This window comes from Tachysurus fulvidraco, chromosome 14 (genome assembly GCF_022655615.1).
Source record: "Tachysurus fulvidraco isolate hzauxx_2018 chromosome 14, HZAU_PFXX_2.0, whole genome shotgun sequence".
Classification (NCBI taxonomy): domain Eukaryota; kingdom Metazoa; phylum Chordata; class Actinopteri; order Siluriformes; family Bagridae; genus Tachysurus; species Tachysurus fulvidraco.
The window spans coordinates 4,236,856-4,308,461 of NC_062531.1; the positions used below are offsets into that span (position 1 = coordinate 4,236,856).

At 40.7% G+C, this 71,606-nt stretch overlaps 5 protein-coding genes across 8 annotated transcripts in view; all 5 read left to right on the top strand.

The window, feature by feature from the left end:
* si:ch211-180f4.1 (uncharacterized protein LOC100144405 homolog) overlaps positions 1-1,817 on the top strand; it is a 48,725-nt gene extending 46,908 nt beyond the window's left edge. For both annotated transcript variants that reach the window (XM_027151319.2, XM_047823125.1), the window contains one exon: positions 1-1,817. This exon is cut by the window's left edge and continues 2,690 nt beyond it. The gene's annotated coding sequence lies outside the window, so the exon portion shown is untranslated.
* Positions 1,818-6,939: 5,122 nt separating this feature from the next.
* Positions 6,940-41,124, top strand: otud5a (OTU deubiquitinase 5a). The gene is made up of 9 exons (XM_027151317.2): positions 6,940-7,876; positions 12,534-12,627; positions 31,695-31,759; positions 31,890-32,046; positions 32,920-33,068; positions 38,117-38,302; positions 39,026-39,233; positions 39,660-39,776; positions 40,569-41,124. The coding sequence occupies exons 1-9, from the start codon at positions 7,298-7,300 to the stop codon at positions 40,688-40,690; spliced, it is 1,677 nt and encodes a 558-aa protein (XP_027007118.2). The 5' UTR covers positions 6,940-7,297; the 3' UTR covers positions 40,691-41,124.
* A 1,106-nt stretch (positions 41,125-42,230) lies between these two features.
* Positions 42,231-46,465, top strand: pim2 (Pim-2 proto-oncogene, serine/threonine kinase). The gene is made up of 7 exons (XM_027151318.2): positions 42,231-42,466; positions 43,283-43,389; positions 43,611-43,661; positions 44,266-44,471; positions 44,565-44,734; positions 44,880-45,056; positions 45,228-46,465. Exons 1-7 carry the CDS (start codon positions 42,403-42,405, stop codon positions 45,374-45,376), a joined length of 924 nt encoding a protein of 307 aa, XP_027007119.1. The 5' UTR covers positions 42,231-42,402; the 3' UTR covers positions 45,377-46,465.
* A 4,519-nt stretch (positions 46,466-50,984) lies between these two features.
* Positions 50,985-67,565, top strand: slc35a2 (solute carrier family 35 member 2). 2 transcript variants are annotated; one of them, XM_027151500.2, is made up of 5 exons: positions 50,985-51,299; positions 54,704-54,886; positions 59,426-59,577; positions 59,827-60,533; positions 66,609-67,565. In XM_027151500.2, the coding sequence occupies exons 1-5, from the start codon at positions 51,239-51,241 to the stop codon at positions 66,634-66,636; spliced, it is 1,131 nt and encodes a 376-aa protein (XP_027007301.1). In that variant the 5' UTR covers positions 50,985-51,238; the 3' UTR covers positions 66,637-67,565. The 2 variants fall into 2 exon arrangements, with proteins under 2 accessions (XP_027007301.1, XP_027007302.1); XM_027151501.2 differs by lacking the exon at positions 50,985-51,299 and adding an exon at positions 54,168-54,594.
* A 2,524-nt stretch (positions 67,566-70,089) lies between these two features.
* The window catches only part of bcap31 (B cell receptor associated protein 31), a 21,966-nt gene continuing 20,449 nt past the window's right edge, over positions 70,090-71,606 (top strand). Inside the window, exon 1 of one of the 2 annotated variants that reach the window (XM_027151342.2) lies at positions 70,090-70,423. The gene's annotated coding sequence lies outside the window, so the exon portion shown is untranslated. The remainder of the gene's footprint in view (positions 70,424-71,606) is intronic. The other variant, XM_027151340.2, reaches the window with a different exon arrangement.

Genomic DNA, 71,606 nt, shown 5'->3' on the forward strand with positions numbered 1-71,606 from the left:
AACTTCACAGGTTGTTAAAAGTCAAAGCAGCATATTTTGGATTTCTTGCATGGTGTTCTTGCATGCTGTTTCAGTTAGTTCTTTAAAATTACCTTCATTTTTCTCATGTCTTAAAATATAAAGGTGTGACAAGGTGGAACGCGGACAACTTCTGTATCCACTACAGTGTTTATCACCTTCACTGAATTCACAAACCTTATCCGCCAGGTCTTGTGAAAATCGTTATTACTTGCAAATAATTAGCTGTCAAGCATAATTAATAATTGCTACAGCAACAACACAGCTACGTGTATTTACTTTTTACTTTTGGATCTCTCACTTTTGATCTGTATATTTCTGAATGTAGATATTTTTATTATTAATATAATTATTACACTTTTTCCCCACTTGGAACAAGTCGAACGAGGTGTCACACTGAAGTCTGGAATAATTTATTTTAGAAAACACCTACGATCTGTCACATATAAAAAAAACATATAATAAAGAAAAAAGAGCTAAGGTTTATAAATAATAGAAATGGTGACACAGTGTTGTTGTTTTTGACTCTGTACTCTAGCACAGGGAATTTAAAATCAGCTTAAATTGCAAAGGCACAACTTTTTTTTAGACAGTGTTTTTAGAGTTTCTGACACCATACGTCTGCTATGTTTTCCACTGAATGTAAATAATCACCTAATCGTGAAATTCTGAGCATTTTTATTTTTAGTTAGGAATATTCTTTAAGAATTTCTGGCCCTGAAAAACTGTATAGAAGAACCAGAGCAGCCCTAGATCATTATCTGCAGATAAATTCCTATTTTGTGTTATCTCAACTTTTCATTTTTTTGTATTTAAATATTTTAGTTCATCTACACAACACTTTTTTTTTAAATGATCATATTATCATAAACTGCATTGCATTTATACCTAGCTGCATACCAAAATTTAAAGCTTGGTTCTGTCAAAAAAGAAAAAAAAGGGATACTTATTAACAATGTTGTTGTTGTTGTTCTTATTATTATTATTATTATTATTATTATTATTATTGTTGTTGTTGTTGTTTTTATTATTATTATTATTAATAACGATAATAATAATAATAATAATAATAATAATAATAATAATAATAATAATAATAATACATATTTACTATTCTGTAAAATAAAAATGTTGGGAATTTTTTCTTTATGCTTGATTTTATGCCAGAATTTGACTTGAACAGTTGATGCTTGATTTTTACCTTGTGTTAAATCCTCTTGCTTATCTACACTTTAAATGATTTTAACAGTTCAATAGTTTTCCCCCTCAACTGAAAGTATGTAGTCGTAACGATAATCGATTTCCACATATACAGCGACATCTAGTGGTTTAAGCTTTATGATGCCGTTTATATGACACGTCGCTTTTTTGTTGTTGTTGTTTCTTTATGTCTTGAGACAACCGGCTCCAGGAGCAGCAGATTACGTGTAAAATCAAATCTGTACCACGTGTTTATTAATCCTGTGGATGAAGTAGTAATGTGCTGATACACAGTTATTAACCCGGAAAAAGCAGATACACACTTAAAATAAGTATCATTTCCAAAGGTGTTTTGTAATCAGTGCTTCTCCTCTTCTCTCCTTCTCTCTCCTCTCCTTCCTTCTCTCTCCTCTCCTCCCATCTTCACTTCTCTCCTCTCTCCTCTTTTCTCCTCTCCTCTTCTCTCCTCTCCTCCTCTCTCCTTCCCCTCTCCTCTTTTCTCCTCTCCTCTCTCCTCCTCCTCTCCTCTCCTCCTCTTCTGTCTCCTCTCCCATCCCCTCCTCCTCCCTCCTCTCCAGTATGCTTGCCATTTTCATTAATCAGAACCTGATGTAATTTCACTGATTTTACTGATCATATCACCACCATATTCTTTCCCTTTTAAATCGCATGACAAGCTGGACAACAATCTAGACATAATATTTGTTGTGTTACCATTAAAAAAAAAATTATGAAAAAATGAAGCTGGAATAATATCGTCTAGGTTAAGCAGAGATGTCTACTCTCTGATCAAATTTTTAAATAATTATTATAATCGATTATTATTGGACCAAAGATGACAAATCATCAGATCAACCCAAAAGACATTTTTAAATATTTGTCTACATTTATTGCTATAAATAATTTATCTTTTTTTTTTTTGCTTTGAATATGATTAATAGTGTGCATATTATTAGGAGTCACTTTGCTTATGTTAATAAGTAATATGAAATCAGACATTTGAAGGAGTGTGTTCTGGCAACAAGATTTTTTTTTTTTTTTGATGCCCGCTGACTTTGTCCTCTTCGATCATTCCTAATGACGGCTGATGTTTATTGCTCTCCTCGTGTGTTCTCGGGTGGCAGGAGAACCTGGAGAGACTGTAGAATATTTGCTTTCTATCAGTAAATAGCAGGGTATTTTGTAATAGACTGAGACTATTGTTATATTTCCAAATAGGTCCGAATTAATTTTACACTGTTCAAGCGTAATGGTCTGTGCTCAGTAGAAGAACAAAAACACTGGAAAGAAATAAACACCGATATCACAGAATTGCTGCTGTGTCCTTATTGTTGAATTGTACCGTTTTTATCCTGACTTGTTTAAAAAAGTTATTTACACATATTCTATACAAGAAACTGAAGACACGGCCTTATATGTATTTATTTTTAAAGTTAAGCAGAGACTTATATTATAGATAAGGATGTCTGCCAAGTACCCTAAATGTAAACCTCAGATATTGTATAACAAAGACCCTCATAATACATGATTTGCATAACTATAAGGCATTTTGTAACAAAGAATTAAATAATACACACAAGAGTAATAAAGAGAATAAAATAAATTGAATTTAAAACATTAACAAGTTTTAAAATGAGAAATAGGACTTCCTACTGGACAATGAAGACAGTCAGAAGGAGCTTTCTATACAAATGACCTACATCTTATTTCTTTAAAAATTCTGGGAACAAAGAAAAATATGTATTAGTGAATATGAAGATTCCAGTTGCACCAAAAATTGTTTCAAATGGGAGGGACAGACAAAATAAGAAAAGAAACACCCACGATTCATACATACAACAATATGAGTGGGGGGCACGGTGGCTTAGTGGTTAGCATGTTTGCCTCACACCTCAAGGGTTGGGGGTTCGAGTCCCACCTCCGCCTTGTGTGTGTGTGGAGTTTGCATGTTCTCCCCGTGCCTCGGGGGTTCCCCCGGGTACTCCGGTTTCCTCCCCAGGTCCAACAACATGCATGGTAGGTTGATAGGCATCTATGGAAAATTGTCCGTAGTGAGTGAATGAGAGTGTGTGTGCCCTACGATGGGTTGGCACTCTGTCCAGGGTGTATCCTGCCTTGATGCCCGATGACGCCTGAGGTAGGCACAGGCTCCCCGTGACCTGAGAAGTTCGGATAAACTGTAGAAAATGAATAAACAGTGTGTGTGTGTGTGTGTGTGTAAAAAATGTGCACAGACACTGTAAACATTTGCTGTGCAATATCCAATGAAGTAGTTTCGTATTCAAAATCAGGAGACATGTCCATGGGCTTCAGTGTAAAAATAGTCCCCTGTGTTAACTCAATGTACAGTCAGATAGCAGTGGACAAGAATAACGTCTTTCTTTGTCCCTTTCTCTGTCACAGCAAAACTCCAGTAGTTTTTGGTGTGACAGAGAAAGGGACAAAGAACCATCCACTGGGAGTCTAGTGAGCCTTCTAGAACAGAGCCAGGTTGAATAAAAATCCTTGCTATAAATCTTTAAAGTAAATGAATTGTTATATATTACAATAAAATACATTTTTCCAATTCTTCTTGAAGTCTTGACATGTAGCATCATATTATAGGAAAGTGTGGATAGAGGATAGTGTGAGGGGGGAAAAAGAAAAAGAAAAAAGAATTGTCAGAATTTATTAGTTATTGATAAAGTAATAATAACATTAATAATAATAATTATCATCATACGGGGGGCACGGTGGCTTAGTGGGTAGCACGTTCGCCTCACACCTCCAGGGTCGGGGTTCGATTCCCGCCTCCGCCTTGTGTGTGCGGAGTTTGCATGTTCTCCCCGTGCCTTGGGGGTTTCCTCCGGGTACTCCGGTTTCCTCCCCCAGTCCAAAGACATGCATGGTAGGTTAATTGGCATCTCTGGAAAATTGTCCGTAGTGTGTGAATGCGTGAGTGAATGAGAGTGTGTGTGTGTGCCCTGTGATGGGTTGGCACTCCGTCCAGGGTCTATCCTGCCTTGATGCCCGATGACGCCTGAGATAGGCACAGGCTCCCCGAGAAGTTCGGATAAAGCGGTAGAAAATGAATGAATGAATGAATGAATGAATTATCATCATCATAGGAACTGTGTCTCTAGAAACTTTGTGTATATAAGATCACCAGCTAACTGGAACACACATACCATGATTTTCATGCAATTCTGCAATTAAGTGGAAGCAAGGTAATGTATCACACAGATTCAGGTCAGAGCTTCAGTTAAACTTCACATAAAAAATCATACTGGTTGTTTGTATGAGTATGGTGTATTTCAGAAAATGCTGATCTCTTAGGAGGGGGCACGATGGCTTAGTGGTTAGCACGTTCGCCTCACACCTTCAGGGTTGAGGGTTCGATTCCCGCCTCCGCCTTGTGTGTGTGGAGTTTGCATGTTCTCCCCGTGCCTCGGGGGTTTCTTCCGGGCACTCCGGTTTCCTCCCCCGGTCCAAAGACATGCATGGTAGGTTGATTGGCGTGTGTGTGTGTGTGAGAGTGAGTGAGTGAATGAGAGTGTGTGTGCCCTGTGATGGGTTGGCATTCCGTCCAGGGTGTTTGATGCCCGATGACGCCTGAGATAGGCTCAGGCTCTCCATGACCCGAGAAGTTTGGATAAGCGGTAGAAAATGAGTGAGCTGATCTCTTAGGATCTTTATAAAGAGTTTATGTACAATGGTGAGAAGGAAATAAAATCAAAAATGTTCAAAACATTTGAAAAAATGTTGATCAGAAATACCTCTCAGAACGCACAATATGTTGAACAGGCAGATGGACTACAATAGGACAAGATCCCATTGGAGTTCATTCTAAACAGGAATATATAAAAACAGTGGGTACATGATTACTGGAAAGAGAAACACATCGCAGAAGAATGTTTTCCACCAATCATCGACGGCCACAATCAGCATAACTGAAAGGTTTTTTTTTCCTTTCTAAAAGAAGCTTTTCCTTCATCTAACTGCAATATTTCCCTATAAATAGTCATTTCTGTATTTTTCCATCACCATGCACTGTCGCACATAATGTACTTGTGATTTCACACCTCGGGACAGTTTATTTAATTAATACATTATGACAGGAGTCTTCCTTTACAACAAACTGCTTAACAAGGTCACCTACAACTTTAAAGGTACGTTAACACATACACAGATCATTTTTAATTCAATTAAATCCATGAACATAATTTGTCAAAATTTGGTGAATTTTTTCTGTGTTCAGAAGTGATGGATAAACACTACTACTACTACTACTAATAATAATAATAATAATAATAATAATCATCATCATCATGCCTTCCTATCAGTGTTCAAGGCTCAGATTCCTTCTACCAGTTTAAATAAGGATTAAAGACACTTTAGCCAGGTATACACATATTACATCCTATAACTTTGTTTTATAGTAGATCTGCTCAAATGCACATTATCACCTAGTGCTGGTTAATATTATGGACAGCAGCCACGCTAATTCCTCTCCTCTCTTTTTCTACCCATCCCGATGCATCCAGAGATTGTACCAGATCCAGTTGTGTTCCACTTCATGAAGATTTCAGTCCTTCAGCGAGTAGAGGCAAACCCTGTGAGGATCTTGAGGCATCTAGAGACGTACCAGCTCAAGCTTCACGAGGATTCAGACATTCAAAGAGAAAATAACAACTACATGTGTTCTTTGAGGACAACAACCAATACACAATTATATCTGACTGTAGAAAGGACATTATTCATAATAACACTCTCCGGTGTTTATAACATTTTATAATCACACCCTCCAGTGTCACCCATATGAAGATGAGGTTCCCTTTTGAGTCTGGTTCCTTTCAAGGTTTCTTCCTCTTCCATCTAAGGGAGTTTTTCCTCACCTCAGTCGCCTCAGTCACCTCGTTCATTAGGGATAAATACAAACACATTTAATATTACACAATATAACAAATAATATTAATAAGTAGTTTATATATAATATCTCTCTATAAATATATAGTTTATATACAAGTATAATATTAATCTTTGTAAAATAAAATAAACTTTTGTACTGTATTTCTTATGTTCTGTAAAGCTGCTTTGAGACAACATCCATTGTTAATACAAATAAATTTGATTTTATTCCATCTTCATAACAATGACAATAAATGAAAAAAATCCAATAATAATAATAATAATAATAATAATAAGAAGAAGAAGAAGAAGAAGAAGAAGAAGAAGAAAGAAAAGAAAACTACTACTTCCACTAGTACTACTACTACTAATAAAACTAATAATAAAGCTAATAATAATAATAATAAGAAGAAGAAGAAGAAGAAGAAGAAAAACTACTACTACTCCTAAAACTAATAATAATAATAATGATAATAATAATAATATTAAATAAAGATAACAACAACAACAATAATAATAATAATAATAATAATAATAATTCTCTACTCTAGAATCCATACTATTTATGGCTTAAAGGACGAAGAACAAAGCTAGTTTATGGCTAGCATCCTATAGATAGTACACGATTCAATACGTGGCCGATTTCTGCTCTTGTATAATATTTAATTCTGTTAGTTTCCTATTTAAGTCATGTTACTATACATACATACTATTTAGTGGGGTAGTAACCGAGTAAGGAGGAAGGCAGCTTCTTGTCTTACATACTATCGAGTGCGGAAGTATAGTTTTGTTTAATAAAGACTACCGACAGGACGTTAGTGTCGTCGTTCTTGTTTTAATTTGACGCCGCATGCTGTTTAGTACGCGGTCATTAAATTGTGGACGTTGCCTAGGACACAAGGGAGCAAAGAGGAAGTGACGTGTGCAAGCCGTCACCCGTGTGTTGATGTTTTGTGGAAAGTGGAGAACGGACGGGAAGCCGTGGCTTTGTTTTTGTTTCCATCGGCGTCGCGTTATCACGTTAAAAAGCCGTCCAGCTTTCCGTCGAGACGTCTAAGGACAAACACGCGGACCGAGAAGACGCTCACGTCGACTCTCGATCGAACGCAAAACGTTTAAAACGGAGGATTCGTCCCCTCCTCCCCTTCCCCCCGACCCCAATCTGCTTTAAATAGACAGCTCGCCAGCCAACATGACGATTCTGCCCAAGAAGAAGCCAAGCTCGTCTGTTGGCGTTTCTGATCACACCGACGAACCGGACCGACGGAGCGGATCCGACCCTCATCCTCATCCGCATCCGCACCCGCACCCGCATTCCCACGCTGTGCGGACGGGCGCCAGGCCCAGAGCTTCTCCGCCGCCGTGGTCGTATCAGACCGCTCCGCCTTCGTCCAGGGAGGACAGGCGGAATGATTCGAGCTCCCGGCCGCAGCAGGCCTCGCCTCCGCCGGTAGGTTCAGGGTCCCCGGCTGGGCCGGGAGACGGAAGCGGGATCTCCGGGGTTCGAGGAGAGCTCACGGGCGGTGTAGGCTGCGGTGGTGCTGGAGGAATAGGAATAGGGAGCTGCTGCTCGGGCCCGGGGCTCAGCAAGAGGCGGCGTCAGGCGACTTGCACCGGAGGAGTAGCAGGCGGAGGTACCGGACCCGGGGTGTCTGGAGGCGGTGGCGTTGGTCCGAGCTCAGATCCCGAGGAAGGCGCTGGTTATAACAGTGAGGATGAGTACGAGAACGCTTCCAGACTGCAGTCGGAGGATCCGGCGACGGTTGAACAGGTAAACATGCACATGCAGCTAACTAGCTAGTTATTAACTAGCTACACGATTATAACTCAACACCTGCGATACAAAATAGCCACGTAAACACAGCCGGTGTCAATGAAATCACGTTTCGACGACTTTTACTCAGATCTGAGCGTTTAATTTTTACTGTCAACACTGAACAAGATTAATAAGAAAACAGATTTAGCCTCCTGCTGAAGTCTGGCTCGAATGAGCTAGCGTTGTGTTTACAGCTAGCAAGAAGGGCTGCTGTGTACAATTACACGCTGTTTCTATAGGAAACATCGATTTATGGGTTAAATAAAGGTTATAATAATAAGTCATGCCGGTAGAAAGTTAGGTTGTAAATCATTTTAAACACTTTATTAAGCCTGTGGTCATTGTAATGGGCTTCCTGTCACTACATCCGGTGGGCCGTCAGAGGGTTATTGCTCTACTTTTACTCAGTCAACATGCATTTATGTGTGTGTATACGTGTGTGTGTGTGTATATATGTCTATATATACGTGTGTGTGTGTGTGTGTGTGTGTGTGTGTGTGTGTGTGTGTGTATATATATATATATATATATACACACACACACACACACACACACACACACACACACACACACAACCAGTGACACTTGTAGATAATTAATGTAATTTTTAGATAGTATAAATAATAAGTAAAGTAATAGTAGCTACTAGTATCTCACACACAGGTCAGGTTTAATAAATAATCTATAATCACTTTTTAGATTTTAAGTGAATTATTGAAATGTTTTATTTACACTCTTATTTATTAGTGTCTTTGTTTTTTGTTTTTTTTACAGAACAGACTCATTACTATTCCTTTTTTTTTACTAAGGGGTTGTAATTTCGCTCACTATAACAAACTACAAAACAAAACACCAACAATGCAGATGACATGCTTACACATTACAGCCCATATTTTGAGAAGCACTGAGGTCAAGCCTGTTCAATCACTGAGTGGTCACACATTGCAAGATAGTAGTCACATGCTGTTGGTCTTGTGATTACAAACTGCCGCCCATGCGGATAAATGTTAGTCATTAACAAACTAAACACATGTTAATTACTAAGACTAATCAGTGTGAAAAGTTGGGTTGAATTGCATGTTACATACAGTGCTCCGTTCTGTCTCTGATCTCTACGACTTCATTCCAAGCTTTATTGTTCTTCCTGTTGTCTCACTTGAGTATGTCTATGTTGTATGTATGTCAGACCTTTTACAAAAATTGCTTGTGCACTTTCATCACTATACTGTGCATGTGTACAGCAGCCACAACAACTGCAGTACAACATCATCTAACATCTTGTTTGCTTTGAGTTAATTGGGTCACATGCCTAAGAAATAAAAATAACAAAAATGTAGCTTAATAGTTTTAGAATATCACTTTGGATATCTCTTCGATATCTTGTCGCACAGTATAAAATCGAGTTTTACATATGTTCACTTGGTAGAGTATTTGTGAAATCTCTATTTTTACGACAGAAACGTGTTTCTGTGGACAAAAAGTGCAAACAGAGAAAAGTTGTGTGTCCTTGTTTATCCGGATTAATCCTAGAAGTCGGACAAGATAAAACCTCGGCTCTTAGCTTTTCTTCTTTTCTTCTGCACCGAAGAATAAATGAGACGTAATTACAAGTAAGAGCTGAAGTTGAGTGCGGGACTGAAGAAACATAACACCACCTGTGCTGTAGGATTGGTTTGAGGAACCAGTCAAGGAAATTGTTTAAATTTATTGCTTTATTTCTTCAGTCCTTATTTTGAAAGAATGTGGAAAAACAGACATGGTTCAAATTGTGCTTTCTATCTTTGTCGCTGAAATGGTTTGTCTTACACAAAGAAAATTAGTTTTTGTTTGTTGTATTGCGTGTGTAAACGCGTGAGTTTTAACCTACATTAACGTTATATTACGTTAAAGGTAGGGTCTCCGATTTTTGAGAAATGCTTCAGAAAACTGAGTCGGGCCAAAAAATAAACAAAAAAACAAAACAAACGTGTAGCCAATGAGCAGAAAGGGGTGGGTCTTATCAATATGCGCCTGAGAGAGTGGGTTCAGTGCGCATGTGTGACATTAGCAGAAAGCTGTTTTAACATTGACATGAAGGATAAAAACAAAGAAAGAAAGCGAAGAACGGCTTACAATAAGGCAAGAAGTGGGACGTGTTAATATAGGATCAGCTTTCCAGCGCTGGAGAGAACTGAAGGAGCAGAAAGTTGGCTGCATATTCACAGATTGAAGTATCCCGAGTCAATAACTCCTGAGCTAAACGCTGTTACTACACAAATAACACCTCTTTTCTATCGTCGTAATGTAGAGAGGCAGCTAAAACTGCGTTTTGTGTAGGAACAGCATTTAGCTCAGGAGTTATTGACTCGGGAAACTCCAATCTGTGAATATGTGGCCGACTTTACTTAAGACGCCGAGGCGCTTCTTTTTTCCTTCTCGATAGGTGAGTAACGTTGGTTTTGCTTTGTTTCACAGAACTAATATATGCCTTTGTCCTTTGCATGATTATGCTTGTGTCATTTTTGCTTGTTTGTTTATCTGCAATCGTATTGTTCTTCCCTTCAGCTATGTAAAGACCCATTTTCCATTAGTTGCCTAGGTTACATATGTATGTGTGGGCGGAGCTATCAATACAGGGGTGGGACCCATTTGGGTTAGGGGCGTGTTTGTTTTGGTGATTTTGTCAAAATTGGCTTTTAAAAATTGGAGACCCTGCCTTTAACGGCTGCTTTATTGTTGCTCCGCTCTGTAGGTGTTGATATGCTTTTGCTTCTTAATCATAGTTAGTTATCCATCCATTAGTTTCAATTTATAGGCAATTATCGAAGTTGGAAAAATGTGTTTTCATTAGTTTGTTTATTTTTTTTGTGCCCCATATGTGACATTGAACTGATCTCTGATGCATAATTTGTTTTAATTGCATGTGGTGTTGACTGCCAACCCTGATCCTCTCTAACGTTTTAATTGACACGGTGTAGTCTCTGTTGCCTGGCTGCACAATCAAGTGAATTTCTTTGATTGTTACTAATGTTAACAAAGGCATATTGAGTAATCAACACTCAGCCAAATGAGAATGTACCTAGAAAAATCCATCACTTTTTTCCCCAGACAAAACTTTTGACTTTGGGAATTAGAATTTTTAGCAACTTCATTAAAAAATAGATTTGTCAATTTGACAGTCTTTGACGTTGGCTTGTCGGAGCAAGTATTCCCAAAGGGCCGGTATGCTAGGGTGCCAATACTTTATTGGCGAGTGGATACGAGCATGTGACATCACCCGAATACCTGTGACGCATTTCCGCTCGTCGTGCTGAGTGTTATGATATATAACACATGTCCATTTTGTAGTAATTTTTTATTTTGGGGAGGGGCTGCAAACTCGATAATGCTCTTCAGCTCACATCACAGCTGCCCATAAACGAGTTAAGAGATCCTGTATCCTTAAATTAACACCAGTGTATAATGCTGATGGAGTTGCATCTGCAACCAATCACTGATCAAGACTGTTTTCCTGCAACCAATCACTGATCAAGACTGTTTTCCTGCAACCAATCACTGATCAAGACTGTTTTCCTGCAACCAATCACTGATCAAGACTGCTTTCCTGCAACCAATCACTGATCAGCACTGTTTGTTCCACCTATAGATTATGCGCCACATCTGCTACACAAGTTCCTGTTAACATGTGGTTACCATAGCAACAGTAACAGCAGAATTACTGGCAGAAAGCTCCTGTTACAGAGAATTAACACCTTCCAATTTGAGATTTCCGCCTTGTTTTGGTGTACAGTTGCAAATAAAAACAGCATTTTTTTATTTAGATGTTATCTTTAATATGTTTAACACATCCTGATCTTTAAATCTGTTCACCATGGTAACTATGCCGAAGAGCGTTCTTTTCTGATCAGCCAATCTGACTCATCCTTGGTCAAGTGGGCGGGGCTTATCGAGTTCAAGGCAATATCTTTGTGGACAAATGTTGTTTTTCCTTATGAAAATAAGGCTGATGTTGAGTTCCTACACTTTATACAGATGTTTACATCATTTTTTTTCTTGTGCTGATCCCACTCCAGTGCACTAGAGGTCGCCAAACTCTCACAAAGTGCTTTAGCTGTCCTCTGTGACTGAAGGCTCTTTTAGGCACTTACAGTAGTGAGTTGAGAGCTGAAGATATCTGCTTTATTTGTTTGTTTTTTTTAAGTGACTGCTCTGTGGAGGAGTTTGAGACACGGACACTTAAGTGTCAGTCATTTTTCAACTGGTATTTTCTCTATTGACGTGCACAGCCTTTTTAGTATTTTTTTATGTAGCAGAGAACATAAACTTAACACACCTCGGCCTATTGTGTATGTGTGGTTCTCAAATAACATGTAAAATGGCTGTCATATCTCTCTCTCTCTCTCTCTCTCTCTCTCTCTCTCTCTCTCTCTCTCTTTCACCCTCTCTTTCACCATCTTTCTCTCACTTAATCTGTCTGTTTTTCACTCTTACTTTGTCTACCCCGCTCTCTTTTTCTCGCTCTTTCTTACTCTCTCACACTCACAATTTGTTTCTTTTTCCGACTAATTCGTTGCCTGTTTTTCTCCACTTTTCCCTGACTGTCTCTTTCATCTCTCTCTCTCTATCTCTGCAGCAGGAGCACTGGTTCGAGAAAGCACTTACGGAAAAGAAAGGATTCGTGATTAAAAAAATGAAGGAAGATGGTGCGTGCCTCTTCAGAGCTGTCGGTATGTAACACATCTCTAACCTGTTAATCGTGTGTGCGTGTGTGTGTGTGTGTGTGAAAGCGTCATCACCTACATGACTCTACTTCCTCCTCACCTTCTTGTGCAAGGCTTTTTTATAAGCATTCATAAGCGGTTATACACACACTCATACACATTACTTTACATCTGGAAGCAACATAGTTTTTTTTTTATGTGGTAGCTCAGTGGTTAAGGTGTTGCACTACTGATCATAGGTTCGAATCCTACGTCCACCAAGCGGCTACTGCTGGGCCCCTGTGCAAGGCCCTTATCCCTCAATTGCTCAGTTGTATAAATTGAAGTATATTCAGCGTCTGTTAAATGGCGTAAATGTAAATCAAGTTTTTTAAGTTCCCCTGAGAGACGCTGCAGTACCGCACACACACACACGATGGCACTGTGGCGCTTCACGTTTCAGGGAAAGTTTCAGTCACTTTCACAGTCCTGCTTTAATCCTGTCAGAAATCCAGCTGCTGTCTATCAAAAGAAACCGAAAGATTTTGAAACAAAATCCGTTTTTCTAAAATAACAATCCGTCCTTTGTTGAACTCTGGTAAACGACTCTGGATGGATTTCCAGCTTCAGCAGTTCAGTGTGATGTAATTAAACATTACTTACCGAATGAATAAGAGTTTTTTTCCCCTTGGCCTTGTTTTCCATATTAAGCTACAAACATGTGGTCACAGTCATCATTACTTCTGCACAGCCCGTTTTTCAGATATGAGTGGAATGATGCGTTTAGGGGTTTTTTGTTTTTGGTGAAACTCACTACTACACACTTTCTGTTTGCCCCAGAATATTTTTCTCAGCTGTCATAGCAAATGAACTGCTATAATTATTCCGCTCTTCTTGTAGTTCACGCTTTCCTCTTTAAATCCTCGCTCAATCCCATCTCTCTCACATGGTTTCTCTTAGTTTAGGTACACAGAGTGCAAAAGTTTGTACATCCTTAGGACAAACAATGGGTGAACGACTGTATTTTAACCAACAGAACATTTTCAAGGGGTTTGGATAATTGTTATTAGACAAAACGCTGGAATAGAGTGTGAGTTCTCGGGAAATACAACAGCAAGGGTCATGCTGTTCCAGAGAAACAATTAACACTGGGTTTCTGTGATGGGTTACCAGGTCAATATTGATTGTTCGGCTGTAAAAGCTCACTAGCTATTTTTTTTGTATACTCCAGAAGATCAGTGCCTCTAGAATTTATTGGTTTGTTTTTATTTATTTATATGTTTATGTATTTATTTTCTTCTTATTATTATTATTATTATTATTATTATTATTATTATTATTATTATTATTATTGTATACTCCAGATGATGTCTCTGTAGGATTTGTAGTCTGTTGTTTGTTTGTTTGTTTTTGTTTTATTCATTTTTTTTGTATACTACAGAAGATCAGAAAAGAAATAAAAATCCAGTTTAATCTAGCAATTTTTCCAATTTACTGCAATTTTTCTGCAGATTTTGTCACAACACACATTCAGCCATAGCGCCTTAACGTTCCCATACACACACACACACACACACGCACACACACACACACACGCACACACACACACACACACACGCATATATTTGTGTGTGTTATGCTACAATAATAATAATGGATAGATAACATGCAACTTCTCCTGTTACAGTCTGTTCTGTCTGGTGGAAAACTTCCTGACTCTTACAAATCACTGACACCGGAGACTCCTTACTGAAATATTATAGAAACATTTACTATATAAACAGTGAAATATTTTTCTCTTTGTCCCCGAAACCAGCCAGCGATTTTGTGCGTTTGTTTGTGAAATACAAGAACACTGTGGTCAGCTCAGAAAAATTCTGAATGCGATGGGAATCTATCTCTCCAGTATGTAAAGCAGGGGATGCTAACTATTGCACTTTACTGTCTACATGAGTCCTGAGTCTGCAGCGGGTTTTTTTTAATGACCTCGGCTCCTCCCGGCCTCTCAGCTGAGGTTAACTGTATTGACCTACATGTCGTCTCTCCGTGTTGCCGAAATTCCCAGCAGGGACGACAGTGTCGCGTTCCTCGATCCAAACCACCGCTTACTGTCTTTCCGTTGTTTCCTGAAGTTCCCTCTGAAATACAGTGAGAGTAAAAAAATGGACATTTTTCTATTCTTCATTTCTGGTAACAGCAGTGTGAATGAGGGTCTCGCTTACCGGTATTACTAACCACAGGTTGTGTGTGTGTGTGTATGTGTCTGTGGTGGGGTTTTCTCGACTTTGAAAGCCCATGTAGGCTTCCATTTCTCAGAATAATACCAGTGTTATTATTATTATTATTATATTTTCTTGCTGGGCTTTACACATATTCAGAATACTCAGAAATTCCCGCAAAGTTTCAGCAAATGAGACTTTCAGAAGGTCAAATTAAACCTCACCACATTATGTATTTGTATCGCTGTCTCTAACTAGAGCACCAACACCAAGTCCTAGCTTGTGTCAGCTGTCTCTGTTCGTTATTTTGCTTTTTATTTAATTATTAACTTTCATTTACTTTTATTAATGGGTCACTTCCTAGGTTCATACAGGGGATGATAAGTGAAGGGAAGGGGCGTGGCCTGACGCGTAAAGACGCCACGGCGAACAAAATCTTACTTTAGAAAATCTTACTGCTGAGAAATTTAGAACAGACGGAATCCGTTTACGAATCATGTTCGTTTCTAATTTATAAAATTTATTACCGCATAAAAATTTGCAGAATCCTTCAGTCGACTTGCCGAAGCTGGCTTTAAACTAACGAGCACCCGATGATGTTAGTTGGTGCGTTAGGGCCTACACGATGTTCCTTAATTATACAGTCATAACAAATGTTACAAACTGTCGCGCACCGCTTTCTTTTCCTCCGTTGCATTTTCTCCGTTGAAATTTTCAAGCCATTTTAAAACAAATCATCTTGGTGATGTGACCGAGGCACTGAGGTCTTCTTTTTCCCCGTGTGTTGGATCGAGATATGTGTCTATAGATAGAAGGCTAGAGTAGTAGATATGTATAGAAATGGAGAAGGACGCGGGATGTAAACGTCTGTGCTCGTACAGCGTGTTCTCGGATACGGCGGCCGGTTTTCTCCGTGCGAAGTCGGAGTCGATTACGTAATGGCGTGCGGACGGCCGGCTCAGACAGCAGCAGCGGTTGATTGTGTACTCAGGTATTTGCATGTCACTTTAAAAGCGAGGTGACATTCAGGTCACTCACGTCAGGATGCCTCGACCTAACCTGAACTACCGGGCAACTCCTGATAAATAAAAGGCTTTAATTGTGATTACAAGCCACATGTTGTTGGGGTTTTTTTTTCCACAGTTACGGTCGTGTTTGTTTAAAGAAGACTGGAAACGATGACGCCGGGCCACCGTCTCGCTTTTAATGCCGTCAGATGGACGTGTCATTCCTTCTCCTGCCTCGGGTTTCTCAGCAGGGTCGTGGATGGTTGTCATTTCATTCTGACTCCTTGACGTTACACACACACACACACACACACACACACAGCTACAGCTACAGCTGTGTGTGTGATAGCGAGAAAGCCCTTGTGTGGTTTCAGTTTTTCTGTCACACTGAAAACCATGTTTGTGGTTTCGGTGCTGGTTTTATTCAGCTCGAGTGCAGGTTCAGGTGTGAAAACGAGCGCCTTTTTAAAGAAACTTCAAGCATGTTATAAGAATCAGGCCTCGTTTAGAAAAAAACCTTCATCCAAAAGCCACTGTAAAGGTTGTTGGGTTGCTGTAAAAGTAGTACACTCTCGGCACACTGTTATGTAAATCGGGTTACCGGTGGAACGTGAACTGGTGTCTCTGAGACGTGGGAAACGGTGTCAGGTGTACAGACCAGCCCTCGCTCCCAGCACTCGCCTTTCAGCTGTGCAACCACGGATCTGCTTTCTTCCCTTTTTTTTTAATGCCTTTACTTCTTTAGCTCGGACTCCGACTCCTCCGTATACGTTTCGTATTCAGCGCCCAAGTAGAAAACAAAAGCGTCCCGTCGGATTATTGAGCATTTTTATGGGTCAAGAATCACCAGTTAATCACAATACAGAGATGCATAAGGATATAAACGCTGAGGCTGGTTTCTCTCCAGTCCACGCCGTAGAGTCGAGTCGTTTACGAAAGGTCACGCGTTCCGGGTGACGAAGCCAAAAATAAGCGAACGAAGGGATGCACGGAACCTCGTCGTTTAAGCCGACGTTAGAGCTTGTGTTCTGTAATTATCTGATATTCACATTATATTTTGTAAGCTTTAAAAAAAGGTATAATTTTGCGTAGTCTGGGAAGCTACACAACAGTGGGACCAACACACCCACCATCCGCTCAGATTTCCATGGGGAAAAAATGCAACAAACGATTAGAAATATTTTTTAATTTTTTTATTTTATGAGTAAAAAGATCGTGATCGGCGTGTCACTGTTCTCATTGCTATATCGCACTTGGCAGAAACGGAACGGAGCGTAATCTCACACCCAGCTTCTAATTTTGAATCATTCATTCATTCATTTTCTACCGCTTATCCAAACTACCTCGGGTCACAGGGAGCCTGAGCCTATCTCGGGTGTCATCGGGCATCGAGGCAGGATACACCCTGGACGGAGTGCCAACCCATCGCAGGGCACACACACACTCTCATTCACTCACACACTCACACACTACAGACAATTTTCCAGAGATGCCAATCAACCTACCATGCATGTCTTTGGACCGGGGGAGGAAACCGGAGTACCCGGAGGAAACCCCCGAGGCACGGGGAGAACATGCAAACTCCACACACACAAGGCGGAGGCGGGAATCGAACCCCCAACCCTGGAGGTGTGAGACGAACGTGCTAACCATTAAGCCACAGTGCCCCCTTTAATTTTGAATCATTTTGATGCAATTAATAATTTAACCTGAAGCAGTAGCTTGGAAGCCGGTGCCAATTAACTCTCAGGACTTAACTGAACTTTATTACTGACCCAGTTCCGGTCAGGTTTATCAGCGTAATCAGCACGACGAGACAGGTTATTTGTTCACTTCCTACACAAACAGGAGGTCAAACAACAATTCCAGCGTTTCCCAGCTCCCAGTCGTAGTGGGCTACGGAATAAAAGTCTTGTCTTTTAGGCCACGCCCACTTCAGGTTTAAATCCCAACACCTCTATTCTGCAGCACTGAACAGATACGGATATTGTCGTGGTGTGATGTGACACACCTGGCGCGTATTTCTCGAAGCTGCTAGTTCACCACATGACTAACGTCGGACCACGAACAATCCGTCCTGTTCAGCCTGCCGTAATGTCCAGCAGCTGCGTGTCAGATGATCTGTAACTCTCAGGAATGTTGTTTGGACCCATCCAGGTGCGTGGGTTTAATTCGCACCCGACGTCCAAGCACCTGTTCCTAATCGGCCGGCATCAGTTACACGACGCGTTAAAATTACAGCCTTACAGATGCGTCCTAGTTATCGCCGCTGTAATCGGATGTCTTTTATCCCCCCAGATTCCCGCTAACACACGTTTTCCAACACCGTGTCCTGAACTCCTTTACCTTCGATCCGATCCGTGAATTTAAGTATCGGCTTCATCCCACCAATCCTGCCAGGCACATGGTGGGATATCAGATAGAAATCAGACAGACTTTCACTTAGGGCTGAAGTTACGGAAAAGAACTTAATCCATATATATAACTGCACGGTCAGCGTCTTTAACGGAGAAACGCTACACAAGTTTGTTTTGAGGTGTTTTTTTTTTTCTTTCTTTTTCATTTGTAATTAAACACTTTGATGTTCTTCAGTAATGGAACAGTGAGCAGGAACAGGATCTGCCAGCCGGGCATTTCTGCTCTAAAGCCTCTCAGCTTCCCAGCAGGACTCAGCACAATGGCATGCAAACCTCTGTGTGTGTGTGTGTGTGTGTGTGTGTGTGTGTGTGTGTGTGTGTGTGTGTGTGTGTGTGTGTGTGTGTGTGTGTGTGTGTGTGTGTGGTGGTCGTCGTGTCCATCACAAGTAGTTCTTCACTTTCAGCAGCCAGACGTTCTGTTTCTGATAGAGGTTTTGTAAACAGGATTGAAATGTGCTGAGCTTCGGAAGCGCTACTAGTTCACGGTCAGACGATGGGGTATTTGCATACACGTACACTCGCTGGCCACTTTATTAGGAACTCCAGATCCAGGTCACGAGCTTCTGTTAATGTTCACGTCAAACATGAGACTTAAAAAGGAAAAAAAAAAAAGTCAGATCGCTGTGTTTCAGTATTTTCATATACAAAAAGAAAAAAACATTTTCTGTGGCCGGAAACCTGCAGCGTGTTGACGATGGGTTCCAGCCGCTCGGGAAGGATAAAGTAGCTCGTCTCAGCAATCTCTATAACTGCAGTGAGCTGAAAAGCATCTCGACACACACATAACATGGAACCTCGAGGTGGACAAGCTATTTTTTTCCCCCCTGTCTGTATGATCAGGAACAGAGTCACCCAAAAGGTCCGGGAAGTCGTCGTGGCCTAATGGTTAGAGAGTCTGACTCCTAACCCTAAGGTTGTGGGTTCAAGTCTCGGTCCGGCCACCTTGTCTTGACACCCCACTGCCCACTGCTCCGGGTGTGTGTTCACGGTGTGTGTGTGTGTGTGTTCACTGCTGTGTGTGTGCACTTTGGATGGGTTAAATACAGAGAACAAATTCTGAGTATGGGTCACCGTAAGCCGTACGTCACTTCACTTTTTCACTTTCAAACTCGAGAGAAAAAAACTCATCCCACGTACGACGGTTTAACCCGCTTACACGAAACCGAGAATTCCGAATAAATCCAAACACTGCATTTAACCAGAATTGTGTGTTTATTGGTCAGTGTCCTTTCACTTTATTGTGGGATTTATTTATTTATTTGTTTGTTTGTTTGTTGCTAATGCAGGATTGTGGAGGACAAATCATTTCTACACAGATTTTCCTGCTCCATCTTCCAAATTGTCCTCAAATCTTTCCTCTAACCAGATGTGAAAACTCCCCCCCCCCCCCCCCCCGTCCAGGATTTAAGGAGATGTTTTAATGTTTATTTTCCAAAATCACCCTAGAACATAAAAGCTCTTCCGACAAAGCTTTTTTTTTTTCTCAATCCGCTTTTATTTTGCGGTTAAAAAAAAAAAATCACTTTTTTTTCTTCTTCTTCGTAACGATCGTAAACGTCGGCCGTACGTTTTCCCCAGGAACATATAGCAGCCGCCAGGTCATGGAATTTCAAGGGACTTTTCTTCTTCTTCCTCTTTAGATGAAATCAGCAGCGTGTTTATTTCCTTCTGAGAACCCGGCGCAGGCTCAATCGCACTCCGCTCACCTGGGTCTCGGGTATGACAGGAATGTAGAACGACGCCCGACAGGAGTTTGTGGCTTGACCCGGCTCGAGATCATGTCACTTAGTCATTCTCTCTCACACACACACACGCACGCACACACACTCCAGACTTGTATGAAAATTTCCATCGTATGCAAACAACATTCCACGAGACACATTCCACTCAGTCTGTTTTGACGCGAGGGCAGATGCCGTGACCTGGTGTGTAAGTGTAGAAGCGAGGAGGAGGAGGAGGAGGAGATAGAGGCTGGTGTTCGACTTTTATCTTCTTCACTCCAGCCGCGATTCGTTTGTCGTCGGAAGCGTAGAATTCCTTTGAAGTAGAAGCGGGGTTTGTAATTCCCACCGGCAGAGTTCCCAAACTCCTCCCAGCTCAAATACCATCCTATGTACCATCATCACAACGTGAGCTTCATACTTCACAAGAAGAAAGAGTAGCTCCAAACACATTTGTTTGGGTTTTGTCGTTTTACTACCTCCAAACACAGGATTGAAGTAAACGTCGCTTTAATTATCCCGCGTTTTTTGAATAAAGGGTTATTCTAAACCCTCCGTGTGTACAGTATAAGTAGGATATATTACTCAAAAACATCTTTTTATGACGTCATCTGTAAAGACGTGTAAACCGACACGGAGACACGAGCTCGGTGAATAAATCAAATGAAAGATGTTACGTTGTCGTGTTAAACATTCAGAACGGTTCGGAGTCCCGGACGTCCCGACGGGAGCTAGCGAACCAGAGACCCGTTTTTAAAGTCCGTCTCAGGGGATCTGATCTCAAGCGAGCTCTCTAGCTGTTTGCGTCCCACATTTTCATACTCAAATGCGTCTCTTCGTGAATGACGTACTTCACTCCTTTGTTGTCACGAGTCAAAGGTTTGTAGTAAAGCACCTCATTTTCTCCGGTACACTTATTTAAGTAGCTTCGTACCCGAAGTATACAAATGAGAGAGTTTAAATGCGGTCACCTTTTTGCTTCTTAGGCTTTAAACACGTCGAGTTGTTTAATCGCAGCGTATCGACATCATAAGAGAAAACATTTCAAACGAAGCTCTTAGGCTTCGAGATCATTTGTGCTGCCTTTTTTTTTCTCCCCTTTTATGCCACAACAGTGTGACAAAGTACAAGTTGTTTGGTTTTGTTTTGTTTTATTTAATTGTTTCATTGCAGAATGGCTCGTCATAGTTTTTTATGCATTAATATACGTCGTGGGACGTCCCGGAATCAAGTTACTTCTCGAGATCTTTCTACAGAAGACTTCCCTTTGCTGTTAAACTTTGTGTACTTGCACATTCTGCTTTAGACGTTCACCCGTTCGAACCGTAACTATCGCAAACGTTGATGAATCGAACCCAGTCAGGTGGGGAATTCCGCAGCGCTGCGGTGTAACACGACATCTGAGTGTTTTTAACTAACTACGATTCTGTGGAACGACTAACGGATGGCTTGTTTTTTTCTTGTAATACGTACTAATGAAACTCGAGCTCGCTTAGTCAGACGTTTGAGATTTTCTCCGCGTCTCGCCACCATCATGTACGTGGCCCTGTTTCCTTCTGAAGAACTTTCCGAGTGTTCGAGCGACAGGAAAAAGGTGCTTTTGTGTACTTTTACACCTGTGTTTAACGCCAGGTGTCGCATTATTAACCCCTTATACTAAGGGATGTTAACAGATACTGTCGTGTTTGTTCCTGTAACGAAATCACGAACCTACTGCACAGCGCTACTACGGGAGATTAGTAATATGGCTCAGAACACGTTTAGTTATTTGTCATTATTTATATCCTGGAATGACGTAGCCGATAACGAGGAATCGTCACGGCCGGAATTCACGTAAAAGATTTAGGCCACACCCACTCCAGATTTAGATGCAGGTACCGGGACGGATGTTTGAGCTCGGACGATCGGACCTGGCTTGGACGATCTGTCAGCGCAAACCAGACACAGAGCAAAGTTTCAAGCCGTGAAATTCCTCAATTGCCCACATCACCGTATTGATCTGTTCACACAAGGCAGAGCATGACACCACGAGATTGATAACAGCTTCACTCGTGCGAGTCGCACGCTGCGGCCTGTGCCACGTCAGAGATAAGGGTGGAATCCGTCGACACGCCGGCGCTGCATAACATTCCTCGCTCCGACGCACTCGATCACGCTCGCCGACAAAGTAGCAAGTCGTCCTCAGGTGAAGACAAGACGAGGAAACGATGCAGGCTCATATCAGTCATGTCAACAAGAGCGTGTAACGTAAAGAATAAAGCACTGGAGGTGTACAATTTTGTCTCTAGTGTCTTTGGACAGCTCTTTGGTCTTGGCCATGTTAGTAGTTGGATTCTTACTGATCGTATGGGGTGGACAGGTGTCTTTATTCAGCTAACGACCTCAAACCGGTGCATCTAATTTAGGATAATAAATGGAGTGGAGGTGGACATTTTAAAGGCAGACTAACAGGACTTTGAGGGTCGGAATTCTAGCTGATAGATAGGTGTTCAAATACTTATCTGCAGCTGTATCATACAAATAAATAGTTAAAAAAATCATATATTGTGATTTACGGATTATTTTTGTTTGGATTATGTCTCTCACAGTGGACATGCACCTACGATGACAATTTCAGACCCCTCCATGATTTCCAAGTGGGAGAACTTGCATAATTTGCAGGGTGTTCAAATCCTTCTTTTCCTCACTGTGTATATATATATATATATCTCCTCATGCTACTTTTACACCTGTGCCGGTTGTGTCTTCACTGGAAATACCTTGACTCTCGTTTCCGGTCAGCCATTCTGGTTGCCATGGTTTCACATCCACATCACAGCTGTATGGTTGGACAAACAAAAGTGCTTCTACCGAATGCATGCAAATCCACCCATTTGACTGCAAACAAGGTGTTTTTCCGCTGGAAATGAGAGGTTTGGCCAGTTTTTAGCACAAATCTAACATATTCCTGCTGGAAACATGGAGAGAGAAATCTCCTGCCAGCACCTTACAGGAGCAAGATCCATTTTTACTAAAGCACACTAGCAAACATCAAATTACATATAAAATAAATAAATAAAATTATATCAGTGCTTTTGTTTTTTAATAATAATAATAATAATAATAATAAATAATAATAAAAAAAGGAAATTAAAAAGGCTGTGGGTGTGGCTAAAACACCTGCACTCTGTAAATGGGGCATCTGCATACTGCTGGAGTGTGGATTATATCTCAGTGTGTGTGGCTATATCAAAGGGTGTGGCTAAAACACCTGCACTCAGTAATTGGGGGCATCCATATGCTTATATTTGGTGTGTTTGTATACAGTGGGTGTGGCTATATCAGTGGGTGTGGCTAAAACACCCGAATTCAGTAATTGGGGGCATCCATATGCTTATTTGGTGTGTTTGTATACAGTGGGTGTGGCTAAAACGCCTGCACTCAGTAATTGGGGGCATCCATATGCTTATATATGGTGTGTTTGTATACAGTGGGTGTGGCTATATCAGTGGGTGTGGCTAAAACACCTGCACTCAGTAATTGGGGGCATCCAAGTACTGGTGGTGTGTGACTCTATAGAATGGGTATGGTGATAGCAGTGGGTGTGGCTATATCAGTGGGTGTGGCCAAAACACCTGCACTCAGTAATTGGGGGCATCCATGTACTGGTGGTGTGTGACTCTATAGAATGGGTATGGTGATGGCAGTGGGTGTGTCTATATCAGTGGGTGTGGCTAAAACACCTGCACTCAATAATTAGGAGCAGCGTTCATATACTGACATGTGTATGTATGTCTGTAGCAGTGGGTGTGGTTAAAACTACTAAGAGCAGCACAGACATGGTTATATACTTTGTGTGAGTGTGTGTGTGTGTGTGTGTGTGTAGTGTTCATGCCAAATGCTGCTTGAAGACAAGCTGATCAACCTGTTTAGAGAACATTAAGTCGTCACGTTACGCTGAAGGCCTTTCCGAGCAGCGTTTACCCGAAACCTGCGACGTGTTCTGTGTCTGTCCTTTTCAGTGCAGACGGCTCTGAATATCGTGATCTAGAAGTCTGCTCCCTTTGTCCGCTTTAGTCTGGACTCTTGAACTTTTGCACATTATTATTTTTACTCATCGTTGTGAAAGCTCTAGTGACGAACGTACCAAATGAAAGGTTTGACTTTTTACCTAGACAGCAACCCGAGGCAATTAACACAGCTTTGTTTGCCTAATTAAGCAAGATGTCACAGCGAAGGTTTTTTATTATTATTATTATTATTATTATTATTATTATTATTATTGGTCACTATTATCGCTAATTATTAGTGGTTCCTTTTTCAGTAGAAAGTGCAGGTTTATATGAATGAGGAGGAAACTAATTATTTGGCATGAGGAAGCTGTGGTAAAAGTATTAAAACTGAAACACTTCCATACCTGTTCTTCCTTTTAACAACATTCATCATAATGACGTTATTTAACACCACGGACGTTTTTAGAATGATTAGCAGTGAGAAACACCTGAGAAACATCTCTCTGATTTATTTTATGTTGGTGTGAGGAGAAAAATCTCGGATGAATGTGTGCTGACTGACTGCACTGTGTGTGTGTGTGTGTGTGTGTGTGTGTGTGTGTGTGTGTGTGTGTGTGTGTGGTTACCTCCTGCTCTGTCCAGTCTGAGCTGGAGAAGTCCACTCCGGTGTTATCAGAGGTTGTTGGAACCTGAGGCTCCGTATGGCGATGTGGGTCAGAGAACGTGACCTCTGACCTCAAGAGCTGAACTTCTGACTGCACCATGACAACACAGCCTCACACTTTGATGTAACACACACAGAACGTGCGCGTGCACACACACACACACGCACACACACCCTGTCTTTACAGTAAAGACCTCCAGAAGAAGTCGTCTTCGGCATTAGCGCTGGTATTGTTGCTAGCGGTAACGGGGATTAGTGTTTTATTCAAACCGCTCGACGTTCTACATCTCCGAGACAAACGATCGGACGTGCGTGATGAGTTGTGTGTAGAGGTTGTGTGTATATTCAAGGTCTTAACAGTGAAGGTGTTGTAATGTGTTTATACTTAGGGAACTGTTTAGTCCTGATTTAAAACAGTTCCTCTGTGTTGTGTAAGGAATCAAACGCAGCGTGGTGTTCTGTTACTCTGAACTCATGTTTTTTTTTTGTTTGTTTTTCACTTTTTCCATTTTGCATTTTTTCCCCTCTTGATTTTTTTTTATAATTCATTCTTGCTTTATTTCTTTCTGACTCTTTTTGACGTCTCGTCTTATTTCTGTTCCTTATTATTAATTCGTTTTTCTTCTTTGTACGCTGACAGGGATTTTCCTTTCATTTGGTTCATTATGTTTCTTTTCCCTGTTTTCTTTCTTTCATTCATTCATTCATTTTCTACCGCTTATCCGAACTTCTCGGGTCACGGGGAGCCTGTGCCTATCTCAGGTGTCATCGGGCATCGAGGCAGGATACACCCTGGATGGAGTGCCAACCCATCACAGGGCACACACACACTCTCTCATTCACTCACACACTACGAACAATTTTCCAGAGATGCCAATCAACCTACCATGCATGTCTTTGGACCGGGGGAGGAAACCAGAGTACCCGGAGGAAACCCCCGAGGCATGGGGAGATCATGCAAACTCCACACACACACACAAGGTGGAGGCGGGAATCGAACTCCCAACCCTGGAGGTGTGAGGCGAACGCGCTAACCACTAAGCCATCGTGCCCCCCGTTTTCTTTCTGTCTTTCTTGTTTATTCTGGTTTTATTTATTTTATTTTATTTTATTCGTTAGTGTGAGGTAACCTGTTACCTGATAACCTTTTAATTTTTCGTCATCGATTTCCAAATTTAATTTGGCTTTTTCTTTTATTTATGCATGAATTTATTTAAAAAAAAAAAAAACACTCAAGTCAATCTTTCATTCTGAATATTTTTCCCCATGTTACACTTTTTAATTCTTTATTTCTGGCTGAAAACTGGAGACTCCTTCCATAAAAAAGCTACGCAAAACCGTATCAGTTACATAAACGTGCTGCTGAGAATTAATGAGCGTTAGCGATTAGTGTAATGATTCTTATAATTAATACATTATGAATCTAAATAATTGTTGACTGAAGATTTCTCCTGCATGAACAGAACACATATTTAAGGTGATTTCTTCTAATCCGATGCGACGAAAACTTCTCCGAACTCTTATCTGGTTTTCTCCGTATCTCTCCACACCCCGCGTTCTGACACCTGAATGAGCTTCTGAGCGTCACACGTGGTGTTCAGATCAACGGCGTGTTCTCGTAAAGAAGAGCCCTTTTTACGGTGCCCTGACGTGGCCCAGACCCCTGTTCCGAAGTGATAAATCTTATCGTAGGCACGCAGGTCTGAAGGGGGCGGGCGTGTGCGACACAGCCTAGTAAGTACACCAGTACACTACGCCGGAGCCCCGCCCCTTTCTTAGAAGGGTGCACGGTGGTTAGCAGCACGATGCTATCATCAATGAAGACGCGCTTGTGGTTCCTGTTTCTGCTAATTTGGACTTGGCCTCTTGGCTTCCTTTCCAATGAAGCTTATCTGGCAGTGTATACGTGTCACCCATCGCGTTCTTCCCTTTTTAGTTCAGCTTTCTCATCTTTGGTCACCCATGTTAGTAAAAGGTCATCTCGAGCTTTGCGCAAGGAACCTACACAGCTTCATGTGCATGTACTGAACTTCAGAAATGTTGCTGCTACACACTTAATATGTTTCAGATTAAATCTTTCGGTTTGGTTTCGAGATTTTGGTGCCGACACAGTTACTGATTCTTAGAACCATGTCGATATGACAGAGGAAATCCTGAACCTAACGTATGAGCTCCTGGAAAATAGCCTTGCTTGTGCCTCACAGGTTATGCTTAATGTCCCAGAATGCAGTGCAGCTATAAGGCGCAGTAGTGTTGAAGGTTTGGGTGTGAAGCTGTTTGAGCAGAGGATACGGACGAGGAGGTGAGGGAGGTAGAAAGAATAAAGCACTAAAGCACCGCCGCATCGCTTTGTTTAGGGAGATGAGGAATGAGTGTTGAGGATAAAGACAGAATCTGCACAAAAATGAACATGGACTAACAGGAATAAATGTAGCTTGACCTTTGTGTGTGCGAGAGAGGGTGAAAGAAGGTGTGTGTGTGTGTGTGTGTGTGTGTGTGTGTGTGTGTGTGTGTGTGTGTGTGTGTGTGTGTGTGTAAGTGTCTCCTGGTGAATTTCCACCAACTGGGTCATACAGAGAAAGAAAATTTCAGAGCCAGCATCATGTACATTTTTCTCTCTTTCTCTCTAACACTCTCTCTCTCTCTCTCTCTCTCTCTCTCTCTCACACACACACACACACACACACACACACACACACACACACACACACACACACAGATATGTGCTAACACACAGTGTCTGCATTTTCTTTTTGTTTTACTGAACTCTTCTGATTCTCTGCTGCTGTGAAGTTTTAATGTTTTCTGTTGGAAATCTCCTCTTGGTTCCCCCTGACGCTTCGGGCTCCACGCAGCGTCTCTAACAACCATGAGGCTCTCTGGGTTCATGATTTGTAAGTCAAATTGAGGTCGAAATTGGGAAAGAACAAAGGCAGGTGTTTATGATCACAGATGAGTCAGATTCATGTAAATGTCTCTCTGTGCAGAGAGGGAGGGATGGAGGGGGTGTCCCTACTTTAACCAAACATCATCCGCTGCTCTGCTCCAGCTCAATTGATCCACACACACACGCGCACACACACCTCAGTGTCATGAATGGAAACACCGAGCGCCAAAATACCCGTCTCCAGACCTGACCGGGAAGTGAAAGAAGTCAGAAATTCCACGCTGCCCTACGTCACACATTTGATGAATCTACCTGTGAACTAACTGCCCTCGTTCTTGCCCCAGTCACACACCTGTCACATTGTACTTCCTTTGCCCTGGTGATGAATTTCCTGAACTTTTTCTGCTTGACGTGCTCGAAACCACATCAACAATGTAGAGAAATACTGATCTTTTGCCTTTCAGCAAAAATTTCTGTTTGTTGAATTTTAAATCGAACAAAGGCGTCGAGTCATTTTCCACATCAGCAGCTCAGACGGCAGCAGTTCACTTTACCTCGACTCCGCAACTCCTTTATACGAAAATAAGAACATGAACACATTCACAAAACACTGGAGATTTATTTCCGTGCGTGTTTCTCACCGCGAGGAGTTTTCACCGATTCAAGTCATTTTCCACTCAAAAGAAGAACAACAAAATCTGCAAATTTGCATCGCACGTTAAAAAAAAATTGCTGCTGCAAGATCAAGCATTTTTAACCGCAACAATCACAAAAAAATAATTCTGGAATAACTGAAAAAAGCAAAGATATTTGTAGATTTTCCGCATAACAATGTGTTACGTTGCGCAACAATAAACGGATAAGACTTATGAAGGCTTTTGTATTTAATAAACTTTGTAAGGATTATTTAACATGCTGTGGTGTGAGAACAATAAAACCCTGCATGGTGATCTCAGTCACAACGCCGCTGTAACGTTAACACATCCACCGTGGGGTTGATTCTTTTCCTGAAACTGAAAGGTTTTATTCCTTATTTAAACCAAGGCACTGCCTCAGTTATGAGAGACTTTTTTTTCTCTACTTAGCAACATAAAAGATGATTATTTCTACTGTGTGGCAGTGATGGGGGGAGTGAGGGAGAGTGTGGTAGTGAGTAAGGTAGAGGGGGGGATTGAGAGTGAGGTAGTGAATGAGGAAGGTAGTGAGGGAGAGTGAGAGAGTGAATGAGTGAGGTGAAGGGGTATTGTGAGTGAGGGAGAGTGAGGTAGTGAGTGAGGGAGAGGGGATTGAGAGTGAGTGAGGTAGTGAATGAGGGAGAGTGAGGTAGAGGGAGAGTGAGGTAGTGAATGAGGGAGAGTGAGGTAGTGAATGAGGGAGAGTGAGGTAGTGGATGAGAGAGAGTGAGGTAGTGGATGAGAGAGAGTGAGGTAGTGGATGAGAGAGAGTGAGGTAGTGGATGAGAGAGAGTGAGGTAGTGGATGAGAGAGAGTGAGGTAGTGAATGAGGGAGAGTGAGGTAGTGAATGAGGGAGAGTAAGGTAGTGAATGAGGGAGAGTGAGGTAGAGGGGGATTGAGAGTGAGTGAGGGAGCGTAAGGTAGTTAGTGAGGGAGAGTGAGGTAATTAGTGAGGTAGAGTGAGGTAGTTAGTGAGGTAGAGGGTGATTGAGAGTGAGGGAGGGAGAGAGGTAGGGGGGGATTGGGAGTGAGGTAGGGAGTAGGTAGGACTTCTGTCATAAACAAGGTCACCTTTCCACCACATCAGTCTCAACTCACGCTTTTTGTTTTTTGTGCCATACTGTGTGTGGACATATTTGTGGACCGTGTACACACTGCAGACATGTGTAGTACAATCCAGACAGACTACATACATCCTCCATGTCAGCGTGGTCATGTGACCTACGGTGTCATTACACCCACAAAAAAAAAATTTAGCTAATATTTCGTTAGAAAACTTCAAGATTTTTTGTGCCATATTTCTGCAGATTTTGTGAAGACGATGTGTAATAATAATTCTGAAGCACGTTGTGTTTATGCTTATGTACGTGTTTTATCATTGTCAGTGGGTGAATTTTATTTATATATATAAAATATAAATTCACACATTTTCACCACAAACTCACACCAGATTATTTTTTTTACATTTCGACATCCCTTGACTGGAATGACTAAAAATAGCAGAATAAAAATAAATTCCACAAGTAAACGGAAACCCCACGATCGCGTCAGTGTCAAAGTTTAAAAAAGAGCCAAAAATTAATTTTTACATATATTATGCGAATTTTTTTTGGAGGTGGATTATGAACAGCAGCATCCGCTTCCCCAGTGTCACAAGAAAACTAGGCTGATACCACGAAAGAGGAAATTGACTCAGAGATTCTGAGAATGTCTGCGGTCAGGGGTCATGTGACTTGCCGGAACGTTCTCCAACTCATTTGCATATGGCCACATCGGGGGAAGAGGCGGGAACCATCGGGCCCGTTTGTTTACAATCTACGCTTCAGCTTGCTTCTTTTTTTACTCATGCACCAGCGAGATTTGCAGCGATAAAGCCCACCGAAACTGACACTCATGCAAAGAGTCATGTAGCATCGCAGTCATGCATTGGTGCAAGAGTGCTAAATAAAGGTGTGCAGATAAAAAAAAAAAAAAATTTACCCTTGTTGATGTTGTGCTATTAAGGGTCGATCAGTTCATTCTTTTCTTTTCTTTTTTTTTTGGTCCTAGATTGTTCCTCTTTTTTTATTGTTAAGTTACTAAGTTTTTATTGAATTGTTCATTTTTATTTATTTTTTTTTGTTTTGAATTTTATCTCTAATTTTAAAGAAAAAACTTCATTTGGATCTTTAAAAGCACCTCAAGGCTTCTTTGCATAATTAAGAGCTTCCCAGTTGGGCGCTGCCTGGAGTCACTATAGAAAACTCTAGAATTAGGAGCCACTTGGTAACTTTTGCTAATTTCTGCAAGTCCCTGTGAAAGAAATTTGGAAAATGATTTTGGTACAGGTTTTACTCCAAATTGTGTGTTTTTTCTTTTACTTTTATTTTTAAAAATTAACTTATTCTAATTTTTAAGCAGATTATTTCCAGGTCAAATTGTTGTTCAGTTTGTGTCCAATCGGATGCCTTCTAGAAAAGATCCGTCCCTTCACCTGAGTTACAAACTGGCTGACTGTTGGGACTCTTTTTGGCATCAACCCTGGTGTGTTTGTGTAGCTGTGGTTAAAGCTTCCTGCATGTTGTCATGTGATGGTGCTTAGACTTTCAGGGTTTGTTGCGTCTCTGCATTTCTTCCCTCTCTAAAGTCTTGGCTCATCTGTCACTACAGCCATCTCAATATCAGGATAGTTAAGCACAAGACGGCTGCAGTCAACAACCCACGCTAGTCACTAGTTAACAATGAAAGTTGTTTGGCCAAAAAAAAAAACAATTGCGGAGGAAGAGATTGTCCTGCGATGCAGAAACTTCACTTTACTATACACCTAATTTTTGGGTATTTCAGTCACACCCTTCTACCTGCGCTATCCTCAACTTCCTGTTTTCAAAGGAAACAAAAGTCGAAGGACAAAATCAGTTCATACATAAGTATTTTATGAGCACTTTCAGGGTTCTCCAGAAACATCCTTAAGCATGCTAGATGGAAGCGTTTCCAGGGTTTCCCGCAGAAAATTTTTTAGTTAAGGCGGTGGGGTTGGGCGGGTGGGCGGGGCTTCTTTGTGAGATAGACCACAGACTCTGTACTACATTTAGCAATTATTAAACACAGGCATGTGCAACCTAGCTAGCGGGTGAAGAACTCAAACAACAAAATCACCAGCTAGCTAACTTTAAATTTGCAACAACTAATACAATAACAGGCTTAAATAAACCCAAAACATGAGTCCACTTACAGTTCTCACGGACACGCGTTTTATCAACTGGCTAGTTATCCTCCAGACAGTGACGGACCACGTCTTTCTCTCATTTGGGCTGTGTGGCGCGCGTGCGTGTCCGCTCGCGGTGTGAAGCGCATCCGTGCTATTCTCCGAGATGCACTTGACGATCTTTTGTGCAGCGGAATTTTTTATTTTTTTTTGGATGACCTAGTTAAGGCGGTAGGGTTTCCCAGCTTAACACGCCTCAAACATTTTCCCGGCTATCAATTTGTGATTTGTACTGAACTTGTTGATTATTGTGCGTGTTTCTTCGCAGCTGATCAAGTTTACGGAGACCAAGACATGCACGAAGTCGTTCGCAAACACTGCATGGACTACTTGGTGAGATTTATTTATTTATTTGTTTGTTTGTTTGTTTATTGCAATATTCTTGCAAGTTGTTTCGACCCACGATGCAGAAAACTGTAAAAAAAAAAAGAAAAGAAAGACATTCTGCTTTCTAAATCCTCAGATGAAGAACGCAGACTATTTCTCAAACTACGTGACGGAAGACTTCACCACATACATCAACAGGAAAAGAAAAAACAACTGTCACGGGAACCACATTGAGATGCAGGCCATGGCGGAGATGTACAACCGACCGGTGGAGGTGTACCAGAACGGCACAGGTGAGGACGCTCCTGACACGAAGGTCATGAAGGAAACCCTTTATAAATACAGCCAAGGACAAAGGTTGCTGTGAATTCTGTCCTAATAAAGAAGGAATTTAGGCTAAAAGCTTTCCACTAGATGTCGGAGCGTAGCCATAGAGGTTTGTTTTCATTTAGCTCCAAGAGCATTAGTGAAATCAGACACTGATGTTGGGATGGTGAGGAGACTCCAGTTCCAGTTCATACCAACAGTGTTCAGTGGGGTTGAGTCAGTTAGAATCAGGGGCTTCAACCTGGTCTTCTCCTCCACACCATGTCTTCATGGAGCTCATGGGGCTTTGTAAGACATTCTATACAATTGTGAGCTTCCAGGTTGGCCATATTGTGTATCCAACAGCCAGGTTGCTACACTACACTAGACCATCCCACCTATATGTGGTTCTTCACCGGAATGTTGCCTCAAAGACATTCTGGACGTTTGTCTTCTATCAACTTTGTTTCAACAGTTTGAGAAGATCCACATACAAGTGTGGTGCTCAGGTGTCAACAAACTTTATCTCTAATCGTTGATGTTGTATGAGTGAAGATATAAATAGAGAAGCACATGCCGAGACTCTTGACGAGTTTGACATCTCGGTGCTAATGGCACAAAATTAACAATCTTTATGATACTTATCTGCTGCAGGTATACTGAGAATGACTGATCTCTCTCTCTCTCTTTCTCTCTTTTTTTTTTTTTTTTTTTTTTTTTTTCCACTTTCCCTTTTGAGTCTTACCTGATTTTGTGATCTCCAGTTTCTAAATAACAGGAAACCACAGGGCTTTTCCCCTAATATAAGGGGAAAATATATCTTTCTAATAATTTTATTTTATGTGGGTTTTTTCCCCCAGAACCAATCAACACGTTCCATGGGATCCACCAAAACAACGACGAACCAATCAGAGTTAGTTACCATCGGAACATTCACTACAATTCAGTGGTGAACCCTAATAAAGCCACGATTGGTGTGGGACTCGGCCTTCCCGCCTTTAAACCTGGGGTAAGTGCGAATGTCGGCGAATGACGGAATGTTTGAGCTTAACGAGGCGGGATATCATTCTTTTTCTGTTAGCTACAAACGTGACCGCTCTAATATAAATATATTTAAAAAAGTCAAAGTAATAAATCGACACTTCATAAAGTGTTGAAAAAGGGATCGTATGCTGAGCTCAGGGATAGGGATACCTTCCTGATTTTCCGATTAGGAATTTCAGGTTAAGGGGATGTGTGCGCACGCACGTGTGTGTTTGTATGTGTGTGTGTGTGTGTGTGTGTCAGTATGAGGAAGAGGACAGACAGATCTTTCAGATGTTTGTGTTCCTACACCCTGTGATGCAGCAGAGGAAGCACATGGAGCCTTCAGTCTCACTGCTAGAAAGATGAGAGGAAACTGGAATAAGACCAGACCCACAGTGGCAGAAGATAGGCCTTTCTTCTGCCTTTCTGACACACCGAGTCGTGTTTAAACAGAAGCTCTGGTTAGATTCCAGCTCACTTGTTTGAATATAAACACATCAAACAATTGACAGATCATTCTGTAGGCAAATGAGGAACAAAGATAACACTAAAAAGAAAACAAACACGGCCTTTAGCATCAGCAGACGTGGTCAGGGGATCTGATGGTGATGATGATGTTTTTTTGTTGTTGTTTTTTAGACATGACATTACAGTTATTTAAACTTACATTTTAGTTATTTGTTACAATTCTTTCACCGGTCTAATTACTTATAAACACAAATCCTAGCTCAATTTGAAATGTCAAAACAATTTTTCTAGTCCAATAATTAAATCCTAACCCTATGAACGAACCACTTCTATCTGTTTCTCTCTCTCACACACACACACACACACACACACACACTCTCACTCTCTCACACTCTCTCTCCCTATCTCTGAGAGATAATAGAGGTGAGATGATGGCTAGATTCCAAAAGCACTTCTCTTTCACTTCCAGGTTCACACGGCTTGCTTTTTGTTTTGATCGTTTTGAAGCGAGCAGCACAGATGCAGATTATTTACTCACAGCTGTGGGCGATCAAAAAGCAGACCCACAGACCACTTCCTGTCTATTTAATCTCAGCTGAGATCGATAAAGTAATCTCGGTAGCGGGTTATACATGTGTTTTATTGATCAGGTTCTCCTGGCGTCATGACAAACCCCGCCTGGAGAACGGCTTGGAAAGACGAGGTGTTAATCAGAGCTACGGAGATCAGATCTTCAACAAGACGATGAGATCAGATCTTATGGAGCGATACCCGAACTGTAGCATCATCTGAATTCTGAACACGTCTGGGATCGTATTATTTACCATACGTGCTTTTTGACTTGCTCGTGATCTGCTTGGGTCTTTAGTGTGTTTAGTGCGAGACGTGTGGAATCGAACGTGAAATTAAACCTCTTTACATAATCAGGATTCAGACGTCATCAGTGGTTTAAACTGAACTCCATGCTCTAGTACTTTGATACTCGTTTTGAGAAAAAGAAAAGAAACAAAACAGACCCCAGTGTGACCTATCTAAGGGATTGATTTAAACCCACCTTGGGTTACGTGTACTCGCTCACGCTCTCTGCTTTCTTACTTAACTTTACTGACACACACATCGGACACAACAGTGCTCGCTCAGCTCGCACGCGTGTGTGTGTGTGTGTGTGGCATCCGTGCGTCACTGTGTACCATACAGCCAGAGACATGTTGTCCAAACTTTTATAAATTAGCACAAAACAGCAAAATGATCAATCCTGATGTTCAAAAGTTCAAAACACTGCCTTCAACTTCAGTCATAACTGAATGCTAGCTAGCTATTTATTTGTTTGTTTGTTTATTGCAGTCATTATTCAGATATTTATAATTACGGACAATATTTAGTATTTACACATGTTTGAATATTGGGGTCTAAACTTTTTACTAATATTAAATCATAAAATATTAAAACAAAATAATTAAAATCGCACAATTCAAGCTTAGCGTTTTAAGTCGTTTTTTTAGTTCACTTCTTTATTTTCGTTGTTTTCTTCATTTTACTTTTTGTACACTTACTGTCTTTGAATAAAAAAAATTTAATTATAATTATTATATATATAATTATATATTCAAGGATTTCTTAGAGTTTCTGTGGGGTTTTTGGACAAAGATCCTTGGTTTTGCAGCGGCTTGTTTCGAAATAGATTTTTGTTTTAGTTTTTTGCAGAAAACCGTTTTAATTTAAACTCCTACCAGTGATGATGCGTATGTAAATACTTTGTACGGAAGCTGCACTCGTGAATACTCAATACTCGTGAACCAAAGATGGCCGACTGCATGTCGTGATGTCACAGCTGACAAAACTGAGGCCCAAAACTGGAAAATCTGCTGTAATTTAGAATAATTTCAAGCTCCACAGAATATCACTGAATTTGCTTGATTTTGTCGTCTTTTCTACCAAAATGCCGAAATCCCAAAGAAACTGAAAATGTAAGTGCATTTTATATTTAACCAACAGATTTATCCAATTGAGGGTGAAAAAAGATAGTGGATACAATCACATTTTTGAATGAAGAAATTGCACCGTACAGCTTGTTTATTCAGAAAGTGCAGTTTGATTTTGTAACGTTATACAGTTGTAAGTTCATTAGCTAAAATCATTAAAATACGTCGTTGTAAAGTCATTAAAATACAATTTTCAGTTTTAGTCTTGAAATCTTCAACGGAATTAATAGACACAGCATTTGTTTAACTTTACCGAGAGACGTCGAGTCACCGGAGGCTTCAGAAACCGTCGTGTGTTTTTGAAAATTTGGAAAAAATTTTAATTAAAAAAAAAACTGCACTGTTTATTCACAGCCTTTTTTTTTTCTTTTTTAAAAATTTATTTATTTATTTATTTATAATAAATAAAAGTTCACTGAGCATTTATGAGAAGTAAAAAAAAATCGATTAAACTTTTAGAAATGTAAATGTTTTCAAATTGAATTGTTTTTAATTTTAAAGCTTTAAATTTTAAAATGTAATTGTAATTTAACTTTTGGAGTGGAGGCTTCAGGAACTGGAACTTGTTAGTTTGTTGTTGTTGTTCTTTTTTTTTTAATAAAAAGTACAAGTTAAAAGGGGCTGCTTTGTTTACTGCTCATGCTGTAAGTGACCGTTTGGATTTGACGTCACTCGCTGAACTCGGGGGTGACGAGCACGGCTCCGGCTCACAAATAGGAATCCCGGCTTCAGGGCGTTGTCTTTGGGAGTTTAGAGCTTCAGTTGAACACGGCATGTCGAAAGAATGGATAGAAATAATAACACGAGAATTTGCGCGTAAATCTAATCCTACGATTTATCTTTCGGCTTGAACTATTTTATGATTAAAAACGAATCCGAAATAAAAATCCAGCAGCTTTGTGGTATTTTCTTAGGGTTCTGTTTGCGTGCTTGTATAATCCGTGCTTTAGAACATTCCCAGTGAGACGCACAGCAAATAAAAGGTTTTATTTTAATGTGGATGTCTAAATATGAGGATGTGTAGAGTATTTTTATTTCAGTTAAACAGACAGATGAACTGTGACCCTGTGACTGATCTCATTTACACATGTGCACAGCGTGTGTGTTGTTCCAGAGAGGCAGTGTTACAAATCCTAAGAAACATTACCTGTAGTAAAAGTGATTTGTTTGTGTGCCGGCGTTGAGGCTTTCAGTAGTTCAGCCACGATGGTGTGCGCGTGCACGGGTGTGTGTTTTTGCATGTGTGCATGTGCCTATGTGGGGGTGTGTTTTTCTTTGCATGCATGCATGTGGGTGGATGTGTGTCTGCGTGCGTGTGGGTGGATGTGTGTCTGTGTGCTTGTGTGGGTGTGTACGCTTGTGCATGCGGGGGCCTGTGTCTGTGTGTGCGTGCATACGTGTGATTGCTGGCTTGGCTGAACAGAGGCACGATGGCGAGCACACACATGCCATGACACACTTGGCTTTGGGTCAGAGCACTCACACGAGCTGACCACATGCTGTCTGGCAAACGAGACGCTCTTCAAGACAAAGGCAGAGTGACTAAAAGTGCATTTCGCTGCTGAAATCAGGGCTCAGGATCAAACCCGTGCTCATCATGTTGTCACTGATCTGTCTTAAGGAAAGTTCAACAGTGGAGCGAACATTATATCTAACTCTCTGTCTGCCTCCTAACTGCATTATCTGTAACCTCCTCTAAGGTCTTATGTTTAGTCCTCATTATTAATCGGTCATGTACATTGTTTTTTTTTATCATCCTCTTCATACATTTGCTCATCTGGTGCTGTTTCCTATTTAAAATGAAATAAATAAAAAAAACACCATTCAGCTGAGTTCTCAAATCTGATTGGTCAGATCTGACATTCTTTTAAGCTATATTACAGATGACAGCGTAATTTAGCTTTAACTAGTAATAACGACTAATTGACAGGGATCGTGTGGCCGATTTAAACTCGACAGATAAAAGAAACCCTGTGAAACCACTGTGATATGCTAACGATTTCTAGGAGATTTTTTTTAAAAGCATTTTTAGAAGTTGTCTTCAGTGTAATAGTTCGAGGTAAAGGGAAATAAGACGACTGTATGTAGGTCTGCATAGAGCTGTATAAGATCTGAGCAATATAGTGGAGCAAGGTTATGAATAGCTCACAGAAATTAGATTTCACAGAAAAAGAATGTCGTTCTTTGCAATACGTTATAGTATAAGTGGAATAAAGTAGCGTCAGAGAAGGCTGCTATGCACCACATTTTAGTGGGACTTTCTATACTATACTGCTGTACTATCAAAAAATCACCCAATACCAAACTGCATATTTGGAATCAGACTTTCAGGCGATACGATAAAAATATCATATACAATATTTCCAGAAATTTCTGTAATACACAATATACACAAGTTATTATTTTAAAAACACAATTTTGCAATTAGATATGCTATGGTGATACACTTATCAATATTATGCTGTCCCAGCTATTTAATTACATACTAATAGTATTTTTTTGTGTGTGTGTGTACTAATATATACTGTACTATACTACATAGAACTACTAATAGTTTGACGCTGGCTCTTCCCCCGGACAGTACGCGGATCAATCTCTGATGAAGAACGCTATCAAGACGTCGGAGGAGTCGTGGATCGAGCAGCAGATGTTGGAGGACAAAAAAAGGGCCACTGATTGGGAGGCTACCAACGAGGCCATCGAGGAGCAGGTGGCCCGCGAGTCGTACCTGCAGTGGCTCCGGGATCAGGAGAAACAGGCACGGCAGGTGAGCACGGGGGTGGAAACAAAGAGTAAGCCTCTGGTCATCCTAAAAAAAAACTAAAAAAACCTACCAGTCAGCCAAAACCTCTTAATTACGAATAGTAGACAGGTAATGCAACCAGCCTCTGGCTGCCCTTCCAGACGTATTCAACATCAGCTGGAATATTTCAGGTTTTTGTTAACGCTTCGTAAAGTAAGCTGAAGCACTTGAGTTAAAAATGTGAGCGGCAGAACACTCAAGTGTCTGCTTTTCGTAACATTACATGCCATTTCACAGAAGAGTACATTGCAAGGTTCGTGCAGACATCACAAGGTGGTTTTGCATCTGTTTTCTCACTTTGGCCTCTGCTGAACTGTTTAGGTTTCAAAGAAATGCTGGGTCTTCATATAAAAGGCTCGAAAGCGAAAGTACGAACGTTTTTAAAGAAAAAGATTCAGGCGGGAATTTTTAACTTTAACTTTGACCCCCCACCACCACCACCACCCCATCCCCATCATTTAATTACGTTGCAGATTTGCTCATGCAAAGTGCTGTTGTAATCATAAAGACCGTTCTGGGATTATCCCAAGACGCTGATTATGAACATAATGAACACCCTTTCAACTCTCTTTGTGCTGTTTGCCTTGTGTACTGTAAAAATCTAGAATTATAGAAGTTTTCCGTTTTGAGTCTGAAATGTCCTCATCACTGTATAAAATTCTCTCTTCACTGCTGTATCTGCTTCAGCCACGTAAAGCCAGCGCCACATGTAGCTCCGCTACGGCAGCAGCCTCCAGTGGACTGGAAGAGTGGAGCGCACGGTCCCCGCGGCACCGGAGCTCCGCCCCTTCCCCCGAGAACCCAGACCTGGCGCACTCGGACCCGGCGCCCAAGCCTCCCTCCCCGGCCGGAGCGGCTCTCGCGCTGTCCAAACCCCCCTCACCGTGCGCTCCTGGTACGTCATGCTCCATTACACCACCACTAAACACTCATGTTCTGCTTGTACACTGCTCTGTGTGTTCTTCACTCCATGTACCGAAGCGGTAATTTCACGTTAATGGTTTTCTTTTTGAAACCCACTGACGTGTTTTGGCTTTCCATGCGCAAAATAAACTGTGTAAAAGTTGACCCACAAGTACAGCGAGTGAAGAACTGGTTATTTGTTGTGCAAAACAAATGTAAATGCTCATGAGAAGGGTTTCCCAGTGCTGGAGTATATCCTGAGTGTTTTCCAGTGCTTTAGCTCAACTTATTTACCTGCATGGGAAACAAACAAGGCCACAAAGTAGAAATGTGCCAGGAAATTCACCATGATGAAAAAGCATAATCAGGTGTGTGTGTGTGTGTGTGTGATGTGTGGTGTTTTTGTTGTATTGTGCAGGTCCAAGTAACCAAGCCTGTGTTGGAGCAGACAGACCCACCTCATCATCTCTGGTGTCTCTGTATCCCGCACTGGGCTATCGTGCAATCATGCAGGACATGTCACCTACAGCTTTTGGTAAAAAGAAATCTCATACGATGGGGATTAAATATACACAGATTCTATTCTAGCTAATTCTATACAGAAGGGAACAGTTAGCGGGCTAAAATTTCCATAATGCTTGATGGAGTCATTTGGGTTTGGTTTGGTTTGGGTTTTGTTTCATTACTTGGATGAGGTTCATGACTAATGTTCTTCCTGATGGCCATCAAAGCGTATACTGGGTTGCAGAATGACTTCGCTTGATCTGCAAAACATTTGTGCAACACTTATGAACATGCAAGTGACTGCAAATCTAAACACATTCCCCATATTTTTCATCCAGTTATCTATCCTATGAGCTTCATTTGCATACTGAAACTTGATTGTATCTTAAGTTTTATGACACATTAATACTTACCTATAGTATTAGGTTTGATTCTAACTTTTTTTTTTTAAAGATAATGACTTGATCTGCTGCTGTCAGTTTTCACACTTTGACCAGCCTGACAATTCAAAAGTACTTCCCCAAAATGATAAAATGATTGTTTTAATAGATTTAGCACTTTTTTTTTAAGTACAGGTGGGTGTATGTGGGTGCAAAAAGCGAATCAAAAGTGTGAAAAGGAAAATGATTAATGATAACCGCCTTACCTCATATGAATTTTTGTGACTTCACTCAGCTATGGATCTTAGCAGGAAACTATGCAAAGCTAGCTGTCAACAGAAATATTGGTTTGTGTGTGGGAGAGCTGTGAAACCCACAAGACTTTTTTTTTTTTTCGCTGTCGGTTCTTCTTTTTTGGCAACATGTTTTCCTTTATGTTAAAGGTCTGACTGATTGGGAAGATGACGAAATCTTGGCCTCGGTCCTAGCCGTATCACAACAGGAGTACTTCGACAGCATGAAGAAAAGCGCCATGCATAGAGAACCGTCTCCAGACAGCAGTTGATAAAGGGAAGAAGGCGCTCTAATAGCCCTCTCGCGGTACAGGAGAAGGCACAAAACCTGGGATCAATCAAACGTCATCCTGTCCATCATAGAAATCCCAATTCCCTTTCACTCTCCCCTCATGTCCTGATCACTATCATCTATCAGTAATAATGACCGTCACTGTAAAACTTCCCATCACCATTACCTTACTTTCTTTTGCCACTAATGCCAAGATTGGACTTCTTTATTAGGTGCATGTTTAAACCAACATAACTGATCTCATAGAAAAAAAAATGAGGAAAAAAATCTATAAAAATGTCACACTCTATCATCTTAATACCTGATTAATATAAGCTTGTTGTATTTTATTTTCTTGTTTGGAATGGAAAAAAAAAGCTCTTTTTTTTTCTTGGAATAAAAAAAAAGGAGAAGTTTCTGAAGAAAATGACCTTATCTCTGTTGGTGTGGCTTCGCTCTTCTCTTTATATCTTTAAATAAGTTATGTCTTGTTTACGGAGCCAGTGGTCATTTTGTGCAGGTTTGGTAGGTAAGTAAGGCAAACTCGAACAGACCCAGTCACAGGCCCTCAATTTCTTATATATCATTTATAAAGCAACTATATGAAAGCAGAGGCTTTCTTGCACTACAGAAGGAGTAAAGTGGACCATTTCATTGAGCTTTGAGTGTGTGCACTATTAGAAAATGTCTTCTCGGGGGTTCTTCAGATAGTTAAGTGGTTTTTTACTGGTGCTAAAAAAAAATACAGCCATTAACTGAACTTGCTCGTGTTCCCGGTACATAAACGGGGTTAATGGACTTGTATAACATTAGAATAAAAAACAAGGTAAGGTTTCATGGCTGATTAGAGTAGAAAGTGAAGATAAGGAACTCTGTAGAAAGTTCTGGTGAATTAAACCACAGACCTAGATTCATTGCCAATGATACAAAGGTTCCTTATGGCGTATATAAATTGATAAAAAGATAGACATTAATATACAAGTATATAAAAATGAGCATAAGTGATCTGATAAAATACCACACAGCTGAGATATTGCACATGCGAAGAGAAAAGGAAGAATAAAAGTTAAGCTGAAATAATATGGCAGTATTGCACATTTATTGTCTTCTGTACAGATCCGTGGTTGGAAATAAATTCATTAAATTAATAAATAAATAAAAGTAGAAGTGAACTGGGAATAATAGGAATAGTCTCAATCAACGTTTTGTTTTTTAATTGTAACGTTCGCTGAAGGGTTATTTTAGCAAGAACGGACAACATAACCTGCATTTATTTTATTACGTTAATTAAACAACGCGCTTTTTTGTTTTGTTTTTGCTCAACGGTCGCGTTTTGCGCGGGAATTAACCGCTCGTTCCCCCCTGTTTTAAATTCGATTCTTCTAAACGCTCATTAATATTCAAATATTTCAAAAAAAAAAAAAAAAGTGCCGACGCCTGATTGGTGTTCGAGTCAAAACACTGGCGACGAGATCGACGTCATTGGACAGCGTGTGGAGTAGGGGCGTGGTTATAAACGTAAACACAAACTTATTAAAACAACAACAAAGCCCGACGAGACTCACACGTACGCAGCCTGACTCACGCAGAAGAGCTGTGCTGAGGAACCAGTGTATAGAGGAGGTTTAAACATGGATATTCAGTCCTGAGAGGTTTATAGCTGACTCGTCTGCTTTTGCTGTTTGGCTTTTATATTATTACTCGGTGAAAAACATGTTGGATAAACGTGTCGTGGATTCACGTCGAGACCAAGCAGAAGACGTGAGAGGAAAATCCGGTAAGAGGATAAAATTTATTCCTGTAAAGACTCTCTCTTTTTTTTTAAATTTTATTAGTAAACAACACAAACAACTGTTTGGGTAAAACAACCAAACCACACGAGTTGTTCATCTGGTGCTTGTTTTAAAGTGATAAGGTTTTTAATTCACTTTAATTCAATTAAAAATGTATTTTATTTCTATTAACTTTTTATGTTTACATTTGACATGGTCTCAGAGCAGCTTTACAGAACATAAGCGTTGTTTACAAAAGGTTATTATAAAGAATAATATAAAGATTATTAGTATTATTGGATATATTTAAATGTGTTTGTATTTAAAATTTGGAATTTATTTAAAGTCACATCAGACTTGCTCATTAGGGATAAATACAAACACGTTTAAATATTTTAATACAAACACATTTAAATATATCTAATATTCGTTTTTATATTAGATATATTTAAATATATCTAATATTGGTGACACTGGAGGGTGTGCTTTTTATAAATATACAGTCTGATAAATGTTATATCGATGAGGAGGTTGTTGTCCTCAAAGACCACACAGAGTTCACATCTCCTCTTTAGTATAGCAGAGTCTAACTGGAGCTGGAACATCAGGATCCTCACATAAAGGTTGGTCTCCTCTCAGTGGAAGTCCAAAACCTTCATGGTGCAGAAGACAATCTGAGCAGTGGAGAGGAGTTAATGTAGCTGCTGGTCATAGTATTAACAAGCACTAGATGATCGTGTGAATTTGGTGCTGCTGATGGTGTATCGTGGTGCTCTAAACAGAAGAAGATTATCTAAAATGTCATTGTTTGTGCTTTTCAGCTTCGACTAAGGAGTGTTTTGAGAAGCAGTATAAGTTAGGAGCTCTGCTGGGAAGCGGTGGGTTCGGCTCTGTGTTCTCAGGACAGAGAATCTCTGATGGTTTACAGGTAATGATGAGTTGTTGTTTTTTTGTTTGTTTGTTTTTTACAGCTTATTAAGACTAAAAGTCCCATGATTTAGATCAGTATAATGGGTTTATTCTTGGATACTTAGATGAGACTTTTATTTTATACCTGGGTTATACATTGAAGTATAAGAAGTATATTTGCATTTTATTTTTAAAGTGTGTGTTGAGCTAAATTATATTTTGATTTCTTTTATATTTCAGGTCGCTATCAAACAAGTGTGTCATGATAGAGTGCAGCAGTGGGCAGGACTGGTGAGTTAAAAACGCTGTTTATCTTTTATATATAACTCCATGAGCTTATAAGGTGGTGGTTTATTGATCTAGGGGTGTTTTGATCAGTTGAAAGTAAATGAACATGTCAGAATTTGGGTGTCCATGCGCCCTCTGCTGGACGCTTGGTGATGATGTAGTGCGTCGTGACGTTCATGGGGTTTTTTTTTCTAAACAATCCAGAGAGGAACCGGAAGCGAAACTATTTCTCCTACATGCCCAAAAAAAAGAGACAAAGAAACATGAAATGATGTTTAACAGGAAGAACCTGATTGGATTGGTACATTGTGTTGGTAAAATTTGGAATCTTTTGTCACATGGGTGAAATTCAGCGATGAGTCATAAACTCACCTCTTTCTGTTATTATTAGTTATTTTTATTTACTTTCACATTTATGGCATTCGGTAAACCTCCTCATCCCGAGTGAAGTACAAAAGTGCTTTGAAGTCTCTATGAAGTGATTTGAAGTCTTTAATGACTTCATGTCTGTCATGAAACAAAGCCAAATTCTTCCTTTTTATGAAGTTATAACCAGCATTTAGACAATAAAGCTTATCCTCATCTCTTGTTTGTGTGTGTGTTTTAGGATGGTGAATCGAACCCGGTCCCCATGGAAGTGGCGCTCCTGCTGCAGCTCGGGGGTTCCGGTCACCCCGGCATCATCCGCATGCTCGATTGGTTCGAGGTTCCTGGTCGGGGTTTTTTTATCGTGTTCGAGAGACCACAGCCGTGCCAGGACCTATTCGACTTCATCACCGAGCGTGGCGCCATAGATGAACCACTTGCACGAAGGTACAGCCAAAAAAAAAAACTGGCTATTTAACATGAACGACTTCTTATTAAAGTAAAATCTGTAAGACTGAAGAAACCGTTTCTCTTTGACAGGTTTTTAAAGCAGGTGGTTGAAGCGATTCAGTTTTGCCACTCGAGAGGAATCGTCCATCGAGACATCAAAGACGAGAACATCCTAGTGGACACGCGTACCGGAGATGTCAAGATCATCGACTTTGGATCTGGGGCTCTTTTGAAGGACACGGCCTACACAGACTTTGAAGGTAAGATGGGTGAAGAACTGGATCAACCAGGAATAAGGGTCCTTGTCCAAACCTTCTAGCAACAATTAATCAAACTGACTGCTCATGTTGATCTTTGCATGTTCCCTGATGTGTTCCTAATGGCCTGTTTCTTTCTTTCTGTTAGGAACCAGAGTTTACAGCCCACCTGAATGGATCCTGCATCAACGCTACGAAGCACTTCCGCTCACCGTCTGGTCTCTGGGCGTCCTGCTGTTTGACATGGTGTGTGGAGACATTCCCTTTGAGAGAGACAGAGACATTGTCCAGGCTACGCCCGGTTTCACTAAGCGTGTTTCTAAAGGTGAGTTCCTGTGTGTCCAGTATTTCTGGTAGAGTAACAGCGGTTCAGTTATGGAACGCGTGTGTCGCTCTACAAAGAGCAGCATGAATGAGACGAGAGTCTATCTCAGAAGTGACTCATTTTGGTTTGTAAAGTAAAACAATTGCTCATTTTCTTTTCATTCTCTTGCAGAATGTCATACTCTCATTCGATGGTGCCTCTCATACCGCCCAGAGGATCGTCCAAGCCTAGAGCAGATTTTGCTCCATCCCTGGATGATGGAGAGCACAGAAGACATCGGGGACCTGCAGGATGTCGGCAACATCACACCGAGCCTTTAATTTACAAACAATTTATAGACTAATTTCAGAGGACTGATGAAACTTCAAACCCGCAGCTTGACGATACACTGGATTACATCACACTTTAACACTGGCCTCTCAACACCTCCATATTTATCACGTTGTTTTCTTTGATGGAAACGTTCTCCGGCATTGCGTCATCCCAAAGGACACTTTCTCCCTGTCGGCGTCTCGATTCGATGCGACGCACAACTGTTGCTTTGCCTGGTTTATTTATTTACCTATTTATTAACTCGGACACGTTGTTATTATTAGGTATTTATATTCTGTACTCGAGGGATGAAGTTTCAGAAGCAGCTCTGGACTTACAGCCATCGTTGACCAAGAACACGTTCCTGCCTGGTTCTACAGGCTCTTTGTATATAGTATTGTTTCCTCATTTTAAGAGGAGGTTTTTGTTTCACGCCCACTGAGGATTCGGATACAACAGCGACTGTCGGCGAAGTGAACGGGTTTCGATCCAGCAACCGTTCATGTCTGCATTCACTAAACATCCTACAGTGGATTTGTTTTTGTTTTTTAAACCAACGTGCCTTTTACTTTCGGTATCTGTGTTTGTGACCGTGCTCTAAAATCGAACAACATTCAAGAATGTAAGCTGCCAAAAAGGTGCTGAACTTTTCATGTGTCAAAACAGGATGAATGTTGTTCCTCACTGAGAAACAGTGTGTTTACTTAGAAAGCCAAAGAGATCTAAATAGCACAAGTGTGGAGGTTTTTTTTCCTCATTTTGTTTTGTTATTTTTGACTAATTGTATTCTTGTTTAAAATACAGGACCAAATGCCAATTCAAAAATGTTACAACTATAAACTTTTATAGTGCAAAACCAAATATGAATGTATTTGTTCTTCTACTATTTAAATTGAATCTCGATTTGTTTTGTTTGTTTTTTGTGGAAAAATATCCAAAAGCATGTTTTATTAAATATAAAAATTGAAATCCTTGCTGGTTTGCTCGGGTTTGCACAACAGATTTTCTGTAAATACTTGTGTATTGAATTTTGTAATTTTTGTGGCAGCAGTCACATCAGTGTATTTAATTTAAATTAAACAAAAACACACTCATAATTTCATGTCTCTGTGTCACGTTTGATCCGTAAATGAAACCGGGAGATAAAATGCATAGGGGGTGTGCAGTTATTGGAAAACAATCCACAATGAAGTGCTGTGACTGTTTTATTCTCTTATACCACAGCATGTTATAATATCGTAGCAGCTATAAACAGTCCTTCCAACACAAGGCGCATTCTGCACTGACACTTAAATGACACTAATAAACATCTCCTTACAGAAAGCTTCACCATATCAACCATTAAACGTTCTGTAGCTGTTTATCTAGTCATTATTAGCCATTTATTTTTGCCAAGCATCCATCAGGCACATTCCTGTTACCATAGAAACAAGAAGACATTCATAAAATAACTTAGTCCCGAGGGACCTGTAGGATTTTTATTTTCCAGACAGCTTGTTGTTCTTCAGGTGTTCAGCAGCTCCACCCTAAAAGCTTGCAACCTCAATTGTTGTAATTCTTTTACAACAATTATTATTGTTGTAAAAGAATTACAACAATAATAATAACAACATAATAATAATAACAATAATAGAAAGGCAGTAGAAAGAAAAAGAAAAAACAAACAATTATTATTATTATTATTATTATTATTATTATTATTATTATTATTATTATTATTATTATAGGGGGCATGGTGGCTTAGTGTTAAGCACGTTCGCCTCACACCACCAGGCTTAGGGGTTCGATTCCCACCTCCGCCTTGTGAGTGTGGAGTTTGCATGTTCTCCCCGTGCCTCGGGGGTTTACTCCGGGTACTCCGGTTTCCTTCTCCCGGTCCAAAGACATGCATGGTAGGTTGATTGGCATCTCTGGAAAAATTGTCCATAGTGTGTGAGTGTGTGAGTGAATGAGAGTGTGTGTGTGCCCTGTGATGGGTTGGCACTCCATCCAGGGTGTATCCTGCCTCGATGCCCAAAGACGCCTGAGATAGGCACAGGCTCCCCGTGACCCAAGAAGTTCGGATAAGCGGTAGAAATGAATGAAAGCATAATAATCATCATCATCATCATAATAACAACATCAGCAACAATAATAATAATAATAAAGCAGTGATAAACTATGACCTTTAAGCTGCAGTGATTTGAAGAGACACAATCTTATTACAAACACATTGTATTGAGACTGTAATCAATGCCAAAACACTTCCTCACCACATCATATCTGATCAGTTTTTTACTGTTTTACAGGCTGATTTAAATATTCAAACAACTCCACTGAATGAACCATTATCCACAAACCATGAAGTAGACTGATGCCATTAAAATGATGTACAATGCCTCCACCTAGAGTTAATTAAGTGAGAGATTCCAGAGACTTTTCAGTGTCCTCAGTTAAATAGTTGAATGATTCACTGACTTAAAATAAACCATACATGCATTTGTAAATATTACTTTTTTTTCACAGATATTGAGCAGACCAGTGAAATATATATATTTTCTATTAATGAGTAAAACAATGAATGAATGAATGAATGAATGAATGAATGAATGAATGAATGAATGAATTGCACCCTTCCTTGTTAGCTGGGTGGTAGACACAGGGGTAGAGCACATGTTCTCAAGTGCTAAAGTAGTTAAGTTCCTGGGTTTCTGATCAGAATGCTGAAGGTTCAAGTCCATGCACCACTGAGCTGCCACGTGATACTATTCTCATCGGTCTCATCCAGGATGGCGGTGAGTCTGCATACCGGCAGGAGCTGAAGCGGATGTTGCTATGGTGCAGTCAGAACAGTCTAGTGCTAAACACCCTCAAAACTGTGGAGATGATAGTGGACTTTAGGAAAGACCCCGCAACACTACTTCCCCTTACAATATCCAACAGCCTGGTGTCATCTGTGGAGGACTTCAAGTTTCTGGGCACTACCATTTCCCAAGAACTGAAATGGGAGTGCAACATAAACTCCATCATCAAAAAGGCCCAGCAGAGGATGTACTGTACTTTCTACACAAATTAAGGACATTAATGGACACACTGCTAATTGCTTTCCATTCTGATAGCTCCTCTCTGACAGTGATTGGTGATTTCAACCTCCCTTCTGACAAGCTTCAATCTTCTTCCCTCCTGACTCTTCTCCACTCTTTCGCCCTGACACTCAACAGCTACATCACCACACACAAAGGAGGCAATGTCCTTGACCTGGTTTTCACCCATCCTTCTCCAGCTACAGACATGACTACTACCCCAGTAGAGAAAACTTATTTTTTCCCTGTATACTCTCTCTCTCTTGGTAAAGTTATTTTCTCACGTGGGTTCTCTTACCACTGCTATGCTGATGTTACGCAACTTATCTTCTCTTTCCCACCCTTAGATACCATAGCTTCTGATCGGATCTCAGCATGTCTGGTGGAAATTTCATCATGGATGACTGCTCATCGGTTCATCCCAAGTGATTCCTCCCCAGGTGATGATCTTGCTATATCCCTGCACAACGATCTGATCTCTCCTTCAGCCACAGCTCGCAACCTTGGGGTAACCATGGACATTCAACTGTCGTTTTCCTCTCATGTTGCTAATGTGATTCGCTCATGTCAGTTTCTTTTCTACATTAGAAGGATTCGGCCATTTTTGTCCACACAGGCTGCTCAGGTACTTGTTCAGTCTCTTGTCATTTCTAGACTGGATTACTGCAACGCACTGCTGGCAGGTCTACCTATGAACGCAATCCGTCCTCTGCAAAAGATCCAAAATGTAGCTGCATGGCTTATTTTCAACCTGCCTAAGTTCTCACATACCACCCCGATGCTGCGATCCCTCCACTGGCTTCCGGTAGCTCACGCATCAGATTCAAAACACTGATGCTGGCCTACAAAGCCAAAAATGGACCAGCTCCCTTTTACCTCAAAGCCCTCATCACTTCGACCTTCGAACTTCGACCTAGGGGTCCGGACAGCTGAGTCACTGGCTATTTTCAAATGGCAGTTGAAGACCTACTTATTCAGGAAACACTTCAACTAGCACTTCTTTCCCAACAACTTTGAAACTTTTTCATTGTAACTTTGAGCAATGTTTTAAACTCATGGTATTTTAAGTATGTAACCTAGTGAACCAGCATTAATGTATCCAATGATAGAGTTTTAAGCACTTATGTACAGTACGTCACTCTGGATAAGGGCATCTGCCAAATGCTGTAAATGTAAATGTAAATTAAGGAAGTATCGTCTGCCACAGGAGCTGTTGATGCTGCTCTACACAGCAGTCCTTGGATCTGTCCTGTACACATCCATCACCATCTGGTTTGTTGCAGAAACAAAACAGGACAGAAACAGACTGCAACACATGGTTAAAACAGCAGAAAATATAATTGGTGCCCCCCCTGCCCACTCCCCAGGACTACGACACAAGAACCAGAAACCGGCCAGGAAAAATCACTACTGACCCTTCACGCCTTGGAAACAACCTCTTTCAGCTCTTCCCTTCTCTCAGGCGCTACAGAGCTTTGCTTACTAAAACTGCCAGACATAGGAACAGTTTCTTTCCCCAGGCAATCAAGCTGATTAACAACTCACCATAATTATACCCCCTGCTTCATATCTATAAGTACTGCATTATCAGAACCGTCAGTCATCACATCATCCGTATACTTTACACACTACTGCTGCTGCATATTGCACAAAAAGCACAATATTGCACAATATTGTTATTTGCACTTCCCACACTTTATGTACATAACTGATCAGTCATATATTTTGTATTCATATTTAATGCTCATAATATATATTGTATCACATCTGCATTGTCTTGTTTTGTATAGTCTGTATCATCTTGTTTTGTATAGTGTTATTTATTTTGTATAGTGTTATTTTACTTTTCAGAGGAACCAAATTCCTTGTGTGTGTCAACTTCACCACACTTGGCCAATAAACCCGATAGAGCCCGGTCTGAAGTTTGTTGCTATTACTTTTCTAAGCGATCCGAGTACTGGTACTTTCGGTACCGAGTCTCAAAATAGCCCTTTTTTCCCATAGACTCCCATTATAAATTTTGGAGGTTTATAACTTGGCAAGCTTTCAAACTATCTACACCAAACTCGGCCAGCTCCTTTAGGGTGATACTCTGAACAAAGTTTTAAAAAATTTAAAAAGACTTTTTACAACATGGACATGTAACATATCAAAACACTCACAGGTATTCTGATGACGTCACGTGACGTCACGTGAAAATTAAAAATTAGCACAACATGGACTGGGACATATCAAACACTCAGCACGAGGAGAACTTCCTCATTCAGATGACATCACATGCTCGTCTCCACTTACCTCCAAATGTTTTGGCACCCTAGCTTTCTGTCTACTTGCTTCCAAAAGTAACACTGACCCTTATGTCCAGTCGCCTCCAAAAAGCACCGGCCTTTGCGAATACTTGCATCGTCAAAGCCAACATCAAAGTTTGTTGCGACGATCTTTACAAATCTAGTTATTATTATTATTATTATTATTATTATTATTATTATTATTATTATTATTATTATTATCGTCTCCGCGCCGCTTGGTGGCGGTAATGCTTCATGAAGTTCATGTTTAACCAAACCTCGTATCCAAACACCAAAACGAATAAGAAAGAAGCTACTGTTAGTCGACGACGCTTTCGGGAGAAATGCGAGTGTTTTTTTTTAGTTTTGCGAAAGGAACATTTCGATTCCTCCGAATGGCGACATGAATCCCATAGGATTAAATTAGCGAGTTTGTGGCTAACGGTTCGAGCCTAAAATAAAGCCCCCCGTCAGGTCGTGTTAGCTGTGACAGCTGTGGGGTTCAGACTTCAGTGCCAACATGGCAGTAGGTAACCAGAGTCCAGGTGAAGACAAGACACCTTCACGCAGACAAGCTGATGGTAAATCAAGCCTTTTATTCCTTTATAAACCTTTATAACTTCAATTCAAAGCGTTGTTCAGTGTAAATGGACAAAACCCTTGGATTTCAGAAGTAAACATCTTCCTGGTTTGGTGCTGATATTCATAACAAACACTAAATTAGCAAATGTTTCTTTTCTGTAATAATATAAAAGTAGTTATAATTTATTTATGTGTTTGTTTGTTTGTTTGTTTATTTATTTAATATGGCTCTTTTTACACTTGACATGGTCTCAGAGAAGCTTTACAGAATATAAACATAGAACAAAAAGGTTATTATAAAGAATAATATAAAGATGAATATTAGATATATTTAAATGTGTTTGTATTTATCCCTAATGAGCAAGTCTTTAAATAAATTTAAATTTTAAAATTTAAATACAAACACATTTAAATATATCTAATATAATGATTAATTTAAGATATATTTAAATGTGTTTGTATTTATCGCTAATGAGCAAGTCTGAGGTGATTCAGGTGACTGTATGGAGGAAAAACTCCTTTTAATGGTGAAGGAAGGAACCTTGAGAGGAACCAGACACAAAGTGGAACCTCATCCTCATATGGGTGATGCCGGAGGGTGTGATTTTTATAAATATACAGTCTGATCGATGTTATATCGATGAGGAGGTTGTTGTCCTCAAAGACCACACGGAGTTAACGTCTCCTCTTTAGTATAGCAGAGTCTAACTGGAGCTGGAACATCACTAGATGTCTCAGGATCCTCACATGGTTGGTCTCCTCTAAGTGGAGGTCCAAAATCTTCATGGCACTGAAGACAATCTGAGCAGGTACAATGTCCAGATGCCTTGAACTTTTTCTATGAAGCAAAAACTAGACATTTGTGTGATTTCTGCAGAGGTGAAACTTATTATTGTAAAAGACATGATTTAAAAAATTAGGATCAACATGCACAGAAATACATTTAAAATCTTCCTTAATTTTCTCTCTGGTTTCTATTCCCATCTGCCATGCAGTCCGCTTTTACCGTCACATTTTAGTTCAGATGGTAAAGAACACATGTAATAAGTATCAGGAATCTGTGATAAATATAAATTTAACCAGAAATTCCTGCTACACATCCGTGTCATTCTAGTTTAGGTTGGTTTTAGCCTCATGTTGAACAAGGGTTTGTTCTGTTTTTTTTGTGTTTCTTGTCTTTGTTTCTTTATTTGTTCGTGATATGTGGAGGGATTTGTTTGGCTTACAGGTGAAAGAACCCGCTGTTCTAAACACAGACAAGCTTCATAGAACAAAAGGCAGTTTTCCAAACCAGATGTACCTGACTTAATCTGTTATTTAAAAAACCTACCTATTTTCCACTTTATTTTTTCTAGTAAGAAAAAAATGACCATATACATATTTTCTTTTCATCATAAAGTGAGGAATTGCAGCATTTGTTAAAATTGTTTAAGAAATGCTTATCGAAACCACGGGACGTTCTCCGGTTGCAATACGTGCTTTAGAATGAATGTTGTGATGTAGAACATTTATAATGTAGATCACAGTTGCCCCTTTTCCACCAAGGCAGTTTGAGTGCTGGTTCAGAGCCAGAGTCTAATTTAAAATCAGTTCTTTCTTTCTTGATGCCCAAAGCACTGGCCCAGGAAAACCAGAAGTGGTTCTTAAGTAGCACCAAAATATTGCTGGTCTAGACTTAAGACTTCTGTGTAAAATCAGGTGAAGCAGGTCAGACCACCTTTAGTGGTAATTCTCTGTATCTCAGAGACAGTGTTAATGGCAGGGTTTCTTCTACTTCTGAAACGTTTAATTGCTGAAATATGGAATCTAAGAGGGAGAGTAAATTATTATTTCTGTGATCTTAAGCCACGGTCACACTGCAAGTCTTAATGCTCAATTCGGATATTTTGCTCAGATCTGATTTTTTGTTTGGCTGTTCACATTACCTTTTAAAATGTGGCCTATATCAGATACCAGTGTGAACTGTTTGCTGTTTCGAACTGACCCGAATGCGCAAACGAACATTAACAATGACGTCACACGCAGCGCGCAGTTGCGCTAAAAAGTTGGCGAGGTTATGGAGGAAGTAATGTGATGTATTCAATGCAAGCATTATGAACTGGTTCACGTAACCACTTTATATAACACTCTTAACACACACACACGCACACGTTACCAGTCACGTTTGTGTCACGTTTTCGCCGGCGAAAACTTTTTTTTTTGCGCCGGCGAAACAAACGCGGCGACTGGTAACGTGTGTGTGTGTGTGTGTGTGTGTGTGTGTGTGTGTGTGTGTGTGTGTGTGTGTGTGTGTGTGTGTGTGTGTGTGTGTGTGTGTGTGTGTGTTAAGCAGAAAAAAAAAAAAAAAGTCTTCGCCGGCGCATAATTGTGACAAATGTCGATGTAGATTGACGTAAAAGTCGCATCAAATCCGCCTTGGCTGTTCACACTGCGGCCACATTGGAAAAAATCAGATTTGGGTCTGATTCAGGACCACATATGGAAGTGGCCCAGATCTGATTTGAAAAAAAAAAAAAACCCACCAGTTGTGTGTTTGCAGAAGACAAGGAGCTGCTGTGTGAATACTCTGGGTGGAGTGCAGGACTGCCCAGAGTGTGTATAAAGACACTGTGTGTGTGTGTGTGTGTGTGTGTGTGTGTGTGTGTGTGTGTGTGTGTGTGTGTGTGTTGCCAGGGTGGAGTGAGCAAACATCCTTGTAAGTGAGGCAGTCATGCTTGCACTTTAGACTTTAGTCCGGCAGATTTAGGATCAGTATTAACGTTTACGTCGAGACTATTTTAGGGGGTATGTGTAATTTGTTTAATGAGTGAAACAGTTGGTTAAAGCTTTTGTACTTGCCGAGGTCATATTTGTATAATCTCAGCACTGTATGATTCTCAGACCTCTTTGGTTCCTGTGTCTGACAGTAGATCAGATATGTTCTGGTTCCCATGGTAACCGCTACCTTACACTCTGTAACCACGCTGGTGAGGTTAGATTCTCAAATCTTATTGGCGGTTATTATTTCTTTATAACAGCATGGCTAAGATGAAAATAAATCTCTGCTCTTATGTGTAGCATTAGAGCGACAGCTCTGTAGGGACTTGTACAGTATGCCACCGAATACAGGGGGATGACTGATCAGAAGTTGATTGGAGCTCAAATCCCAGCTCTGCCAAGCACCTGGGCCCTCGAGCACGGCCCTTAACCCTCATTTGCTGACTTATATAAATGAAGATTTATATATACGGACGTCTGCCAAATGGACGGAGGACTTGTGCTGGTTGCCATGGCGATGACGTTCATCAGCACGTGGTGAAGCTAACAATCCAGATCAGATTTCGTGCCGCTAAAATGAAACATTCTGGTAATCGTTGCCTGAAGGTTTAATCTCTTGTCTGTTTTTTTTTTTTCCCCTCTGCAGTGAACAGGAACTTGAAGTACTTCAGTTTGGCCATTTTGGTGATCCAGAATGCCTCGCTCATCCTCAGCATCCGTTACGTGCGGACGTTGCCGGGTGACCGCTTCTTCACCACGTCCGCTGTGGTCATGGCCGAGGTTCTGAAGGTCTTCACCTGCCTCATCATCATCCTGTTCCAGAAGAGAGGTGTGTCCTGGTCTTAGTTCTTGTGTGTCACTGAAAAAGCCTGAAACTGGTTTCTCGGCTATGCTGTATTGCACCTGGGTGTGTGGATGTGTGTGTGGGTGGATGCGCCGGCGTGTGTGTGTGTGTGTGTGTGTGTGTGTGTGTGTGTGTGTGTGTGTGTGTGTGTGTGTGTGGATGTGTGTGTGTGTGTGTGGATGTGTGTGTGTGGGTTGGTGGGATGGTGTGTGGTTGTGTGGATGTGTGTGTTGTGTGTGTGATGTGTGTGTGTGTGTGTTGGTGTGGTTGTGTGTGTGTGTGTGGATGTGTGTGTGTGTGTGAGGTGATGTGTGTGTGTGTTGGTGTGTGTGTTGGTGTGGTGTGTGCGTGCGTGGTGTGTGTGTGGTGTGTGGTGCGTGTGTGGGCGTGGTGTGGGTGGGTGCGGTGTGTGTGTGTTGATGTGTGTGGATATGTGTGTGTGTGTGTAGATGTGTGGATGTGTGTAGATGTGTGTTGATGTGTGTGGATGTGTGTTGATGTGTGTGGATATGTGTGGTTGTGTGTGGATGTGCATGGATGTGTGTGGATGTGCGTGGATGTGTGGATGTGTGTGGGTGTGTGGATGTGTGTGGGTGTGTGGATGTATGTGGATGTGTGGATGTGTGTGGGTTGTGTGGATGTATGTGGGTGTGTGTGGGTGGCTGTGTGTGGGTGTGGTGTGTGTGGGTGTGTTGGTGTGTGTGTCTTGTGTGTGTTTGGTGGTGTGTGTGTGTGTTGTGGGCTGGATGTGTGTGGTGGTGTGTATGTGGATGTGTGTGTGTGTGTGTGAGTGGATGTGTGTGTGTGTGTGAGTGTGTGTGGATGTGTTTGTGAGTGTGTGGATGTGTTTGTGAGTGTGTGGCTGGTGTTGTTTGTGGAGTGTGTTGTGTGGATGTGTGTGTGTGTGGATGGTGTGTTGTGTGGATGTTGTGGTGGATGTGTGGATGGTGTGTGGATGTTGTGGAGGGGTGGGGAGTGTGGATGTGTGTGTGGATGGTGGATGGGTTGTAGTGTGTGGATGTGTGTGTGTGTGTGGATGTGTGTGTGGATGTGGAAGTGTGTGTGTGTGTGGATGTGTGTGTGTGGATGTGTGTGTGTGGATGTGTGTGTGTGGATGTGTGTGGATGTGTGTGGATGTGTGTGTGTGGGTGTGTGGATGTGTGTGTGGATGTGTGTGTGTGTGTGTGTGTGTGTGTGTGTGTGTGTGTGTGTGTGTGTGTGTGTGGATGTGTGTGTGTGTGTGTGTGGATGTGTGTGTGTGTGTGTGTGGATGTGTGGGTGTGTGGATGCGCCGGCATGTTTGTGTGGATGTGCAATCATGTTTGTGTGGATGTGCAATCATGTTTGTGTGGATGCGCGGGCGTGGGCGTGTTTGTGTGGATGCGCGGGCGTGTTTGTAACAAACGGTCTAGTAGCAACAACGTAGCATGTAGCACATTAAACAAGTGCCAAGCGTCAACCGGAGTGGCATAAAGCTCATCGGCACTGGACTCCGCCGCAGTGGAGACGTGCTCTCAGGAGTGATTAATCACGCTTCTCATCTCCTCTGTCAGTCTGCTGGGTGAATCTGGGTGTTTCCAGGAGAACACAATGTGAGGAATGCACCAGCAGCACAGGATGAACACTCCGGGCTTTTACTCCAAACTTAACATCGCTAGAGACTTTTTTAGACAGTTGTACGCTTCCTGGTTTGAGACATCAGTCTGAGGAAGGATCTCTCTTCCAGCACGGCCGACCGTAACCCTGGATACAAAGAGAGGAACAGCGTTTGCAAGCATAGATTTCTCATCCAGCCTCAGCGCCTGAACTTTAGAAATGCTCTTTATTTGAAGGGAAACAAATTTCCACAGACACAAAAGATCCAACAATTTGTAAAGTCTTCCCAGAAGACTGGAGGCTGTTCTAGCTGTAAGCACACATACGGTGTTGAGGTAAGACGTCCGACAAGCTTGTGTAGTGTGTATACTTATGCCCCTTTTCCACTGAGGCAGTTTGAGTGCTGGTTCGGAGCCTAATTTAGACCCAGCTCTTTCTTTTTCGACAGCCAAAGCACCGGCTCCGAACCAGGAAAAGTGGTTCTTAAGTAGCACCAAAACGTCGCTGGTCTAGACTTAAGAACCGCTTGCGTCAGGAGCTGTGGGCGGGGCTACTGTTAGCGCATTAGATAATGTACCTTAAGTATACTAATGTTTAATATACTTTTACTTTACCACGATATGATACATTATCAGCACACATGATAGTAGGTAGCTACATGCTAAGGCTAACTTTTTTTCTGTGTTAATGATAAAATAACGTTATGTACTTTCTCGATTACAACCTCCGTTTATACAGATTACATGGAGCTGCACGTACACGTTTTATTCGCCGCGTTTGGATTCCAATGTAGGTTTGCAAAGCCATGAGCATTAACAGTAAAGCAACATCCGCCATTGTTGATGTGTTTGTGTTTGCCGCTGCTGCACTAAAGTTGCTGGGACACGTGACACGTATACAGTGACGTCACATTCGGCGCTGTGACGGCTCTCTAGGCGATGGAAAGGCAAACTGGTTCTTAGAAGGTTCGCCAGTGGAACCAACTTTGAACCAGCACCAGCGCTAGCTCTGAACCAGCACCCGGTTCTTTTTGGTGGAAAAGAGGCATTAGATCTGTTCAGCCTGAATTTGGAATCATTCTCAAGAATATTTTGTTAACTTGTATTAAACTGTAATAAAGGCTCCCATGACCACATCCTTAAACTGATCTCAACCATTTCTGACACTGGCGTCGTTTCCAGATGTGGCGATATCAATAATTAACTAGCAATTACAACCTCTAAGGGATATTTAAACCGTGATCAACCGAAATGGGTAGAAGTAATTTACTTTGTAAAATTATTAATATTCCAAATTTATCATGAGTAATTCATTTATTTTTTGCCGAAATAAGTCAGATAAATATACTAAAAGCCAACTGCCAAGTTGGTATAGTCCAGCTATCGCCTCACCTCGCCACACAAGCACTCGATTACTGTCTTTGGACTGAGAGAGCAGATCACAGGAAGCTTTGACGATGAAGTGGAGCAGTCATCAGTTGGTCCTATCTGCTTGGATACGATGGTTGAAGGGACGGATCGGTTAGAAAGCCGAAACAACACTGCAGTTACACGTCCCTTGGTGGTCCAGTGGCAGGATCTCACATTCTCATTGCCATGACTTCAGTGCCAGTCCCAAGCCCAGATAAAATGGGAGGTTTGTGTCAGAAACCTTAAACCTGTGCCAAATCAAATATGCAGACAAGATGATCCGTTGTGGTGACTCCGAACAGGGAACAACCGAAAGAACAACTGCAGATATAACAAAGTTGGTTATTTCTTTTTTAAGTTGAGGTTTATATTTAAAAGGAAAAAAAAAAACGGGAGCACGATCATTCATGTTTCTGTGTTCAAACCAAATCTACACCCTGGTTACAGATCAGGCTCCAAAGACTTGTCTTGACGTCAGCACTCGTCGGGATTGTTGTGCGACAGACAAATGCAAGAACTCTATTGTTTTGTTTAGGGTATGAGCAGTTTTGAAAGAATAAAGTCTGAAATCCTGTCACACCTGCTGCTTTTTTTCTCCATTAAAGGCAGGGTCTCCGTTGTTTGAAAGCCAATGTTGACATTTGAAATCACCAAAACAAACACGCCCCTAACCCAAATGGGTCCCGCCCCTGTATCGATAGCTCCACCCACACATACAAACGTAACCCAGGCAACTACTGGAAAGAAATGTGTCTTTATCATAGCTGAAGGGAAGAACAATACGATTGCAGATAAACAAACAAGCAAAAATGACACACAAGCATAATCATGTAAAGGACAAAGGCATATATTAGTTCTGTGTAACAAAGCAAAACCAACGTTACTCACCTATCGAGAAGGAAAAAAGCGCCTCGGCATCTTAAGTAAAGTCGGCCGCATATTCACAGATTGGAGTTTCCCGAGTCAATAACTCCTGAGTTAAACGCTGTTACTACACAAAACGCGGTTGTAGCTGCTTCTCTACATTACTACGATAGAAAAGAGGTGTTATTTGTGTAGTAACAGCGTTTAGCTCAGGAGTTATTGACTCGGGAAACTCCAACCTGTGAATATGTGGCCAACTTCCTGCTCCTTCAGTTCTCTCCAGCGCTGGAAAGCTGATCCTATATTAACACGTCCTGCTTCTTGCCTTATCGTAAGCTTTTCTCGGTTTTCTTTTTGTTTTTATCCTCCATGTCAATGTTAAAACCGCTTTCTGCCAATGTCACACTTGCGCACTGAACACTCTCATATTGACAAGACACGCCCCTTTCTGCTCATTGGCTACACGTTAGTTTGTTTTATTTTGTTTTTGTTTTGTTTGGCGGCCCGACTCAGTTTTCTGAAGCATTTCTGAAACACCTTTAATTAAGGCTTATCTGCCTCTAAAAGGCCGCTAGCAGATTTCCAGCAACTCGTTTGTGCCTCTGACTGAAATTCTCTACACTTGTGCTCGAATGCCCCGTCTGTTTCTGTGCAGGAAATATCAGGGACTTTGTGGCCTTGCTGTACGACTCTTTAATGGTGCAGTACTGGGACACGTTGAAGTTGTCGGTTCCGTCGCTTATCTACACGCTGCAGAACAACCTGCAGTACGTGGCCATCTCTAACTTACCAGCTGCCACGTTCCAGGTGAGCAGCTTTTGACTTCTTACTTCACCGAAGTTCACTGTAATCAGTAGACAATTATCTGTATAATTAGATGAGTATTTAGTTTTCTTCCACAGATCTCAACTTGATGGCCGTAAACAATCGTCTCTTTACTATCCTCCTTTGTATTTTTTTTGCCTCTGACATTTACAAAGTTCTGAAACTGGACCTTCCAAAATGTGCATTACCCTTAACCACATATCTTCTCTCTCTCTCTCTCTCTGCCTGTAGGTAACCTATCAGCTGAAAATTTTAACCACGGCGCTCTTCTCCGTGCTCATGCTGAGGAAGAGTCTGTCCCGTGTCCAGTGGGTGTCTCTGCTCCTCTTGTTCACCGGCGTGGCCATCGTTCAGCTGGAGCAGGACGGCAGCAAGAAGAAGGAGACCATTGACTTGTCCGGGTCTCAGAGCTACGCGAAGGGCCTGGTGGCCGTGGTGGTGTCGTGCCTGTCTTCGGGCTTCGCTGGCGTTTACTTTGAGAAGATCCTGAAAGGCAGCAGCGCATCACTGTGGATCCGCAACGTGCAGCTGGGGATGTTTGGGACCATCCTGGGCCTTCTCGGCCTGTGGTGGAACGACGGCGCGCAGATCGCCGAGAACGGCTTCCTTTTCGGCTACACGCCCATGGTATGGGGCGTGATTTTTAACCAGGCGTTCGGTGGCCTGCTGGTGGCCGTTGTGGTCAAATACGCAGACAACATCCTCAAGGGCTTTGCCACGTCCTTCTCCATCGTGGTGTCCACGGTCATGTCTGTCTACCTCTTCGGCTTTCATGTGGATCTTCTGTTCACACTCGGCGCCGGCCTCGTCATCGGCGCAGTCTACATGTACAGTCTACCCAAAGCTGCGGCTCAGCCCACCAGTGCTGGCTCCTTCCCTTCCACCACCTCCTCCTCTTCCTCTTCCTCTTCCTCGCCGACGGACGGGTTCCTTCCAAAGTCAGTGCTGGTGAAATGAAACTTTGCTGGCAACTTTTTCTCTCCCTCACCATTCATGACTTTCTTTTTCAATAATCCCTCTTTAACTCGGATTTCTAATCCTCTTCTGTCTGCTGCTTATGGGGGTTGGTTTCCTTTCTTATTTGTAGCATCTGCTCTCTCTCTCTCTCTCTCTCGCTCTCTCATGCACTGGGGACGTCTGTGTGTGCACAGTCATGCTGCGAGCACTCGATTATTAGCTGACTCATACTTCATTAAATCTAATCTGAGAAATCTAATCAGGCTGTACTTCTCAAATCCTCACAAAAATCTCCACGAACAAGATCAGGTGTGTTCGCAATAAAACATCGCAGTAGCGTCAGAAGCCAAGAAAACCTCACGGCAAGGACTTGACTCTCGGGGCTAATTTTTACAATTTATTTAATCCATTTTTTTTAAATGCTGATTTTCAGATTCGTTTAATGCACAAAACTTAGACGTGGCATATCACCATTTACAGATTCGCCAGTTCCGCCGTATGCCTTAAACACCGTTCTCCACTTAAGGTTTTTCACGGTTTCATGTTTTTTTTTTAACAAAGAGTTTAAAGTCCACTCGTTTTTTTTATCGTCGTTCTCTTTTAAGTAGTCCTAGGACGTCATAATTTGGCGTCATCTTTGGCCTCACGTAATGAATAAATAAACACTCTGTGTAGTAAACCTGACACGTTCATGAGCCATTTTCTGTGCAGATGTGGCACAGATGTTCCACCCTGTGCCATTTGCAGCAGTGTCCTTATTTCACATTATATCATTTATATTACGTGATACGATTCTGATTATTCCCTAAAACACACGTTACAGCTCATATGACAGGAGCATTAATCATTTATTAGGAACATGCGTGCGTTTCGTACCCACGCTTTACGACGATTGGGGAAAATAAAAAGCCAAATTAAATACGCGCTACAGGAAGAAGGAGGAAACGACGGAAATGACGTCGTAGCGATTCGAAGAACAAATACTAAAGTATGCATTAAAAATAAAAAGGAAAGCAGCAATTTAATTAACTTGCAACAAATCACAAGTCACAACAAAATGGTTAAAGATGAAAAAAAAAATAATTCCATTTCTTGTCTAATCCCAGAGCGCTACAGCTACAGACCTGACCTGCACTGTATGGTGCAACAGTTTATCTACTCCACACCATCACACCTACATGTTGTTCTTCACCAAAAAGCACAGCCGTATGCCACCTTCTGATGACATCACTGCTCGTTTACATTTATGGCATTTGGCAGACGCGACATACAGAGCAACATACGTACATTTTTATCTCATACATGTCTATATATATATATATATATATACAGCTGAGCAATCGAGGGTTAAGGTGCCTTTCTCAGTGGCCCAGCAGTGGCAGCTTGGTGGATTATACCCCCCCTCACATAGGTCATTTTAATACCTTATACCACGGCAATGGTGAATCAAATGGTCAAGGCGCTGGGTTACAGATCAGAAGGCCCTTAACCCTCATACTGGCTTCTAGTGTCCGTTATTTTAAAAACACCCACGACTTCCACGACCACCATTTAAACAAATGGCTTTAAATTCTTTTCAGACTTTCCGTCTCGCACCTACACGGATTTGAGCCGCTGCTCCGAACGCTGAGCTACAGGACATTCAGTAACACACCTGATTCAGCATATGAAGGCCTTCCAAGCATGCAGAACGCTCTGGGATCTGAACCACACAAAAGGAAATCGTGGGGGTTTAGTGAAAGCAGATGAGTTTCGCTCGGCCTGTGCACCCACAGCACGCTTCACTCTAACACTAATCACTATGATCAAACTCGCCGTTGCACTACAACACCGGATCCGCTAATGTGACCAGACCGCTAACGTGGCCCTTTTTATGAGTCTCATGACAGTCAGGAGTTTTTGAACTCTCTTTATTTCTGTGTAGGGAAAAAAAAAAGGTATAGTTTATAAAGTAGGTAATAGACACAAATGACACGCACGGACCGTATCTAAATAGAAATCAGCGGATGTCTTTACTCACAATTAATACAAGCTCTTAAAATCTTAGTATCTTAGAGTCTGATGCAGCGCTGATGTAAAGTGATTACAGCAGCTACGGACGGACGTGCCATCAGGAGCCTCTCGTTTTTTTTTTCTTCTTCTTTTGTTAAAAGAAATCAACAAAAAAACAAACTCGTGCAGCTCGATGTTGTCAGCTAGTCGGGAAACGGCTAGTTTTTGTTAGCTAGCCTCAAAACATCAAGCTGTAAATGCCACACAAACCATTACACTTTATCAGACGATTAGATCGATGAATTATTGAAAGTAAAGAAGCAGCGTGTCACGTTGCCGTGCCGACGTGACGTTGTTTGCTGAACTCGGGGTTTAAGAGAACGTCCTGAGGTAATTTTCTTTGTCCCCTCGGTTAAAAATTCAGGTTTTTTTTCTTCTCAAATGCAGCATCTGTCCATGGCACTTAATATCAGTTTATAAACCTCGAGATACAAAAGTGTTCTAAAATTTTTGACTGTCAAAAGAGAAGCATTTTTTTTTCATTCATCAGCTTGAAAGAACTCGCGAGTGCGTGCGTGCGTGAGAGTGCGTGCGTGCATGCGTGCGTGTGCGTGCGAGTGAGTGAGTGCGTGCGTGCGAGTGTGTGCGTGCGTGCGAGTGCGTGCGGCTTCACTAGTGCTAACAGATGGCTAATGCTGTGCCTTCCTCAATGCCCTTTTGACTGTACAGTAATTACTAATGTCAGAACATTGACACATGTAAATAATATAATGACTTTATTCTCCTTTTTTCTTTCTTTCTTTCTTTCTTTCTGAGAAAAAACGAAGTCAATGTTTCAGTGATGTTAAAATATGTAAAAAAGTTTTTTTTTTTCTTCTTTGATACAAAACATGCCAAATCTGTTGACATTGCTGTTCTTCTCAGAGCATCAGCAGACGTTTGAGGAGATTTAACATTAAAGATGAATGTTATTATTTTTATTTTTTTATTTTGATCTCATAAAGCACATGGTTTGGGGCGCTGGATAAAACGTGAGTTTGGTTTGCTTATATTTGAAAAGATTTCTTATCTTTTTTGTTGGTGTTTACAGAAGAATAATACAGGGCCTTGCAAAAGTATTCACACCCACTGAACTTTTCCACACGTTACAACCACAAACAAAAAATTTATTATATTAGGATTTTATGTCATAGACCAACACGAAGTGGAAGGAAAATGATAAATGGTGTCCAATTTTTTTTTTTTGGACACCGAGTCAATACTTTGTAGAACCACCTTTCGCTGCATTTACAGCTGCAGTTCTTTTGGGGTTTGTCTCTACCAGCTTTGCACACCTAGAGAGTGAATTTTTTGCCCATTCTTCTTTGCAAAATAGCTCAAGCTCAGTCAGATCGGATGGCAAGCGTCTGTGAACAGTGATTTGCAAGTCTCGCCACAGATTCTCAATAGGATTTAGGTTTGGACTTTGACTGGGCCGTTCTAGCTCTGGCTGTATGTTTACGGTCATTGTCTTGCTGGAAGGTGAACCTCTGCCCCAGTCTCAAGTCTTTTGCAGACTCTAACAGGTTTTTAATCTAAGATTGCCCTGTATTATCTTCCCATCAACTCTGACCAGCTACCCTGTCCCTGCTGAAGAAAAGCATCCCCACAACATGATGCTGCCTCCACCATGTTTCACAGTGGGGATGGTGTGTTCAGGGTGATGTGCAGTGTGGGGCTTCACAGAACAGCTGTATTTATACTGAGATTAAATTACACACAGCTGCACTTTATTTACTAATTAGGTGACTTCTGAAGGCAGTTGGTTTCACTGGATTTTAGTCAGGGGTATCAGAGTAAAGGTTTACAAATGCACACCACACTTTTCTGATATTTATTTTGTAAAAATAAAAAAATGTACACCATTTATAATTTATATTCCATTTCACAATTATGTGCCACTTTGTGTCGATCCATCACATAAAATCCTAATAAAATATATTTTTGTTTGTGGTTGTAACGTGTCAATGTGAAAAAGTTCAGTGGGTATGAATATTTTTGCTTAGCACTGTATATATAGAATTATATGAATAATCTGATATAATTTATCTGGAACATGAAGCTGCTTTTTTATATGTCTGATGGATTTTATCCTCATTTCCAATTGAAGAATGCTTAAATACTTTTTGTGAAATGATTTATTTTTATTCTGGTTTTTTTTTTTCTTTTCACTCTGAGGCTGTTAAAGCTGCATATCCGTTTATATTGGTTTATTGATTGTGAAGGGAAATTCACTGGAATTAAACAGGTCTGAGTTTGTATTTAACCACTCATTGTATCCATTTGGTCTAACAACAAACCTCTGGCAGCTAGAGTGTGTGAGTGAGTGTGCATGCATGGGAGTGTGTGAGCGAGAGAAAGCATGTGTGTGAGCGAGTGAGTGTGTGTGAGACAGAGTTTGTGTGTGTGAGTGTGTGAGCGAGAGATAGAGAGAGAGTGTGAGGGAGAGAGTGAGTGTGAGAGAGTGAGTGAGTGAGAGAGAGTGAGTGAGTGAGAGAGAGTGAGTGAGGGAGAGAGAGAGAGTTTGAGAGAGAGGGAGAGAGTGAGTGTGAGTGAGGGAGAGAGAGAGAGTGTGAGTGAGAGAGAGAGAAAGTGTGTGTGTGTGTGTGTGTGTGAGAGAGAGAGAGAAAGTGTGTGTGTGTGAGAGAGAGAGAAAGTGTGTGAGTGTGAGTGAGTGTGTGTGTGTGAGACAGAGTTTGTGTGTGTGAGCGAGAGAGTGAGTGTTTGAGCGAGCGAGAGAGTGAGTGAGTGAGAGATTGAGTCAGGAAGAGAGAGAGAGTGAGTGAGTGTGTGAGTGAGAGTGAGTGAGAGAGAGAGAGAGAGAGAGTGTGTGAGTGAGAGAGAGAGAGTGACTGAGGGAGAGAGAGAGTGTGTGTGTGTGAGAGTGAATGAGTGTGTGTGAGCGTGAATGAGTGTGTGAGCGAGAGAGAGTGAGTGTGTGTGTGTGTGAGTGAGAGAGAGAGAAAGTGTGTGTGTGTGAGAGTGAGTGTGTGAGCGAGAGAGAGAGAGAGAGAGAGTGAGGGAGGGAGTGTGTGTGAGTGAGGGGGAGAGAGTGAGTGAGAGAGAGAGAGAGAGAGTGTGTGTGAGAGAGAGTGTGTGTGAGAGAGAGAGTGTGTGTGTGTGTGTGTGTGAGCGAGAGAGTGAATGTGTGTGAGCGAGAGAGAGTAAGAGAGTGATTGAGTGAGTGTGTGAGCGAGAGAGAGAGTGTGTGAGAAAGTGTGCATGTGTGTGAGAGTGTGTGTGTGTGAGAGTTTGTGTGTGCGTGTGAGAGAGAGAGTGTGTGAGAAAGTGTGCGTGTGTGTGTGTGTGTATACATGAGAGAGTGATAGATATCAGTGCTGATCATGTTTCTAATCTTTATCCTTAGCTGTCTTCATAGTCAGTGTGTTTAAAAACCCTCTAATAAGTGAAGTGTGAAGAAGTGCTGAGGAATTTGTTCTGGCCTGGAACAACACTTATCATAAGGGCTACTAATTACTCACACCTTTGTGTATGTACAGTATTTAATACCACACCTCGAAATGGTGTACCAAGATTCAAAGCCTGATCTGGCACGCGGCCTGGATTCCTGAACCATGATTTACAACCATGAATTAGCTTTAATTACAAAATATTTGCGTTGAAACCAGGATGTAGTTAAAGAAAAGACAGATAACTGACAGGTTGTTATTTGAACTCCTGCGACAAGATCCTTGTCAACTGGATGCTACCAGATCTCTAATTAATCACATAATAATTGAAACGATCATAATCAACACAAGTCTAGCTCGACTCGTTATTCACGCCGACGAAGTGAAACGGCTGAGAAGTTTCACGCCAAGCCGTACATTAAATATGTTTAAAGCCAAAGCGAGGTTTGGATTCATGCAGCTTTTCAAGAGATGGCAAGTTTTTACTGAAGGCTGACGAAGCGTCTCGGACACTGCACCCGTGTAGTCTGTGAGTTTGTGTCATTCATATACTCTGTGGTCTGGGTTTTGGTGGTGTTTGTTGATTTGTGCTGGTTTTCTTGTTGTTTGTCATAGGAGCCAAGAAAAGGAGAAAGGAAGCTAAAAGGTGAGGAAGGAAGATGACGAGAAGGAACGCGGAAGAGCCTCAGGACGTGACTTCAAATAACATTTGATACTTTTTTATATATAACAAATATATTCTTCCTGGAACACTACAGAGGAAATTGTTCTTTAACATCGACTTTATTTTTATTTTTTGCTCTTTTAATATTAACATTCAGTGATAACATACTGACGTGTCCTTTGACATTTTGGTCCGTTTTATGGTCGTTTCTTTCAAAACACAAGTGTGTAATTGGGGAAAAAGTATTTTTAAAAGAATTATTTTAAGTATTCTAATTAATTATTATAATTATATGTAATCAGAAATAGTACAATAATAATTATTTAAATTGTTGTAAATAATAATCATGATTTTTATTTACAACAATTCTAATAGAAAAATATTAATAGTAATAATAATAACAGTAATAATAATTCAGATGTTCCAGCTTCTGGTCACGGAAGCTTTAATTTTATTTGAATTTTTTTCCCATTTTTATATCGATACTGAAGACAAAACCAAATGCTGTAGTAAATAAACAAATGCTGTATTAATTAAATAAATTACATAAGACTATGCAAAAAATGTGAATAAGATGAGCTCTAATTGTTTAACAAAAACTGAATCTATTTCCAGCAGTGACAAAGGGACGGTATATAATTTTATATAATACCTTTTTGCAACTGAATTCATACAAAATGCGGTAACATTTTTTATAAGAATCTCTGAAGAACAAAGCCTTTTACTTTATTTTCGAATGTTTACTGCTACTACAACTGCTTTGTATCTGACATTTAATATTTCCCACATTTTATAACACTAAGCTGCCTCAATATATGAATTTATTTTTTTTTTGACCATTTACATTTCTGTGAATTCCCTTTAGGTGTGCATAAATGTTTAATAAAAATTTTGAGCTAAGAATTTCATCATGAGGTGTGTAGCCTGTGCCGAGCCTGCCTTATTATTATTGTTATTATTATTATTAACATTTATATTATTGATAACATTATTATTTGATTGGATTATTATTATTAACATTATTATTAGTAGTAGTAGTAATAACATAAATATTATTATAATTGTTTTATCATTATTATTAGTATTATTTTATTATTAACATTATTATTTTTATTTTATTTTTTTATTATTACTAAATAATGTGGCTACTTTAAATAAGGTTTGACAACAAAATCCTCTTGCACTCGATGCACTTTTTAATACTTAGAAATATATAGAAATATTACACAAATTATTCCGTGGACAATGATGTTTGCAGATGACATTGTTATCTATACTTAAGATAGAGAGCAGGTGGAGATGGTTATATTGGTAGAAGGATGTTGGAGATGGAGCTGCCAGGTAAAGAGGAGATATATGGATGTGTTAAATAATTCAATTTTGAAAATTTTCATCCTATTTCAAATTTACCATTTATCTCTAAGGTAGTTGAAAAGTGTATTGCAACTCAAATTCATGAACATCTGTCCAATAATAACCTGTATGAAACATTCCAATCTGGTTTTCGTCCCCACCACAGCACTGAGACAGCTCTTGTCAGAATAACCAATGATCTACTGTTGGCAGCTGACTCTGGGCTTTTAACTATACTTGTCCTTCTAGACTTGAGCACTGCCTTTGATACTATCTCACATAACATACTTATTGACAGATTAGTTTCCATTGGTATTACTGGCACTGTTCTGTCTTGGTTTAGGTCATATCTATCTGGGCACAGTCAGCATATTCAATTAAAAGGTTTTAGTTCAAGAACATCTACAGTCACCACTGGTGTTCCCCAGGGTTCTGTCTTGGGCCCACTTCTTTTCATTATATATATGCTTACTCTTGGTGATATCTTAAGGAAATATGGTACTAATTTTCACTGCTATGCGGATGACACCCAACTCTACCTGTCTGCCAAACCCACGGGTACTTTTCCTCCGCCGTCTTTGTCAAGCTGTTTGGCTGAAATTAAAGACTGGCTCTCAGTGAACCTTTTGAAGGTAAATGGCAATAAAACTGAGGCTCTGCTTGTTGGCACTTGATCAATTGTGTCCAAATCTAACTGTTTCTCTTTACATATCGACAATACTGCAATCTGTCCTTCCTCTCGGGTTAAAAGTGTGGGTGTCATCTTAGATCGCACACTATCTTTTAAAGCCCAAATTAATAATATCACACGGATTGCATACTTCCATTTGCGCAACATTAATCGTCTCCGTACCTTTCTTTCTAAAAATAATACTGCAGTTCTCATTCACGCACTAGTCACTTCATGTATAGACTACTGCAATGCTCTTCTTACAGGTATTCCCTCCAAATTGCTGCATAAGCTTCAACTGGTTCAGAATTCTGCAGCTCGTGTTCTCTCTAGAACACCCTATACTGATCACATTTCTCCGGTTCTCCAGCAATTGCATTGGCTTCCAGTAAAATATAGAGTTCAGTTTAAAATCCTACTACTCACTTATAAGGCACTTCATAACCTTGCACCACAATACCTTACTCAACTTCTCCAGGTTTACACTTCTCCACGTGCACTCAGATCTTCATTTTCTTTTAGTTATGTTGCCCCCCACCTATGGAATTCTCTTCCCCTCGATGTTCGCAATAATGAGAGCTTGTTGACTTTTAAAACGCATCTTAAGACTTATCTTCTTATAACATGTTTTATTAAGACTTAAATGCATTTTATATGTATATGCTGTTTGTCTATGTGTTTTGTTTTTATGCAGTGACCTGTATATTGCTTGTAAGGTGACCTTGGGTGTTCTGAAAGGCGCCATGAAATAAAATTCATTATTATTATTATTATTATTATTATTATTATTATTATTATTAAATAAGGACATGAAGGTAACTGGTGCGAGAGTAGCGGATGCTGAGGATAGAGTTCAGTGGAAACAGATGATTCACTGTGGCGCCCCCTAACGGGAAAAGATGAAAGTAGAAGAATATTAGAGACATTATTATTATTGTTAACATTAGTAGTAGTAGTAGTATTAATAACATTAATATTATTATAATTGTTTTATGATTATTATTATTCTCATTATTATTATTGTTATAATAATAATGATAATTATTATTATAATTATCATTATTTAGCCCAAATAGCACAAGGACTTTAAATGTGTTCCGGAAGCAGAAAAGCGTTATTACATGTAAGACAAAATATATTTTATACTTTACATATAGCGAATAAATTCGGGACACTTTTAATTAAATCGGACATTGTTTTATACAACTATTGTTTTAGACTATAAATGTTTTGATTCGTCATCAGAAGAAATCTTATCGTAGTTTGTCATCGTGAACCCGGAAGTAGATCTATTGCTTTGACCTTAAGCACTATGCCAAGAATTAGTATTGGTTACAAACAAACAAACAAGTGAGAAACACCATTTGTTTTAAGGCTACTGGATTGAAACGTGTCCATTTTTGTGGAGGCATTGTATCAAAATAAAATTTCGTTTGAAATAAAATAAAACAAAAATCTATTTTGAAATGAGATTAATGTCGAGTTAAAAAAAAGCAGTAGATTTTACCCTAAATTCGTTTATCGAGTCCTGGGAGCATTTATTTACTATTTAATCTACACGTGTTTTTGTTCAGTTCTTCGTGCTACTTAGAGATATTTCCCATAATTCCATGTCGTGTTGACGCTCACGAGCGGAGCCACGCATTCCGGAAGTGAAACGTTGAAAGCAGCAGAAGTTTTGGTGCACGCGCATCTTCCTCTGTGGCTCCGTGTTATTGTTTGTTCCTTCTGGAAAAATTCTACGTAAGTTGTTTATTTCGCTTGTGTTGTTCATACTGAGCGTTAAAGTGTGGCTTTAAAGCGCTATGTGTGTGTGTGTGTGTTAGAGAGGTAGAGGGAGAAAGTAGGCGTGGCGCTGTAACATCAGCTAGCTAGTCATTAGCTAATTAGCTAGTTAGACGTTAGCGAACGCACCTTTTCTCTGTGTCTTGTTTACATTTGGGATGAATTGCTTGTGTTTGTTAAAATATTCCCATTGAATTTTAGTTAACACACCTACAAGAGGGAAGTTAATGTCTATTTACAGCCGTCATTTAGCTCATATGTGTGAATCAGCTGCTATGAAAGGCCTTTGGAACTTTCTAGAACCATCTTAGACGTATAACTTTACACTTAGTCATGTTATAGTTTAAGAGACACGCCATGTTGTTAAATGGGGTCTTTTCTCAGACAGGAAGTGACGTTGTTGACTGAAGAATAGCTTTTCATAGATACTGTAGCTGCTGCTGTAATCACAAACACTCTCTTGTGCTCGTCCTAGGAAGATCAAGTCAAGTCAAGTCAAGTCAAGAGGCTTTTTTTTTGTCATTTCAACTATATTTAGCTGTTGCAGTTCACAGTGAAATGAGACGACGTTTCTCCAGGACCAGGGTGTTACATAAAACAAAGACAGAGCTATAAGGACTTAGTAAGTTTGTCCTAGATACATAAAGTGTATCTGTGCAACCTGGTGCAAACAGTGTTAGACAAGACAAACAAGACAGACAAGACAGTGCAAACAAAAAATTACAAGACAATACAAAAATTACAAAAAGAAAAGACAATAAACAGAAGCAGCACCGACAGTTGCAAATACTATATGCTCAACAATATTGCATGCAGTAATACTAGAAGTTTCATAGCAGCAGGTCCCTGAGATAATGTAAAGAATTGTGCAAACCAGCAAACGACTGAAATGTTGGACAGTATGTGCATAGAGCAGAAAAATCTGCAAAAACAGGTTGATGAATGTATATTGGAAGTGTGTGTATTTGTTGTAGGTCTGTGCAGTTCAGTGTGTGTGTGTTGTGTTCAGTACAGTTCAGTTATTAAGGAATCTGATGGCTTGTGGGAAGAAACTGTTACACGGTCTGGTCACGACATGAACATCCTTTTAACACACTTAACACTTCTGAATTTTGAATTTGTAGTACACATCTGTAGAGAA

Coding starts and splice junctions, on each gene's coding strand:
- pim2 (XM_027151318.2), top strand. CDS start 42,403: ATGTTGGATAAACGTGTCGTGGATTCACGTCGAGACCAAGCAGAAGAC. Junction 44,472..44,564: donor GATGAACCACTTGCACGAAG/GTACAGCCAAAA, acceptor TCTCTTTGACAG/GTTTTTAAAGCAGGTGGTTG. Junction 45,057..45,227: donor CACTAAGCGTGTTTCTAAAG/GTGAGTTCCTGT, acceptor ATTCTCTTGCAG/AATGTCATACTCTCATTCGA.
- slc35a2 (XM_027151500.2), top strand. CDS start 51,239: ATGGCAGTAGGTAACCAGAGTCCAGGTGAAGACAAGACACCTTCACGC. Junction 54,887..59,425: donor CATCCTGTTCCAGAAGAGAG/GTGTGTCCTGGT, acceptor GTTTCTGTGCAG/GAAATATCAGGGACTTTGTG. Junction 59,578..59,826: donor TACCAGCTGCCACGTTCCAG/GTGAGCAGCTTT, acceptor CTCTGCCTGTAG/GTAACCTATCAGCTGAAAAT.
- otud5a (XM_027151317.2), top strand. CDS start 7,298: ATGACGATTCTGCCCAAGAAGAAGCCAAGCTCGTCTGTTGGCGTTTCT. Junction 7,877..12,533: donor ATCCGGCGACGGTTGAACAG/GTAAACATGCAC, acceptor CTATCTCTGCAG/CAGGAGCACTGGTTCGAGAA. Junction 12,628..31,694: donor GTGCCTCTTCAGAGCTGTCG/GTATGTAACACA, acceptor GTTTCTTCGCAG/CTGATCAAGTTTACGGAGAC.